Source organism: Aquarana catesbeiana, linkage group LG04 (genome assembly GCF_042186555.1).
Source record: "Aquarana catesbeiana isolate 2022-GZ linkage group LG04, ASM4218655v1, whole genome shotgun sequence".
Classification (NCBI taxonomy): domain Eukaryota; kingdom Metazoa; phylum Chordata; class Amphibia; order Anura; family Ranidae; genus Aquarana; species Aquarana catesbeiana.
The window spans coordinates 637,595,300-637,667,388 of NC_133327.1; positions in this window are offsets into that span (position 1 = coordinate 637,595,300).

Sequence of the window (72,089 nt, forward strand, 5' to 3'; positions counted from 1 at the left end):
TGCTTCACAATGTGGTAAATTCATGAAAAATTGGCTCTTAAACACTGGTAGCTATATAATCAAAATAATCCAGCAGTGTTAAAAAGATGCAATCTAAAAAATATATATATGTGACACCATGTGCATAATTGTATAAATAAATAAATACTAATGTGTTGAAAATAAAGTCACTTCTAGTGATAGTCCACAAAGCGTGAATAAATACATCAGACAACCAAAAAACACATGAAAATTAGCTTTTAGTCCCAAGCAGCAAAGTTTTTGAATAGCACACAATTGCTTAATTGGAGTGCTTTTTGGCAATTTTAAACGATAATGTTCCTTTGCTTTAGTCACATCAGATGTAACGATCCCCGTCAGACATCATATGTAAAGCAAATAAAAGAAAAAAATCTCATTGCGCAATGCTCTTAATAACAAGGCACACAGGCAAACATGTGTTAGATCCACTCACGTGCGCCCAATAGTGAAAGGCATATGCAGGTGTATAGAGCAGTCAGCCGCTTTGGACACAGGCAGAATAGCTGCAGCACACAGCTAGATACTGACGATCTGCATAGAGCGTCCTTGGCTCCTCCCACGCGTTGCGTCACGATCACGTGACTTTCTCAAGGAGACCGTGACGTAAACTTTTTTCTCATGCAGCCTATGAGCTGAACGAAAAAAAGAGATTGATCAGTGGGTATGCCCACCATTAGAATACCTCCCTTCATCCACCCACTTCTAATGATGGGCATACATGCACTGTTTATATATGCCGAAGCATGGGGGCATCCTCCCGCAAAAGGTAGGAGCAAATCGCTCCTCCACCCACTGCTGCCCCCACGCTTCGGCATATATGCTGAAGTATGTAACTGTGGTGGTGAAATCACCTCCGACAGCGCTGGAGTCACGGCGTTATGTATCGTGGGAGCAAACGCTGTTGCTGTCAAGATAAATAAATCCGCGCTGCAACTGAACGGCGTACCTGCTAAGCAAATGATGGTTAACAATAAAACAAAGTAACATTACAGTATAACAGTAAGACTTACCATACCTGCAAAGCAAATAGTAATAGCAAACATAGTAAAAAATAAAACATTTAACGCAACCTGTGCCTAAAATATATATATGCCGAAGCATGGGGGCATCCTCCCGCAAAAGGTAGGAGCAAATGGCTCCTCCGCCCACTGCTGCGCCCACGCTTCGGCATATATGCTGAAGTATGTAACTGTGGTGGTGAAATCACCTCCGACAGCGCTGGAGTCACGGCTTTATGTATCGTGGGAGCAAACGCTGTTGCTGTCAAGATAAATAAATCCGCTCTGCAGTTGAATGGTGTACCTGAAAACAAAAAAATGGTTAACAATAAAACACAGTAAACCGTAAAGTATAAAAAAATTGCATACCTATAAAGCAAACATGATAAAAACATAATAACAATAAAACATTGCAGAATAGAATACAGTAAAAAAGAGCAGAACAATAGAGAGAGAACAATAAAACAACAACTATTTTTGTTTTTTTTATTTTATATTTTATTTGTGTTTTTTTTTTTTTTTTACTTTTTTTTGTTTTTTTGTTTGTTTTTTTTACACTTTTTTTGTAACTTTTATAACTGTAACCGTTTCCAGGTTCGGGTCTCTCAAAATGCGATGGTATCTTGGGAGACCCTGTGAAAGTGTGTCCTAGTCTGTGCAGTGCTGTACCCTATGCTAAAACTCAACTAGTGTATGGTAGCGTTCAAAAAATTCACCAATGCAAAGACCAGGATTGTCAGGACAGGAGGGACAATAATAGCGGGTGTCACGCCTATATCCGCGCTTTCTGCAGACACGACATCTTCTTTGGGGGGCTCGTTGGGTAGGGGTACGCGGGAGGACATAAGGAAAATGCCTCTCATGCAGCCGGCTTACTGCATTTGGATTGGGAAGGTGAGGTGGAGCACCATCTGGAAACAGAAGGGCTCTGACGATCTCTTCCTGGAATTTAAGGAAGGATCCAGTCCGTCCTGAAGCTCTGTATAGCACATGAGCGTTCAGCAAAGCCAATTGAAATAAATATACAGACACTTTTTTATACCAGCGTCTGGCCTTACGGGCAACTAGGTATGGCACCAACAACTAGTCGTTGAGGTCTACCCCTCCCATATTTTGGTAATATTCGTGGACACAGAGGGGTTCCTCCACAACACCAGTCGCCGTAGTAATTTGGACAGCCGTGTCTGCATGAAGGGAGGTAAGAACGAAAGCATTCTTATTATCCCTCCACTTCATAGCGAGCAAATTATTACATTGCAAGCAGGCTCTCTCCCCCAGCCTAAGACGGGAACCTACAAGCCGCTGGGGAAAGCCCTGGCGATTAGGTGGCACGGTGCCACATGCTCCAATCTGATAATCAAAAAGGTGACTAAAAAGTGGCACGCTCGTGTAATAATTGTCCACATATAAGTGGTACCCCACCAAGTCCCACACAATATTGCCAGCGCTTCCTATGTAGTCAGGGCAGTTTGTCGGCTCTACGTGACTATCTTTGCCCTCGTAAACCATAAAATGACATGTATAGCCTGTGGCCCTGTCACAGAGCTTATACATCTTGACCCCGTATCTGGCAAGCTTGCTGGGAAGATACTGTTTGAATGACAAGCGGCTAGAAAACTTAATCAAGGACTCATCAATGCAGACAGCTTGATGGGGAGTAAACAAGTCTGCAAAACGTTGGTTGAAGTGGTTTACGAGGGGCCGAATTTTGTAGAGCCAATCGTATTCAGGGTCTCCACAAGGACGACAGAGTTCATTGTTGTTGAAGTGCATGAACTGCAAAATCTGCTCGTATCGTGCCCTGGTCATGGAGGCAGAGAACAAGGGCATATGGTGAATTGGGTCAGTGGACCAATATGACCGCAACTCACTCTTTTTAGTTATGCCCATGTTGAGGGAAAGGCCCAGAAAGATCTTAAATTCGGAAACCGTAATTGGTTTCCAATCTCTGGCAAGGGAGGACTGGGGAATAGTGGCGATGTGTTGACCAGCGTACAAATTGCTTTGGTCCACAATAGATCTATAGAGATCTTCAGTGAAAAACAGCGAATAAAAATCAAGTGGCGTAAAATCAACTGTTTCCACATGAATGCTGGGTTGGCCAGTGAATGGGGGAAGTACAAGTGCTGCAGAAGTGGTGGGTTCCCAATTCGGATTGGCGAATGCAGCATGAAGGGCACTATGGGCACGACGGGCCTGTGTTCGTCTTCTTGGTGGCATCGGGACATTACTTGTGCTTGCCACCTGACCAGCTTGAACTGCACTTATGGGACTCGCCACGTCAGCACGTCGATACTGCAGTGCTGGATGTACGACCAGGGTGTACTAGGCCGCTGGTGCTTGCCAGTTCACCAGAAGGAATAGCGGCGTAGTACTGCTCTGCTCCATATGAGGGACCTGCGGTTCTTGCACATCAAGGACAGAAGAAGAAGTTCGGGGTCTGGTACGCCTGACCTTGGCAGGGACCACAACTCTGTTGTCAGAGCTATCTGTCATGGAGCCGCTGTTGTCTGCAAGTTCGTATTCTAAGCCTGAATCTGACAGATGAGTGACTTCCTCTTCACTATCTGTCATGCTCAGAAACGTGTAGGCCTCTTCATTAGTGTACTTTCGATTTGCCATTTTGGGCTCTAAATTTAGTGGTACACTAGTGAGACTCACAGGCAAAAAAGCTCCTGACTGTTAGCGACTGTATCAAAACGCTACCAAAAAACTGTTAGCGATCGCCGGGATCAGGCCTGACTCTGCGAACGCTGCAGTTATGTGTTTAGTGTTTTGTAAGTGACAGTGATCGATCGATACTGCACTTGGGTGGGCTGGGCAGGGCTGGGCCGAGGGGCAAAACGCAGGTGCTAGCAGGTATCTGGGCTGATCCTGCTAACACTACGTTTTTGGGGACCTTAAACTGCTGGGGATGCTAGTATAGATCTGATCGGATCAGATATTGATCCGTTCAGATACTATAAAACTAAGGAAGGTGTATGGTGCGTGCGTGGGTATTAGCGGTACTAGCACTAACCTGACGCTGCTTGGGGCGACTCAGACCCTATCTGACCCTAAAAACTTAACTTATATCACCGCCGGGCAATTAGGGGGTTAAACCTTTATTAGGTAATAAATGGCGGGTGCCCTAAAACTATAATAAACAAACTAACTAACCAGCGTCACCCGTAACACTTATACGGTGATCACTTGTGAAAGGGTTAACTAGGGAGCAATCAGGGGGTTAAAACCTTTATTAGGTAGTATATGGGGGTCCCTGTCGCTATAAAACACTGACGGCGAACCTATATACTTACCTCCCTAACTAGCGTCACCTGTGTCACTAATACAGCGATCAGAAAAACGATCGCTTAGTGACACTGGCCACGGGGGGTGATCACGGGGTTAAAACTTTATTGGGGGGGTTAGGGGGGTACCCTAGACATAAAGGGGGATAACCCTAACTGCCTTACAACTTATAACTGTCACAAACTGACACCAATGCAGAAAAAAAACAAAACTGCTATTGGTGTCATTGTGACAGGGGGTACAGGGGGGTGATCGGACGGGGGGTGACTGGGGGGTGATAGGGGGTGAAAAGTGTGCCTGCGTGTTCTACTGGAAGTGTAGTGTTGGTGCAAACTTACTTGATGTCTTCTCTCCTCGGCGCCGGAACGAAAAGACCTGCTTGAGGAGAGTGACATCACTTCCTCCACTTCTGTTTACATTACAGAAGCCAAGGAAGCATTTCATTCGCCAGGAGCGATCGCGAGGTGGTGGCCACAAATGAGTGGCCTCCCCCTCACCTCTGATCGCCCCTGTCCTAAATCCGACCGCCGCAGGCACCGGGGTGGGTCCGATTGGGACGTACACGTAAGCCCTTATGCCTGCCCGTGCCATTGTGCCGACGTACATCGGCGTGCGGTGGTCGGCAACTGGTTAAGGATACTAGGGACAAGATTTAATAGCTTGAAACTGTGAATATACAGGGAGACTACATCATGGCCATGGCCGATGTCGCCTCCCCGTATACATGTATACCCCATCAGTTGGGGATCGATGCTGTCCGATATTTCTTAAACCAGGATCCCTCCATTACCCAGTCCCAGGGCAGCTACATTATGAAATTATTTGAGTTCACCACCCAACATAATTATTTTTGGTTCAACTGCCGCTTTTATCTACAGCAGAAAGGCGTAGCGATGGGGGCTAAATTTTCCCCCAGCCTCGCCAATCTGTTTATGGCCAAATGGGAGGAGGATGTCGTCTATGTCCATGGTGGGCCCCAATTGGTCCTGTGGGCTATCTACATTGATGACATCCTCCTCCCATGGGACGGTTGTTCAGGTTCCTTGGGCCAGTTTTTCTCCTTGCTGAATTGTAATGACCGAGGTATATCTTTGTCTTATGAATTCAGCAGGGATAAACTCCATTTTTTGGATTTGGAAATAGAAATTCACAAGCGTCAGTTTCAATTAAAAACATATTTCAAACCCACAGATCGCAATGGGTTTATACCATTGGATAGCTGTCATCACAGATCGTGGCTACGGTCTGTTGCACGCAGCCAATTTTTGAGACTGCGTAGGAACTGCACCAATATTGAGATCTTTAAATCACAGGCCATGGTCTGGAGACAGAGATTATTCGACAAAGGCTACGATCGACCTGAGGTTGATTTAGAGTTACAAAATACTCTAAAAGAGGATAGACGTTCCTTGTTGGTAGAGAAACCCCATCAGGATTCTAACAAATCTTTCAAATGGTTAATCTTGACAACATACTCTGTGCAACATAAGCAGGTAAAGTCTATACTTAACAAACACTGGAATGTACTGAAAAGCGATCAGGTTTTGGGCTCCTTGCTGCCAGATCAAGCTAAAGTTGTATATAGGGGAGCTCCCTCTTTACAGAGAAAAATTGTCCCCAATATCATCAACCCACCGGTCAGACCCTCCTTTTTTGGCAACATGGTAGGTTACTATCCATGTAAATTATGTGGCGTCTGTCAATATAACACACATTGCAAATGTAAGACCAAAGAGTTTAGGTCAACAACCACTAATCAAGTGTATCCTATTAAACATTTTTGCATTTGTGCCACTAAGAATGTCGTATACCTACTTACTTGCCCTTGTGGCAAACAATGTGTGGGCCGTACCATCAGGTCCTTTACAACAAGGGTTAATGAACACATAGCTAAAATTAAGGGCAGTATTAAACATACTGTACCTAGACACTATCAACAATATCATAATAGAAATCCAAGGGGTACTGAGTTTTTGATCATTGATAAGTATATCGAAACTTATTGGATTTATGAGTTCCAATCTCATTCCCACTCCCCATTTGAAATGAAATGGCCATGGCCATATATATATATATATATATATATATATATATATTTATTAGTTTTTTGCATATTTTTTATGTAAACTTTTTTCTTTTTCACCTCCATGTAACTCTACATGTTAATCATTTTACATTCATGTGAATGTATATTTTTAAGTTTACAATTGCAGTGGATTATCACCCCAGTTAAGATTCAACCCTGTGGGGTATTTAACATACTTTTGCAATATATCATCTAAATTGTTTCTTTTTCACCTTCCATACGCATTTGGTACAATACTAACGCTATTATAATGTAGCTTTTAGGTATTGTCCTATGACATTTTTATTATACAAATCAGAGCGACATTCAGCCAATGATGTGTGGTTACGGGCTCTTCTAGCTGTTTCAGATGTCCGTGTCTTCAGGATTACAGATTCTACGGTGTGCGGTCCTACACTCGTGACTCAGTGTGGGTGGACCAATTACCATAGCCGCTGAGGGATCAGGAAGACCATGGGCGTCTGATAGTGAGGCTTGGTGCGTGCACTACACACCTATAAGTCCAAACCCTGATGACCTCTTTAGTCTGTATGCCGATTCGCTATCCATAGCGAGGTATGAACGTGTTGCTGATATGTTCCAAACCAGGAAGTGACTGCATTTTCTCATAACCAATCACCTACAGGTTTGATAATGAGGCTTGGTACACGCATCGAAAGTCTATAGGATGATGGTCAGATGACCTCGTCTGTATTTACGTTGAATCGCTATTCATAGCAAGGCATGAGTGGCACGCGCCCCCGCCATTTTGAGAACCTGGAAGTGATTGCATTTTTGCATGACCAATTACCCACAGGTTTGTATCTTGTTATTGGGGTTCTAGGCCTATATAAACAGGATGGCCACAGCATGTCTACACCCCAGATGATGTCTCCTTAGACGAAACGCACCGAGATGAGCCTACTGATGCCAATGTGTTAAACTTTCAGTCTTCTTACAAGCGCTTATTTTATCTACTCCAATGTGAGTGTTTATCAAATTTTAAATAAATGTCCTTATTATGCAGATTCACATTATTTGGAATTTTTATTTAACTTATGGTTACAACCTGTGAGCCCATGACATGTCTTCCTGTGACAATATCCCCAGACGTGGATGTCCCTGTACGTCCCTGTGGATGTACGCTGTCACCACAAGTCTTGACGACTCATTAGGCGTATGCCTTGCTGTGTCCATTAGCTATGGTAAGCCCCTTTTATGTTGGTGGCTTCTCCCCTTATCTTCTCTTCACATTTGTTTTCCTATTGATGTCTGGAAGTTGATATTCATCTACCTGGATCAACATCACACCTTAGTCTCTTGTTTGTGGATTATTTTCACTTATTCACTATCACAGTGTGGACTTTAATTTATATTTCATTGATATTTAGACATGTTTAGAATGCTTAACATTAATTATTTGTATACAGTCCTATCCATAGCGCTGCACTCGGTAAAAGCAAATAGTGATCCCAATTCTGACCAATGCTTATGAAAAACAGGCCATTTACTGCCACTGCTGGTATGTCCTTTTGGAAATGCTAGTTGCCTGACTGTTATGTCAACTTTCCTTGCTGCACCATCCTGGCTGTCAACACACCTCAAGCAGCCTCTGAACACAGAAAACTTGCAGCAGTTGTGTTTTGTATGGATCAGTTATGACATGGTCAGGAGGAAGAATGGCCTTGCAGAGGGCAAAGGTCTAGTAACCAGTATTGTCTGGGGTCTCCTTGCAGCTGATCTTGTCCCATTACTGACTTATTAAACCTTGTTCTGAACTGTGTCTCTTTGTGAAGGAGGCCATATTGGAAGAGGAGCAGGGATTTGCTTCCTCATGTTAAAGCTGCCCCTCTGATCACTGGTCATCTGATGATGGTTGAGGAAATTCTCAAGAAGAATCAGCAGGAGGGGTGTAGGAAGCACAGATCCACAGAATTAATGAAACAGAAGCAGGGAGATCCTTGTACTGCAGGTCCTTAAGTATAACTTCCAATGCAGCAAGGAGAACAGTGAGCAGCACAGTAGTGGCATCTCCAAAGATCACTCCAGATCTGATGAGTTCACAGCAGCATGGATTGTATGTATATGTCACAAGCCACTGTTGGCTTTCAGATGAAAATTATTAGTTAGCTCTACAGCCACCCGATCATCTTGAGGAACCCATTCACATTGGAGTGAGAGCAATAACTCTAGGCCCATTATTCACGATTAGTTATAAACTGATGACCTGTAGCTGCTTTTAAAGCATCACCTATGAAAAATTAAGGGTACAGTAGTTTGTCACCATTTCATGGGAGCACACAATTTTTATCTTGACATGTTCGGTATCTATTTACTTTGCGCATCACCAAAAATTTGGTAATATATATATTGTGTTTGTGTGCCCTAAAATTGACTTTTGTTTATTTTATATTGAAAAGTTGTGCTTGATAAACTATTGTGCTAATATCGTGTGACATAAACAAATGGAACTACCACGATCGTATTTTCCAGGGTTTCTGCTTTCAGAAAATGTATAATATTTTGGGGGGTTGTAACTAATCTTCAGGCCTAAATTGATGTTTGCAAAAACAAGGAACAGAGGGTGCATCAATCTAGCGCATTATCTTTGTGATAGCTTTATTACTGTTAAAAGAACAGATGTATGCTCACAAATAACATCAGCAATAAGGCACATCAAAGGCCACAATGTGTTTAAAATGGCCTGGTCATCTAGACAAGTGCGAGAAGACTTTTCAAAAGCTGATGCTCTTCAAGGGGAGATCCCCTCTTCCTCAAAGCCTTGATCTCCCTTCGAAGCGCATCAGCCTTTTGGAAGGTCTTCTAGAGCTTGGGACTTATCTAGATGACCAGGTTGTTTCAAGCACATTGTGGACTTTGACTTATCACTGATGTTACTTGTGAGTATACATCTGTTCTTTTAACACTAATAAAGCTATCATAAAGGTAATGCGCTAGGTTGGTGTGCTCTCTGTTCCATGTTTTTGCAGTATTTCTCATGGGTTTCCCTGGCCCGTAGAGGGCAGCAAAGCTGGTGCAAATATTGGATTAGCCGCAGATGTTTGATTTACTTTTTCCAGTGCACTTCTCTCAAGCGCACAAGATTGTTTTTTTTTTTTTTTTTGTGTAAATTAATGTTTGTACAGTATAAATATGATCTATTATGAGAACATTTTATACACATGTACAAGCCCATTAAGTAAAACATTGTAAAGGAAAATAACGATGTGCATTAAACCAAAGCTACCAATCAGCACTGATCTTATGCAATTCTTCTTAATATAGGACATATTTTGCCTGCTACCGGTAAATGCATTTTGGCTTTTGTCTGTGTGAATTTATGGCATTTCTTCCTTAAAAAATAAATTGATAACTCAGTATTCACTTCATTAGTATGTTTTGCCATAGAGCGCAATTAATATAAACACATACAAACGCTAACAGTGCTGTGGCATGCTCAGGGAGCGTCGAAGTAGGTTTTAGCAGATCAGAAACAAAAATTGCATAAGTGGCATATAAAGCTGCCTTATGCATACAAAGTTACCTTCAGGGTTCTAATAAATTCATAAAAACTTTTTTTTTTTCCCTTGTATGAAAAAAAAAGTATCATCTCCTGGCAGGCAATCACTTTAATTAAGAGGATCACCTAGAGCAACACATGTCCTTCAAAAACTTACATTATTTTTTTTACTTTTTGAATTTCAAAGTTTTGGTGGTAAGAGTGGAATAGCTGAGTCGCTGAACCTCAAAAGAATTTGTAAGCTTTCATGACAGTGACAAAATCACCGTGGTGCCTTCTTCATAAGAGAAGAATCTTAACTCAGCCGAAGAAGAAGGGGATTTAATACACATAGCCGGGAGCAAGTGTTTCCTCCAAAGGTCAGGAAACTTTATTTAGTGTGAAAAAAGGAACGTTTGGAATATTAGAGAAACTGTGATTTACAAGGCTCGTTAGGGGCTGCTAAAAACGATGAATTAAACATGTGATTAGCTTAATTAATAATGGATATCATTCATGAAGCGGTTGAATATAAGAGGTATTACAAAAAAATACTCCTTTTAGGGGAATTGTTCTTGAGTTGTCTACATAAAAAGTTATAGAGGCAATGAAATATGTTCACAGTGAGAAGGAACTCAGCTTACAAATTTTGTTTAATATCTAGCAATAGGTTTCAGAAAAACATACCATTAAAAGGAGGGGGAATTAATGGTATGATCCATTAAACATGTCAGATATCTCATAAAGATTGTTTATTTTTTGTTAGTATTATTGATTATTATTATTATTTATTTTTTAATTTAAAAAAAGCTCTAATGGACAGATGAATAAAAGCACCGAATAATCATTTTATTATACTTTGTATGAAAAGTCCAATCATTTTTTTTTGTCCTTATACAAAAGTATATTAGAATAAACTGCATATGCTGGTTCTGGTCTGATTCATTTTTTGGAGCAACATCCAATACTTAAAAAAAAAAAACTTATGGAAATATGAGAATCGTTTCATGGTCATAGGTGTCTCCCTCTCAGTGAAGAAAGTTAGCAACTTATGAAAAAGGTCAGTCTGGTAATACGGATCATCCAGTGCACAGCATTGAAGAGCCAAAAACCAAAAACCCAATACACACCACTAAAAGGACTACAACGGATTACAAAATGTAACCAAAAGAAGCCATAGAGCTTTAAAGCAGAACTTCACCCAAAGGGGAAATTCCGCTTTTTCACCTCTTCCCCTCCCACTTTTGGCCATTTTTTGGGGGGGTGGGTACCTAGTTTTGATAGGTACCTGCTCCCACTTCCACTTGGATCGCCTAAATAACACAGCAGGATTCCCAAAGTAAATATGCCGGGGCCGGGGACCTGAAAACCATTGAAGAACCGGCCAGGGTAAAGACGGCGCTGGCTTCCCAGAGTAAAAGCAGCACACATAGTACAGTAAAACACAGGTTAGGCACACAGTTAACCCTTTGATCGCCCTAGATGTTTAACCCTTTCCCAGCCAGTGTCAGTACATGTGCATGTTTTTAAAACTGATCACTGTATTAGTGTTACTGGTTCCCACAAAGTGTCAGTTACTGCAATATCGCAGCCCCCCCTATAAGTCGCTGATCACCGCCATTACTAGTATAAGATAATGAAATAAATAAAAATTCCAATATATATACCATAGTCTGTACACACAATAACTTTTGCGCAAACCAATCAATATACGCTTATTGGAATTTTTTTTACAAAAATATGTCGCAGAATACATATTGGCCTAAATTTATGAAGAAATTTGATTCTTAAAATTTTTTAATTGTATATGTTTTATAGCAGAAAGCAAAAAAAAAATGTTTTTTCAAAAGTGCTGGTCTTTTTTTTGTTTATAGCGCAAAAAATAAAAAGAACAGTAGTGATCAAATACCATCAAAGCAAAGCTCTATTTATGGGAAAAAATTATATAAATTTTATTTGGGTACAGTATTAAATGACCGTGCAATTGTCAGTAATGCAGTGTTGTATTGCAAGGAATGGCCTGGTTATGAAAGGGGGTAAATCTTCCGGAGGTCATGTGGTTAAAGATTACATGACTGTCAAAAATTTCTATGATTGGATGAATCTATTGTTTCTTTTGGTTCCATTTTTTAAATCGGTTGTAGTCTTTTTAGTGGTGTAGAAAAGGTTTTTGGTTTTTGAGTAGCAATTGCCCCGACCCCTAGAGGACTAATGGTGACCTCCAGAGTCAGGGAGAGCTGATATCCTTCTGTGTAGAGTGGGTTACAAGGTATGGCGGGTGTAGTGTAATACAAGGCGAAGTGATGGGCGCCAGACACTTTTTGAATGCAAAGAGATTTATTGTCTTTTAAACAAGAACTGTGGTAGAGAGGGTTAGGGCCAGGACACCCTTAAGTAGATGCAATGACAATTGGCAAACTCCAAGACTTCTATAGGTAGACAGCTATACAGTGGAAGGCCTCCAGTCAGGTACCCTGTCTGTATATGTAGGACTGCTGTCTCCTATGGCAACAAATCTTGAAACAGTCACTAACGGCAGTTGTACTTAACTATTGGTAACACAGATTAGTTCTCCTCGCACGCTACAGTCTCTCACTGTAGGTCTTCACTCGCTGAGCTCCCAGTCTCTCTGAGACTCTCAGACCCAATCACCACTGGATCCCCTGAGCTCTTCCACTTCCATTACTCAGTATCATTCTCAAGCGTCACCCCTGCTTCCCTGCTGGGTCCCTGGCTTGGCACTCACTGATGCTCCTCAAGCGTCACCTCTGCTGTTCCGCTGGGTCCCTGGCTTGGCACTTGCTGAAGTTTTCCCACTTCTTCACCGTCCCCGGCTGGTGAGAAGACTGGTCTGGTACCGGCTCCTGCTTTCTCACAATGCTCTCCGGCAACAAGGTGGATGGCCCCTTAGTGACAACATCTTCCGCTCTACCTCCAACCTCAACTGATTCCCCGTCTGGCTGAACCGTTATTCTCGGTTGGATTCCAATCCTGCAGTCCAAACCCTGCATTTGCTATCCTGCTTCTGGATAGGCCCTCAGACAGCCAAGCAGCATAGGCCTCAGGCTTCCGGCCTAGCAGCCGGGGCAGCATAACACACGCCCACCCAGACAGCCTTCCAGGTGGCACAGAACCCCGATCACCTGACTCCACCCAAATAAATAGGCTCTCCCAGCAGGCCAAGGGACTAAAGAAACCCTTGCCAATTGGCTGAGACACCCCGTTCATTCATAACCTGAGCTTGCTAAGCCCTTGTCTATCTAATGTCACCAGCATAACGCCACCTAGCAACAGAATATAGAAGGTGCAGCAAGTCCAGGACTAGAGAGGAATGAGTGGATATACAATTAACTAGGGCAACTACTGCCTCGCAAACTAAATTTACTTAGCAACCCTGCCTAAACACCAGGTTGCTACATTGGTATGAAAGTCACCACGGACTTTGGATAGGTGAAGAGGTTGATAGGCTGTCTCCTTATGGTGGTATTGTTAGAGGTGAAGAGCCCTTACAATCCAGTGTTGTCCCCCAAGGAAACTAACCACTCCCGGTTGCCTCTAATTAATTGGGGGAAAGGCATTCTTTGCCAAAAAAAGCCTAGATCTTTTAAGAGAAATGACAATAGACAATGCCATAGTGCTAGCTTGTTTTTTGTGGCATTGTTTTTACTTCTTTGTACTCTGAATAACCAGTTGCCTTTTTTAAAAAAAGTGGAAAACCAGACAAATGCTCAGTCAGCTCAGTCATACTGTTAAGCATCACTGGAAAACAAAAACAGAGGGTGCACCAGCCTTGCGCATTACCTTTGCGATAGCGATGTACATTCACAAACAGCATCAGCAACCAAGCACATTAGTATCCACTGTGCCCTGACGACCTGGTAAACTGAACAAGTCCGAAACGCAAGAAGACCCTCAAAGTTGGCTGAAATGTTTCAAGGGGGATCCCCTCTTCCTCAAAGCCAGATTGGCCCTGAAGAAAAGGGGTTCCCCCCTCGAAATGCGTCATTTTCGTCATTTTTCGATGGTCTTTTTGCATTTGGGACTTTTTCAGTTGACCAGGTCGTCAGGGCACTGTGGATACTGATGTGCTTGATTGCTAATGCTGTTTATGAGTATACATCTGTTTTTACCATAATAACAAAGCTATCACAAAGGTAATGCGCAAGGCTGGTGGGCCCTCTGTTTTCTTCTTCTGATGTGACTTCTGGGCTTCCCCAGCCCTTAGGGGGCTGCAAAGTTTTGCCAACATTGAAGTAGCTAAAGAATTTGTGGTCCATTATTGCCGATTCATTTCTCTTGAGCGCGGATTGATCTTTTTCAGTTACCCCAGCAGCTGTGATCTTCCGGGGCTGCAGGGGTTCATACAAGCCACTGGATCTGTCACAAGCACTTGTAATGCCCCGTACACACGGTCGGACTTTGTTCGGACATTCTGACAACAAAATCCTAGGATTTTTTCCGACGGACGTTGGCTCAAACTTGTCTTGCATACACATGGTCACACAAAGTCGGAAAATCCGATCGCTCTGAACGCGGTGACGTAAAACACGTACGTCGGGACTATAAACGGGGCAGTGGCCAATAGCTTTCATCTCTTTATTTATTCTGAGCATGCGTGGCACTTTGTCCGTCGGATTTGTGTACACACGATCGGAATTTCCGACAACGGATTTTGTTGTCGGAAAATTTTATCTCCTGCTCTCCAACTTTGTGTGTCGGAAAATCCGATGGGAAATGTCCGATGGAGCGTACACACGGTCGGAATTTCCGACAACACGCTCCGATCGGACATTTTCCATCGGAAAATCCGACCGTGTGTACGGGGCATAAGAGGTGCTGGCTATGCCCACTCTTTCTTCCCCCTCCTCCATTCATAGAAGCTGTACTATCAGTTCCTGCAATGAAAAGTGATTTATGAATGGAGGAGGGGTGGATGAATGAAAAGTCCATATCCTACATTCATAGAGCGCTTTTCATTACAGGAAGCTATAGTATAGCCTTTATGAATGAAGGAGGGGTCAGAAAAGATGGGCACAGTTGCCACCTTTAATAAGCACCGGCTCGTGTTACCCCCTCAGCATGTGATGATTACAGCTGTGGGGGTATCCAGGAGGGGAAAAGGAATGAAGGTTTCAAGGATCATAACAGCCACCATCACAAGGAACACTTTTCATTCATTGTAAGTACCATCCCTGGTGCTGGTTAAAAAATTTGAATATTTCTCCACACTTTTGATACCTGGGGATCAAAATGCCAGGCAGGCAACTGTCAAATCAGCAAGGGCAGCACTCATGATTGTCTCAGGAAAGATTTCCTTAAAAGATAAGCTGTTAAAGTGTCACTAAACCCACATAATAAAAACTATCAATAAACGGTGTATTACATGCTGTTCATACTCACTCAGTCACTTTTGAGAATCGTTTTCTGTATTCTGCAAATAACCTGGTTGATCCCGCTGCTCTCTATCTCCCCCTTCTGTCCAGGTCCCCAATTTAGCTAGGGATTTTGCAGCTTTGGTGGCAACTCTGCACATGCTCAGTTTTTAGTGAGTTTTTGTGATGACCATTTTCTCCCTATCACATTTGAGCAGCCCATGTGACTACAGAGTCACACATGTGGGCATATACACAGTGGTAAATGACAGCCCACTCCCTCCCTCCCTCCTCCTCCATGCTCCCTAACCAGCTAAACACAATGGGGGCGGGATATTACATGTAGATTAATGAAGGCTTCACCTCCCTGTTATTCTAAGACACAGGCTGAGGGGCCTGACACAGCTTGTGACTGGCTGAACTCTGCCCACGCCATGTTATTGTCAAAATAAAAATAAAGGTTTGATGTGGAATATATTTTTGTATGACAATGTAAAACAGTTTATCAATCTTATTTATTTTTACTATGTATCCCAAAAGCTGTTTTTATTTAAAATATTTTGAACATGTGACCAGCAGTGGAGGGCTAGAAGCTCCTCCTGCTTATGTTTCCCTGCAGACAGGCTGGGCAAGAGCTGGGTCATGTGACAGCTGTATATTAATTAGGAGAAAGGTACTTAGATGCTTTTTTTTTTATTAAAATAATTACAGTGCCATCATCCACATACAGAAATAGAAGGGACAATGTAAACAGAGTGTGTTTACTATTAATTTAACCACATGCCGACCAGCGCACGACAATATACGTCGGCACAATGGCATGGCTGGGCAAATGTACAGGTATGTCCCCTTTAAGAAACAGCATTGTGGGCACGCACACCCGCCGCGTACTCCGTGACCGCTGGTCCTGCGGACTCGATGTCATTGTAAACAAGATGTCATTGTAAACAAGGCATTTCCCCATTCTGCCAAGTGACATGACAGAGATCACTGCTACCTGTCATCGGAGCAGTGATCGCTGTCATATGAGTAGTAGCCCACCCCCCCCCACAGTTAGAATCACTCCCTAGGACACACTTAACCCTCTAGTGTTAACCCCTTCACTGCCAGTGTCATTTACACAGTAGTCAGTGCATTTTTATAGCACTGATTGCTGTACAAATGACAACGGTCCCAAAATAGTGTCAAAAGTGTCCGATGTGTCCGCCATAATGTCGCAGTCATGATAAAAAACGCAGATCGCCGCCATTACTAATAAAAAAAAAATAATAAAAATGTCATAAAACTATCCCCTATTTTGTAGATGCTATAACTTTTGCGCAAACCAAAAATATGTAGAAGAATACATATCGGCCTAAACTGAGGAAAAAATAGTTTTTTTTATATATTTTTGGGGGATATTTATTATAGCAAAAAGTAAAAAATATTGCTTTTTTTTCAAAACTGTCGCTCTTTTTTTGTTTATAGCGCAAAAAATAAAAACCACTGAGGTGATCAAATACCACCAAAAGAAAGCTTTATTTGTGGGGAAAAAAGGACATCAATTTTGTTTGGATGCAATGACGCACGACTGCGCAATTGTCAGTTAAAACGACGCAATTCTGTATCGCAAAAAGTGCTCTGGTCAGGAAGGGGAATAAATCCTTCCGGGGCTGAAGTGGTTAAATATGCAGTCAAAATACATCTGTCTTACTTAATTATTTTTTATTCTGTTCAGCCAGTCTTTTGACTCCAGTGCCTCTGCCAAATAGTACAACTGAGTTTGTCAGCTCATATTTCTCCACTGCAGTTAAAGAACATCAGTCATGAAAGAAATAGGGGATGCCGTGTTGCTGGGCTCCTTCTGAAAAATCTAATTTCCTGACTATGTTTTTGTGCATTTACAGATCTAGGATAAACTTTCTACAAATTAAAGGCCAACTCCAGCTGAACAGTAAAAAAACATCTTTATTAACCCCTGTAAAAAATGCAGTGGACTGTGATTTGAGAAGTTAATTTATAGAAAGGGGTTAATGTCAGAACATTGGTTGTACCACATACACTTCTTTACACACATCTGGTTCATTCATGCTTTCCTTTAAAGTTCAGGTAGTTTTATGGAATATTCAGGGGAGATTTGTCATACTAGTTCCTCTTCACATGCTGTTGCCTGCCAAATCACACAAAGAATTTAGCATAAGTGTGAAGCGTATGTAGAAAAATCCGTCTGTATATTATATTCACTGCTGCCATTTACCAGATCTGCTGCAATAGGACACCTGTACTGTGCTGAATGGAATGCTCTGCAGAAAGCTGCCTACAGAGGAACACCTAGCAACCTCGGGAGGAACCCTGGTTGAGAAAGAAGTTAAATGGTCTGTCCACTGAAAACTGATATTTTGTTCTTGTAGATGTTTAAAAGTTAAAGTGCAAAAGTTGTCATTTTAATAAATGCAGCCCACCCGGTCTTCTACTCATCTTCATTTTAGGTCCAACGATATTCACTGTGCATCCCCCCTGGGCACCGCACAGCCTTGCTTCTCAAACCATTCCCATCAGGCATAGGCATGCGCACAGGGTGTGCCAGGTGTGCCTGGGCACACCCTTATCACCTTGTGTGGCAGAGATTACCCGTTTAAACCCCTGATACTTCACTAAAGCTCCAAAAAGAGTGTAAAAAAAAATAAAATTGTAAAAATAATAAAAAAAGAAAATAGTACAAATAAAAACTACTGACACCATCCACTGCTCTACTGACACCGCCAGTATATATACACACATGCACACACACATACCCTGTTTCCCCTAAAATAAGACCTAGCGTGATTGTCGGCGATGGCTTCAGTATAAGCCCTACCCCCCAAATAAGCCCTAGTTAAAGTCCTTGTAGGTCTTATTTTGCAGGGTAGGGCTTATTTTCGGGGAAACAGGGTAGGGCTTATTTGGAGGGTAGGGCTTATATTGCAGCCATCACTGACAATCACGCTAGGTCTTATTTTAGGGGAAACAGGGTATGTGTTTGAGCTTTAAGGTGCACACCCTAATGCAATAGGCTGCGCACACCTATCCCATCAGGTCGTCTTAAGCTGTGTGGCTTCATTCATTTCCATAGGGAAAGCCGTACTCTGCAGGACTGCTTGAGGCATAGCTCCCAACTGTCCCCGATTTGGAGCAATGTCCCTCTGTCCCTCTTTCCTCCTCATTTGTCCCTCATTTTGGTCTGATCCATATAGTTGTATATAAAAAAGGACTTTTTATCTTTCAAAAAGTGTTTCCCAGTGCTAAACCTTTCATCCAATTTCTAAATTGCTGCATTTGTTCACTTTAAAAACCAATATAAAGGAATAGTAAATGGTAAAAAAAAAAGCACTTGTGGATTTAATTAACCTTTTTTTTGGTTAATTCTCCTTTAAGGGGGTGTGGCAGGGGGCGTATCCTATGCCTACATATGTTTGTTAGTAGGTGTCCCTCATTCCTATCTCAAAATGTTGGGAGGTATGGCTTGAGGCCACCATGGGCACAGGGCTGGTGCAAGGATTTTTGACACCCTAGGCGAAACCTCATTTCGCTGCCACCCCCTTTGGCTCCACCCCTGACTCCACCCCATTTGCCATGTCCATGTATACCCCACCTTTTTAATGAAGCACCCATCAAATGCAGCCTCACCAGCGCCCATCAATGAATGTTTGCTTGCTTCCATTAATTCGGGAGTCGGGAAACAGACACAGTCCTCTGCCGCTGCTGCGCCTCTGAGACTATGTGCGAACGGAGCAGTGGCTACCTGCTGATGCTGAGGCTTAGTTGCTTGCTGCAGAGAGAAGAGAGTAGGAACACCAGTGGCCGGGCACCCTAGGCAGCAGTGTGCCCTAGGCGGCTGCCTAGTTTGCCTAGTGGTAGCACCGGCCCTGCATGGGCATGCCTCCCAATAGGAATGACTAGGGCTGCACAATCTTGCTTCTCAAACCATTCCCATCAGGTCCTCTTCAACTGTAGCCCCCAGCATAGGCCCATCCATTAGGGCGCATGGGCACTGCCCCCCCTGTCCATGTGTCCGGCCCCCTGATCTACATACAGGGTGCCGGACTCATGGATTCCAATGGTGGGGGTGTTTTTTTGAAGCACCTGAATAGAGCCAGAGGTTCTAATAGGCTTCATGGGGCGCAGTGCTCAGTTGTGTGACAATATGAATATTCGCTATCGCCACACTCATCCTCCACCCGGCCAGTCAGGAAGCGGGTCTTGAGGCTCACCACCTGATTGGCTGAAAGGAGAGGCAATCCTATTGGACACCTAGGAGGAGGAGGGAGGAGCCGCACGATGGAAACCGAGGAGGAGATGACACAGAAGCCGCTGCCACAACCCGCCCGCTGCCCGCCCTCGAGGAGGAGAGGACACAGGAGCCACGCTGCTCGCTACCGAAGCCGTGGAGGACAGGACACAGGAGCTGCTGCCCGCAACCCGCCCACTCGCTTTATCAAAGACACAGCAGTCCTTTAAACCACTGAAAGGTTTGTTACTGTGTGTCTCTGAATGAGCCCCAGTGGTGAGTTTTCCAGGCTCCAGTGCTGTTGACAAGGGCCAAAAGAGGCATAAAAACAAGAAGATGCCAAAATACCCCCAACCCCTAGAGCTGAGGAGAGGAACAAGCAGCATAAGGAGCCAACCAATTCATGTACTGACAAGGAACATGCTGATAGGCGGAGGGAGCAGAGTGACAGAGACATTAACTTATTAGTGTGCTGCTTCTCTTTTTACTGTCCAATCATAGGCTGTGGGGCAGTCCATTGGCTAAGGGAAAGTAGGTTGAATGATGCTATGCAGAATTCAACATGAAAGACTGGGAATATCTACTGGTGGTAAAAAGTATGGTGAGGGACAGCTCCAAAATTACAGTTAGTATTGCAGTAAAAGCAAATGTATCTTTTATTGGTGCACGCCCGAGTGAGATCAATAATCTTAACACAAGACCTCCTCCACAACACTGGAACTACCACTATTTTCTTCTCTAGGGCGTCTACTTTCAGGAAAGACATAATGTTTGGGGGTTTTGTGTAATCTTCAAGCCTAACATTTGTACAAAAAACCCGCAAAAAACGGCTCTGGCAGCGAAAAGGGTTAATGATGTATTCAGAATAATTTTTTAATCCCAAAGGGAAATGATTAAATACAATTACATTCAACGAAGACAATACAGGATCACAATGACAAACGGAGCAAGACACAATAACACAATACAATACAAATAACAGCAAATAGTACCAAATAAAACTAAATTAAAATGATACAGTAATACCTCGGATTGCGAGTAATGCGGTTTACGAGAGTTTTCGCAATACGAGTTATTATTTTTTTAAAATCCTAACTTGGTTTGCGAGCGTTGTCTAGCAAGACGAGTAGGATTCAAGCCAATGGGGTGTGCAGTACTGCATTTGGCCAGAGGTGGGGGGGGGGTGGCGGAGACACTCGGAAACACTCCGTTCTCGAGTGTCTCTGAACCTCTCCGAGTGCATCCGAGCGTCTCCGAATGTTTCCGAGTGTCCCTGGCACCCCTCACCTCTGACCACATGCGATACTGCATACAATAGCAGTCATTGTGGAACGAATTATCTGAGTTTCCATTGACTCCTATGGGGAAACTCACTTTGATATACAAGTGTTTTGTATTATAAGCATTCTTCTGGAACAAATTATGCTCGTAATCTGAGGTACCATTGTACTCTAATATACCGTCCATACTATTACTGCTTGCAGACTGCCCCACGCACATAAGGCAGGGCGGCCGCTCTGTGCCAGATCACGTACCTAGTACATGATCTGACACTTTCCGGTCTGGAGCGCAAGTGTACTATACCGGCGACCCGCTCCCGCTCTGATTGGACACAGCAGGAGCCAATCAGTGGGTCCAGCAGACGCAATGTCTGCCAGGACCCGCTGATCGTTGGGGAGACAGGCAGAACGGCAATCTGCCTATGTAAACAAGGCAGACTGCCATTCTATGAGAGGGGAATGTACTGATCCTGTGTTTCTGCTAAGCAGGAACACGGATCTTTACCTTCCCTCAGTCAAAGCACCTCCCCCACAGCTAGTAATCCCTCCCAGGGAACAGATTTAACCCTTTGATCGCCCCTGATGTTAACCCTTTCCCTGCCAGTGTCATTAGTACAGTGACAGTGCATATTTTATAGCACTAATCACTGTATTAGTGTCACTGGTCCTCAAAAAGTGTCAAAAGTGTTAGTTAGGTGTCCAATTTGTCTGCTGCAATATCGCAGTCCTGCTATAAGTCGCTGATCACCACCATTACTAGTAAAAAAAAATTAAATAAAACCCATAGTATGTACAAGCTATAACTTTTGCGCAAACTAATCAATATACACTTACTGGGATTTTTAACCAAAAATATGTAGCAGAAAACATATTGACCTAAATTGATGAAGAAATTAGATTTTTAACATTTTTTTCATTGGCTATGTTTTATATATTTTTTTCAAAATAAAAAAGAGGTGATCAAATATGGTGGTATTTAAACACCTCTGTTTTTATTTTTTGCGCTATAAACAGATCATTTTGAAAAAAAAAAAAAAAAAAAAATATATATATATATATATATATATATATATATATATATATATATATATTTTACTTTTTGCTATAGAACATACTCAAAAAATGTAAAAAAATGAATTTCTTCAAAGTATTTAGCACAAAAGAGTAAATGGTAGGACTTTAAACTGGCACATATTTAGTCAAAAACCCCCTCTATACACATCCAACAAACAAACTTTTGTTAACAAATATCACCAAAAGAAAGCTCTATTTGTGGGGAAAAAAAGGACAAACATTTTCTTTGGGAACAGCGTTGCACGACCGTGCAACTGACTCTTAAAGTAACGCAGTGATGTATCACAAAAAATGGCATGGTCATGAAAGGGGGAGGGGGGGTAAAGGGGGAAAGGGGGTAAACCTTCTGGAGCTAAAGTGGTTAAATTCCAACATAAAATAAATAACATAAATTTATTACAGATTTAAAAATAACAGAAAATCTAATTTCCAAAATCCAAATAGTACACCCCTTTCTCTAGCATTACCCAAAATCATAAATAATCTAATACCAACATACTATATTGTATTGATGTATTGATGAATATTGTGTTGTATTGATTTATGGATGAATACAGAGCTGCATTATTTTGTGTTTTTTAGATCTGCTTCGCGTTCAACTTTAACAACAATCATTAGAGTGCGGCAGCTTTGACACTTTTGCATTGTCTAAAAAAAAAAAAAAAAAAAAAAACCCATCATGGTGTAGGCTAGGATTTCTATTTATTATATGCACAGCTGAAAAAAAAAGAAGCAAATTGCAGATTTCAGCCTTAAACCCGTGACTTGGATATAATGCAGCCGATGCAGACATTTGGTGGAGAAAACTTACTGGGAATCCGGGGCACATATTAGAGTAAGTGCAGTCTAAGTCTGATAATGGACGCACACATCTGCCGCGGGTGCTTGGCCCGAGACCGCAGTATTAATTATATTGATGCACAAAGCTGCAAAGTGAGTTGACCGTTATTTATAGTGATCTTTGCTAAGTAAATCATTTTAAAAATGGCTTTCTAAATGTAACGTTTGCCTCTTAAGAAGCCCTACAGAAATTAAAAAAAAAAGAGAGAGGCTTTACAATGGAACATGAAACATATTGTGATAGAGGCCAGAAGCTGCCTTGATTAATGCCTGCGATTACCCGTGATGCAAATCACTTTCACTTATTAAGTCGCGTTTAATATCCTAATGAAGGCTTCCCGAGCAGATTTGGTAATTTCAGAGAAAGTGATTGTGAACCGGTGCCCTTTTAGCGTGTTCTGAGCACGCCGCGATAGAAAGAAAACCTCATTTAGCCCAATAACAATTCGCATCAAACGTGTCGGCCTCCTTCTCAGTTGCGGCGGCACAGCGGGGCGTCAATTAACCTTTTCAGGTCCAGAAGTGATCCTTCATCAATTCCAGCTGTGGGGCCAATGGACCATGCATAAATGAAGATTACCTCCAGCCCGTTCTTCTAAACAAGCATTAGACACATGTTAAGGCTGTAATGAATGCCATAGATAACAGTGTGTGCGCGGGGAGCGTACCGTATCATTGTCACAAGCTAACACTTCACGGTTTTTGTATGGTCATTTTTTTTTTAATGAGGAGAAGCAGAGGTGGGGGCTCGTTTCTAGATATTAGGTATTTAAAATATTATGTCTGGGTTCTTTCATGTAGAAACAAGGGTGCTGGTGTATGGGCAGGTCAGTCTTATTCAGCACCAAGATCTACCAGGAGCAAAGAGTGTGACCCGATGCTTTTGGCATGGATGCTTCCGGTGTTATTTAATGTTTGGGGGCTACGTTGTTGTAAGGACCAAATGTCAGGGGTTAAAACCAAACCCAAGGCAAACATCTAAAGCTGTTTTAACTGCCAAAGGATTCATATTTCTGTTTATGCAGTCCTCAGATTTACACAGCTCTGCCACCTAGCACATCCCTAGAAAAATGGGGAGGAGATGCTGGAACCCTGAGAATTCTTTGTGCGATCGCTTTGTATCCATGTTATGATCTTTGAACCCCATTCAAGCAGTTCAATCTGTTATACCTGACACAGTATTTGTATTTCTGTCCATCCAGTCCTAAGATTTACACAGCTCTGCCTCCCCTCCCCCGACTAGGGGGCACCCTCAAGGGCCACAGCCTCCTAAGCACTCCATCTTCATCTTCCATCCGACCTCCCTGCTGTCATGGCCAATGTCTATTTCTGAGGTGGCGAGGGGGGGGGCTGCAAGGGTAGGATTGTGGGGAGGCAAGTGGAGCCAGACATCCGGGGGAGGATACGAGGAGGAGAAACATTCCTCCACGGTTCTCCCATGGTAGACTCAAGGCAGCTAGAAGAGCAGCTCCACCCCATGGCGGATTCTATGGGGACAGATTGGCTGCAGCATCAGATTGCAGCCATGCTGGGAGCATCTGCCACGGCTTTGGCTGACACACCAGCACGATGGGCTTGGCAGGCACGCCTCTCGGAGCGTCTTAGCCCTTTACCTTCCCCCTGAGCTCAGCGTCACTCAGGGAGCCCAGACCTGGACCCTCCAGCCCAGCTGGCTCAGCCTCCTCTGGCTAGCTCCAGTGCGAGCGCTGGGATGAATCCCTATCACGGCGGAGCTCTGCGGGACGGGGACATAGCTCTGCTAGACGGAGGACTCGGGAGCATGCGGCCGCCTCCCAGGTGGGGGTCGTGACGGGAGTGGCGGCTCAGCGTGGGAGGATTCGCCATGCGGGTCACAGCCAGTCGGTCAGAGCAGCCGGAGACTCCCTCACCCCCTGATCTGGGCAGGATCAACAGAGCAGGTCAGAGCAGCAGGGCCCCTCCCACCAGTTGGGGGGAAGAGGAGCCACACAGCAATGGCCAGGTATGCAAGTCCTGCAGGGCAGAGGTGCAGGAGGGACAGTGAACTGGCTGGGCCTTCTTCACCAGTCTGCGGCGCAACTTCGCCAGTCCTGAGTCCAGAATTTCAACAGGATTCCTTGCGCTCCAAGGTGGAGCTGTCCAGTGCAGAAGATGGTGTTGCTCCACTGAGGTTGTCAACGGTGGATTCCGAAACATTGGCTGTGGGATCTGGTCCTGGTCAGCCTGGTAAGTCCATATCTAATGTTGTCCCTTCTTTACAGCTTTCTGTGTCCCCTGTGTTGGGTGTTAGGGGTGGGCAGGGCCCTGGGGTTGGTCCAGGTATCCCTACCTCTCCAGTGGGCAGGGCCTCTCCTCCCCCACGGCTGGAGGGGAGATTCCGCAGCCGTCCATGATGTTTTGGTCGGGCGACCTTCCTTGGTGCAACGTTTGATGCAGGTTCGTCTGCTAGCTCTGCGCCGGTATCAGCTTAGGTTCCGGACTCGCTGGGGGCGCTGACCCAGGTTCCAGCAGTTTCTGTGCCTGCGCCTGGTCAGGGGCAGGTGGCTGGAGTGATGCTGGGGGGTATGGCCTCTCCGGGAACGGGTGCCACTACCTCGGCGGACTCGCCGAGGGACGCTAGTAAAAATACGGACTCGGTTCACTTGGCCGATTCGGCCAAATGTGAGGTGCATGCACCTCAAATCTGAGGTGCGGAAAAAAATTGGTGTGGGGGACTATGAGGAGATTTTCAGCAATGGCTCCATCTTCGCCATCTTTACGAGCGTTATCAGGGAAAAGTCCTTTGAGAACTGTTCCCCCTCTTTTGTTATCTGGATTCCATTAGTGAGGCCCAGAGGGTTTATGGGGGCGAGGCTTGGCTGAGGTATGACAAACAGTTTTGTAACGTAAGGCTATCTGGCCCTCGCTACACTGGGATCATAAACACATCAGTTTATGGATGAAACTTATGTCCTCTCCACGGGCCTCTACTTCGTTCTTTCCAGCGGGGGGCTGGGAGTCCGACCGCTCCAAGACAACTGGCCGCAAAACGGCAGGGCCAGTGTTGGCAGTTCAATGAGGGTTCTTGTAGATTCGGCACCGGCTGCCAATACAAACACAAAAGCTCTCACTGCGGGGGGGCTGTCTCGGCTGTCCCGGCGATACTGTGGGAAAAAGGCAGGACCCCAGTGAGGGTGGACAGGATGGCCCCCTTTCTAAGTGAATATCCAGATCGGCCTGCAGCTCGGTTGTTGCAGGCAGGTTTTGCAGAAGGTTTCTTGATCCCTTGCTCCCTTTCTCAAATCCCTCCCGCAGCTGACAACTTGAGGTCAGCTCTTTTACACTCTGAAGCGGTTTACGAAAAACTCGCTAAGGAGGTGTTAATGGGCAGCATGTGCGGCCCTTTTACTCATCCCAACTTGGAAAATTTGGTGGTTTCGCCTTTGGGCATTGTTGCAAAGAAGGAGCTCAATAAATTTTGCCTAAACTACCATCTTTCATTTCCAAAAGGCGGGTCAGTTAACGATGCTATTGATCCTGAGGCGTGTGCGGTGTCTTATACCTCGTTTGATGCCGCAGTTTTTTGGGTACGGCACTACGGTCAGGGTGCCCTTATGGCTAAGACCAAGATCAAGTCTGCCTAAGATCGAGTCTAAGCTAAGATCGAGTCTGCCTTTCGGTTGCTGCCAGTCCACCCGCGCAGTTTTCATCCCTTGGGTTGTAGATGTTTGGGCGCCTTTTATGTGGATTGCTGCCTGCCTATGGGCTGCTCCATCTCTTGTGCTTTTTTTGAGACCTTTAGCTCTTTCCTCGAATGGGTGGTTCGGGACATGATGGGGGTCAATTCAGTGATTCATTACTTGGACGACTTTCTGTGTGTTGGCCCTCCCTCTTCAAATTTATGTGGTATTTTGCTGGCTATGGTTCAGCACCTCGCTGAACGTTTTGGTATTCCTCTCTTGGCGGACAAAACAGAGGGCCCCACGTTGTCAATCAAGTTTCTGGGGATAGTGATTGTTTCCCAGGCGATGGAGTTTCGGCTGCCTGATGACAAGTTGCTTGCTCTTAAGGATGAGGTGCGTTTGGCATTTGGCAAACATAAGATCCAGCTCTGAGAGTTATGCCCTGTATACACAATAGGATTTTCCAAAAACAAAATCCATGTTTTTTTTCCGACGGATGTTGGCTCAAACTTGTCTTGCATACATATGGTCACACAAATCTTGACGAAAATTCCCGAATGTCAAGAACGCGGTGACGCACAACACGTACGACAAGCCGAGAAAAATTAAGTTCTATAGCCAGTGCGGCTCTTCTACTTGATTCCGAGCATGCGCGGAACTTCGTGCGTCGGAATTATGTACACACGATGGGAATTTACAACAACGGATTTTGTTGTCGGAAAATTTGAGATCCAGATCTCAAATTTTGTGGGTCAGGAAATTCCGATGGAAAATGTCCGATGGAGCCTACACACGGTCAGAATTTCCGTTAACAAGCTCCCATAGAACATTTTCCATCGGAAAATCCTATCGTGTGTACGGGGCATTACAGTCGCTCCTCGGCAAGCTTAATTTTGCATGCCGTATTATGCCGATGGGCAGAGTTTTTTGTCGGCGGCTATCTACCACAGCTGCTGGGGTCAGTTTGCCTAGGCATTTTGTTCCGCTAAATAGGGAGCATAGGGCCGATTTGCTGGTTTGGCACAAATTTTTGGGTACTTTCCATGGTCGATCAATTTAAATAGATGGGCCAGTCTGCAACTAGGATCTTGAGCTTTTCACAGATGCCACCGGCTCTAATGGCTATGGAGCATTCTTAGGGGGTCGGTGGAGTGTGGAGTGCTGGTGGGGGGAGGCGGTCTTCCTAAAGAATTTAGTGCTTCTGGAACTTTTTCCGGTTGTGGTCGCCATAACACTCTGGGGGGAGTTGTTTTGTGACAAAAAGGTTCGTCTCCACTGTGGCAACCTGGGTGTGGTTCAGATTATCAACTCTCTGTCAGGGTCCTCCCGCCCCTGTAATACGTCTTTTACAATATCTGGTTTTGTGTTGTCTTCAGCAAAATGTGGTTCTGTATGCTGTGCATATTCCAGGAGTGGAGAATACGTTGGCTGACGCTCGCTTTCAGTTGGACAGGTTCCGGGAGTTGGCACTGGGCGCGGAGCAACATGGAACCCCTTATCCTCTTTGACTATGGCGGATTGCGTTGGAATTGCCTCCGGTTTGATTCTAAGCTCGACGTGGTCTTACTACACTAAGGTCTGGCGGGAGTGCTGGGAGCTGCTACAGTGGGCGGGGGTTGAAATGGTCAGTTCTGAGGTCAGACATCTCATGATTTATTTCGTTTGTCTGTGTTTCGCTGCCTTTGTGTCCATTTCTGCTATGAACCAGAAGTTGAAATCGCTCCCCCTTGTGTTCAGTAGAGGGGAAGGGGGCTCGATCCATGCAGCCAATGAATCGGCTTCTCATCTCGCACGGATCGGCCTCTCCCCTCTCCACTGAACACACAGCGGCTGTATGTGCTCACTGCTGGGGCCTGGGGAGCATTATGGGAGGGAGGGTCTGCACTGATGGAGGGGGGTCTGCTGAGGGCGTCTGCACTAATGAAGGGTGGTCTGCTGAGGGGGTCTGCACTGAGGGAGGTCTGCACTGAGGGGGGTCTGCTCTGAGGGGGTCTGCACTAATGGAGGGGGGTCTGCTGAGGGGTTCTGCACTGAGGGGGGGTCTGCTCTGAGGGGGTCTGAACTGATGGAGGGGGGTCTGCTGAGGGGGTCTGTTCTGAGGGGGGTCTGCTCTGAGGAGGTCCACACTGATGGAGGGGGGTCTGCTGAGGGGGTCTGCACTGAGGGAGGTCTGCTCTGAGGGGGTCTGCACTGATGGAGGGGGGTCTGCTGAGGGCGTCTGCACTGATGGAGGGGGGTCTGCTCTGAGGGGGTCTGCACTGATGGAGGGGGGTCTGCTGAGGGCGTCTGCACTGATGGAGGGGGTCTGCTCTGAGGGGGTCTGCACTGATGGAGGGGGGTTTGCTCTGAGGGGGTCTGCACTGATGGAGGGGGGTCTGCTTTGAGGAGGTCTGAACTGATGGAGGGGGGTCTGCTTTGAGGAGGTCTGCACTGATGGAGGGGGGTCTGCTGAGGGGGTCTGCACTGATGGAGGGGGGTCTGCTCTGAGGGGGTCTTCTCTGAGGGGGTCTGCACTGATGGAGGGGGGTCTGCTCTGAGGGGGTCTGCACTGATGGAGGGGGGTCGGTCTGCACTGATGGAAGGGGGTCTGCTCTGAGGGGGTCTGCACTGATGGAGGGGGGTTTGCTCTGAGGGGGTCTGCACTGATGGAGGGGGGTCTGCTTTGAGGAGGTCTGAACTGATGGAGGGGGGTCTGCTTTGAGGAGGTCTGCACTGATGGAGGGGGGTCTGCTGAGGGGGTCTGCACTGATGGAGGGGGGTCTGCTCTGAGGGGGTCTTCTCTGAGGGGGTCTGCACTGATGGAGGGGGGTCTGCTCTGAGGGGGTCTGCACTGATGGAGGGGGGTCGGTCTGCACTGATGGAAGGGGTTCTGCTCTGAGGGGTCTACACTGATGGAGGGGGGTCTGCTCTGAGGGGTCTACACTGATGGAGGGGGGTCTGCTCTGAGGGGGTCTGCACTGATGGAGGGGGTCTGCTCTGATGGAGGAGGGTCTGCTCTGAGGAGGTCTGCATTGATGGAGGGGGGTCTGCACTGATGGAGGGGGGTCTGCTCTGAGGGGGTCTGCACTGAAGGGGGTCTGCATTGATGGAGGGGGGTCTGCACTGATGGAGGGGGGTCTGCTCTGAGGGGGTCTACATTGATGGAGGGGATCTGCACTGATGGAGGGGGGTCTGCACTGAGGGGGTCTGCACTGATGGAGGGGGGTCTGCACTGAGGGGGTCTGCACTGAGGGGGGTCTGCACTGATGGAGGGGGGTCTGCTCTGAGGGGGGTCTGCATTGATGGAGGGGGTCTGCACTGATGGAGGGGGGTCTGCTCTGAGGGGGTCTGCATTGATGAAGGGGGTCTGCACTGATGGAGGGGGGTCTGCACTGATGGAGGGGGGTCTGTACTGAGGGGGTCTATACTGACTCTACTGGGGGCACCTGATGCAAGGACGGACTCTGCTGGGGGCACCTGATGCAAGGAGGGACTCTGCCGGGGGCACCTGATACGAGGACAGACTCTGCTGGGGACACCTGATGCAAGGACAGACTCTGCTTGGGACACCTGATGCAAGGACAGACTGCTGGGGGCACCTGATGCAAGGATGGCTCTACTGGTGGTACCTGATGCAAGGATGGACTCTGCTGGTGGCAGGCGACGTGGCAGGTGACACGCTCAGGGATCCCACTGATTCAGCATTATGGTGAGTTGAATGATTTAATTTTATATTACAATGTAATAATAGAAATAATGCGCTTCAATCATCCTGACACCATAACAATCATGGTGCCGGGATGATAGAAGCGCTAACACCAGGTGTTTTGGAGTATCTTTATCTGCTGATTGTTAAAATTTCTAGAATACACATATTTCTATTGTTGTGTAGGATCTGGGGCTGCTGTCCCTTAATTCCTCTCTCCGCCTTTCCATCCCCATCCCTTATTCATCTCAGACTCTAACCACACTCTCTTTGAGCCATGCCCATTTAAGCCACACCCACTATTTCGCGTAAACTACGCCCATTTTTTTGCCGCAACGCGCTTCGCGCGCCTTAGTTTTATTTTTTGTGCTAAGCCATGCCTACAAACGCATGCCCCGCCCCCAATTATTATACGGCTCCACCTACAGCCAAAAAAGTGTCCCACATATTTTTTTTGCAATGTTGGCAACTATGCTAATGGTTGTCAGCTGGGCTTTCCTAGGTCCGAGGCTAATAATCAGGTGGATAGGTGTTCCGGGATTGTTATGGAGCAGGGTGCTCCCAGAGGTACATAGGGTTTCAAGATGGAACAGGCCCCCTGATGTTCTGGTCTTGCACGCTGGAGGCAATGATCTGGGGGTCAGGTCCAGCCGACACCTCATTTGGGACGTCAAGTTTGACATACTCCGTCTGCAGCTGGCCTTTCCTCATACTGTGGTGGTTTGGTCTGACATTATAGGTCGCACGACTTGGTGTTTTGCCAGGTCTGTGGATAAATTGAATAGGGCCAGGGTGAAGGTTAACAAGGAGGTTGGGAAGTTCATAGCGTGAAACGGTGGTTTCATAGTACGGCATCGGGAACTGGAGGTGGATACGTGGCGGTATCTCTGCAGTGATGGGGTTCATCTGAATGCGGTGGGCACGTATCTGTGGTCCCTGGGATTACAAGACAGGGTACAAAGGTTATTGCGTTTTTGGCGGGGCACAATGGTGTGAGGTTTTCACACTTTGCGCTGTGATGGTTGGGTCTTTGGAGGTATTTTAAAACAACCTGCTGTGATTAGATTATTAGGGTCCCATCTAAGGTATGGAGTTCCCAGTGGAATGCCAGTTATGGTGGATTAACCGGTAATTACAATGGTGGTATCTGCAGAATGTGGTTCGTCCCAAGCCGGTGCAGTGCGGCAGGGACCTTGAAAGTAGTTACGCAGATACAAGGGGAGAATTAGATATTTGGTGCCTCCAAGGATCGGCAACCTAAAAAGTGTTATGTTTTTGTTTGATAATATTTGTTTACATAATTTGTTATTGTTTAATAAAGGGGCCGAAACAGGCAATTTACTCCAACCTTTGTGTCAGGGTATTTTTGGTAAGTCTAGTTGGGGTAACAGGATGGTGGTGCAGCATTTAGTTATACAAAAGTGTTAGGATACATCTGGGATACCTTTGTCATGTCTCTTCCCCCGGCTGTCACTGGACAATGAAAGAAGCAGAAGATGGATGAGCTTCTTTCTCTTTTACTTTGCTCTCTCCTCCTATCAGAATGCTCCTTGTAGTGCAGCACAGTGGATTGGCATTTTGAGCTCCGCTTCACTGGAACTGCAAGAGACTGAGACTAAGCCAAATTCAGGTACATACATTGCTTGCATTAAAAATGGATTTAATGGTCTATTAATAAATAATGAGCTTCAATAATATGTGCCTTGTATATTTTCCTGGAGATCAGCTTTAAGTGTTAGGGTTAGGCCTCGTTCTAGTGATTTGGGATCGTGGCAAGATCGCTGCGATTCTGCCCGCTATTCCAAATCGCACTACAATACTAACAAAACGCAGCATGCATATTCGGGTGCCATTCGTGGTCAATGACACCTATGCACGGTGCAGTTTTGCCATAATTGTCATGCAATAAATCGCATTGCAATCGTGGCAAAACCACATCATGTGAAGCTTGTCACGCTTCTTTTGGCGACAAGCTTAGAGCGATGCAGTTTCTTGCGATTGCAGCGCGATTTGTCACGCGACAATCGTGGCAAAACCGCCATTCTAAATAATGCCACCCAAACACGCTTGCAACATTTCGCCAGCATTGCAACGCGATTTGAATTCACGGGCAGAATCAATAGATTCTTTTTTTAATAGACTAGAGTTTAACCGCTTCCGGACCGCCCACCGCATACTGCGGCATGGCGGCATGGTGGCCCGGCTGCTCAAAATCACATACCTGTACGTGATTTTGTGCACGAGATCTGGGGCTTGCGCATGCGCCGCCAGAGTCAGCAGGTCCGGAGGCCGCGATGGTCGCCGGGACCCGCCAATTGTTCCAAAGAGAGGCAGAACAGCAGTCTGACAATGTAAACAAGGCAGATCGCTGTTCTGCCAGAGAGGAAAATGGAGATCTTGTGTTTCTACTGAGCAGAAACACAGATCTCCGTTTTCTTCTAGTGCATTCATTCCCCCCCCCACAGATAGAAAACACTCCCTAGGAGCACACTTAACCCTTTGATCGCCCCTGATGTTAACCCCTACCCTGCCAGTGTCATTTAGACAGTGGCAGTGCATATTTTTTAGCACTGATCACTGTATTGGTGTCACTGGTCCCCAAAAAGTGTCACTTAATGTCAGATTTGTCCGATGCAATGTTACAGTCCCGCTAAAAATCGCTGATCACCACCATTAATAGTAAAAACAATAAAAAGTCCATAAAATCTATCCCATAGTTGTAGACACTATAACTGTTCCGCAAACCAATCAATATACGCTTATTGGGATTTTTTTTACCAAAAGCATAGCAGAATCAGGGCTTTTTTTTCAGCGGGAACACCGGGGAACGCATATCTGGCATCTCCATTACAGAATGTATACAATGGCAAGGGGTGCCAGGTGTGATGGGGGGTCTACAGTACTGATGCTGGCTGCTGGGGATCTATTGTTGCTGGAGGGGATCTACTTTTGTGTAGCAATCTATTGTTGCTGGTGGAGGATCGTTTGTTACTGGGGCGGGTCAATTGGTGCTGGAAGAGAGCTCCTGTTTAGGGAGGGGTCTACTGTTGCTTGCTTCCTGAGAGTCTATTGATGCTGGCTGCTGGGACATCTCTTGTTGCTGCTAGGGGGTCTATTGTTGCTGGCTGCAGGTGATTTATTTTATTGCTTTTCTTGTTATCATTACCAAATTCCATACAAATTACTTAGCACTAAAAAATGATACTTGGATCTATATTCTAGAGGGGCTGTACTTGGAGCTGGGTACTTGGAGCTTGGTAGGAGGAGGGTAGGGGCAGAACCAAGGGTCATTGCTCAAAGGTGAGTAGGGGCGGAACCAAGGGTCAGTGCTCTGAGGTGGGTAGGGGCGGAACTAAGGGTCGGTGCTTGGAAGTGGGTAGGGGACGGAGACACAAAGTGACTTAGAAGGGGGTGTCCCTACACCTATTCTCTGAGAAAAAAAGCACTGAGCAGAATAGATATTGGCCTAAATTGATGAAAAATTTTGATTTTTTAAATTTTTTTTATTGGATGTGTTTTATAGCAGAAAGTAAAAAATATTGTTTTCTTTTCAAAATTATTAGTCTTTTTTTTTGTTTTTAGCGCAAAAAATTAAAACCACAAAGGTGATCAAATACCACCAAAAGAAAGCTCTATTTGCGGGAAAAAAAACACATCAATTTTATTTGGGTATAGCATTGCACAACCACGCAATTGTCAGTTAAAGAAACGCAGTACCGTATTGCATAAAGTGGCCTGGTAAGGAAGGGGGTGAAACCTTCCGGAGCTGAAGGAATTAAATAGAGAATGCAGGGGTGAGAACCCCTATTATATTTAAAAGTCATTGCTATGGTAGCTTAAAGCTGAATTCCAGGAATTCAGACACTTTGTAAAAAGTTCAGGCACTCAATGAGTTAAGGCCAAGGAGGTGCATGATGTTGCCTGAACTTATCTCTATTATTTATATCTGGCAGGTTTATGGTTCTATTGGAGCATACATTGACATATACATGAGCAGCTATGCCTGGCCCTCCCCTCTGCTGCCCATTCAGGGAAGCCTTTGTATTTTATGAAGTTCAAATAATACAAAGGCTTCTGTGATTGGGCAGGAGGAAGGGAGGAGCAGGCAAAGGAGCTGCACCAATGTTAATGTTGAAGATGCTGAGACCTGAAGCATCAGAATTGGGCTTTCGAAAATACAGCGATAGGGTCTTCTGGGAGTGCAATAAAACGGTCAGATGTTAATAATAGAGATAAGCCCAGGAGATGTCATGCAGCTCCTTGGACTTAACTCAGAGTGTGTCTTTAGTTTTTAGAAAGGAGCTGAAGTCCTGAAATTCAGCTTTAACCTTAGTGAATTTGCTATTTCTTAGGGAACATCCAGAAATAGTAATTGCACATAAGAAGAAGCCTGAAAGATTTACCTTTTGTATTGAATTCTTCTGGAAAGATAGCAGTGCACTTCCTGTGCCTAGGCACTCCTGTGTTTCGAGCCTTATAGGTGTATATCTGCGGGGTGGGATAACATAGGGCACTGCTATTAGTTTATTTAGATGTGGAGTGAGACCTACTTCAAATTTTGAAGCTAAAAGCCAACCATACATGGATTGAAATTTATCCGTTTCAGCAGGGACCGGCTGACTTTCGATGCATGTATGGGCAGGGAGGTTGTACAAAAGTTAATCTACCAATCAACTTTTGTACAACAAGATTGTCAGATTTTCCCCTCTCAATCAGTGCCTGTGACGCTAATCAGTATATTCTGACAACGGGGAAGTTTCTCTTGACCGTCTGGATGGGGAAATCAAGACTTTTTCTTGTTCAAACCACTGGTTAAACAAAGTAAAATGACTGATCTATGGGATACCTAAGAGATTTAAATAAATTAAGTTAAAGACCCTTAAATTAAACTTACAGCAGAGTTCCACCCAAAAATTGAACTTCCGCTTATCCGGTTCCTCCCCCCCTCCGGTGTCACATTTGGCACCTTTCAGGGGGGAGCAGATACCTATCTAAGCCAGGTATTTGCTCCCACTTCTGTCAAAAGATCGCTGCAGAATCCTCAGTGATCTACGCCATGTCCGGCCCCTCCCCCCCTTCTTCTGGGAGACACACAGCTCCTAGAAGACAGCAGGAACCAGTCAAAATGCGCAGCGTGACTCACGCATGCGCAGTAGGGAACCAGTCTGTGAAGCCGCAAGGTTTCACTTCCTGATTCCCTTACTGAGGATGCCAGCGCCTGCACCCGGAGCCGAGGGACAGGTCGGGTGAGGTTTTTAAAATAAGTGTCCTTATTTTAAAAGTCAGCAGTTGCAGCATTTGTAGCTGCTAACTTAGAATTTTTTTTTTCAGAGGAACTCCGCTTTAAATTAAACCAAAGGGGAGATTTTCTATTCCATAGGGAACTTCTACAAATATTTACCTTTTGTCTTGAATTCCACCTTAAAGGATTAGTTCACCTTTACAAGAAAACTGACTATGAAGTTAAGCCGTCCATACATGGATCCAAATTCAGCCGATTCAGAAGGGACCAGAAGAATTTCGATCCATGTATGAGCAGGCTTGTTGTACACAAGTCTATCTATTGATCTATTGTGTACAACCAGCTTGTCAGGGTCTTCCTGAATGATTAGTGCCGTCGGCGATATAATACCACAGCGGGAGGGATTCCCCAATTCATATCAAATGTGTGGATGGGGGAACTGAGAAATAGTTTTCATTAAATCCGCTGGTTAAACAAAAATGAAAGCATAATGTATGGGCAGCCTTAAGGGGCACTAGTAGATTACAGCAAACTGTGCAGCTTTGATTATGGGCATAATGTATGCGCTGCTTTAAAGGGCCCCAGTAGATGACAACAAACTGTGCAGCTTTGATTAATGTGAAATAATGCAATTGCTATAGTTGTAGGCAATCTATGTACCCCTGGAAGCCTGGCCAAAAAAACTCCCAGAGGTGTCGTTCACCTGTCCTGCCTTATTTTTACAACATTGCTAAGATGCTCCCAGCCATTACTGCTCGCCCCGACCATAACAGGCACTATCTCTCTCTTATTAAAAACCCTGCTCATGCACTCTCCCTTCCTCTTAGCAGTGACTCTGAGCTCAACACTGCTGCAGTGGGGGAGATAGCACACCATACATGCATGGGTGTTTGAGTCAGAGACAAAGAGCTTTGGTCTTGGTGGGGGGCAAGCAGAAATGGCTGGGAACATCTTAGGGGCTGTGGGAGTTTTTCGGTCAGACTTCAGAAGGTGTGTATGGCTTACAGCTGTGTTGGAAGTACAACATCATGTACTATGCACTCCAAACTATAGATGGCACTGGAGTGATATACTAGTGTCTGTGTGTATATTATATACGTTTGTATATTCTGCACAGGAAGGAAGTTTTTTTTCTCTTTGCTCTCTTCTGTAATGCTGTTCTCATACACACATGCTGTTTTCTTATGCAAGTAAAGCGGAATTCTCCATTCCTCAGGATTTCAGTGGCTCATTTTATCATATAACCAACATATGGCAAGTGCATTATTTCACATCAGTCAAAGCGGCACAATTTGTTTTTTTTATCTACTGGTTCCTCTTAACCACATAGGCAGTTTTCTATCCCTTAAAAAACAGAAGTTCACTTTCTGACTTTTAACTGTGCCTAGGCTATCCCATGTCAACAAACTTAAAGAGGAACTACAGTCTGCTCACGTAATTTGTACTAAAAACATCTTTGCCATTATGAAGACTCCCTCCAACCACTTTGAATATTATTTTATATATACTGGTATTCTGTACTTGCCAAATATGCAGCAGAAATCTCCCTCCACTGAGTCTGGCTACAACCATTTTAACTGTGGGCAGCTGAGGGGCAGCTGAAGCTGCTGCCTGTTCACTTCATGGATTTACACAGACACACAGAGACACACCTCCAGCTCTGCAGCTCTCCATGGCCCTCTTATGACTCATCCACCTACCTTCCTGGCACACTCTCATGAGAGTGAGTGAGAGAGAGCTGTGCATGATGTCATAAGCCTAGGGTTTCTTCCAGACAAACAGGAAGTGGGCTGTATAAGGTATTTACTGGCAGAAAAAAAAAGTTTTATTATCCAAATTTAAAACAACAACGGCAGAAGATTTAATAGATAGAAGGTTGAAAAAATGACTGAACTTTAAAGCTGTACATCTGCAATGTAAGAGGTACTGTAGTCTGTGAGTTTTAATCTCACAAGATTTGGAGTTAGATTTGATGATGTTATTACTGTTCTGCTCACTGTTCTCCTTGCTGGAGAGGAATCTGTGCCTGTAGACCTGCAGTACAAGTATCTCCCTGCATTTGTTTAATCCATTCTGTGGATCTGTGCTTCCTCCACATCTCCTCCTGCTTCTTGAATATTCCTCCATCAGACATCAAGGGGAAACATCTGACTCGAGGGAGCAAAGCCTTGCTCCTCTTCCAAGGTGGCCACCTCCACAAGTAGACAAAATGCAGAACAGAGCAAAGTAAGTCAGTAATGGTAAAAAGATCATGTGCAGGGACACCACAGGCAGTTTTTGTGACCAGTGCTGAGACAAGGTCACCTAGTGCCCAGGGCAAACATGTCAAACGGCGCTCCCCCCAAGATGTATGAGCATTGTGTCAGCAAAAATCCCCCCCCCCCCCAAAAAAAAAAATTGAGCACTAATCTGCATGCTTACCCCTAAGCATGAATTCTCCTCCTCTAAGTACAACTCCACCTTCCTGCTGAAATCACTCCTCCTAGCACAAATCCTCTACCCCTTAAATTTCCCCTCTGGGTACACATCCTCACCTCCCCCTCCAAGCACAAATTCCACCCCATCCCTTCTCCTAGCACAAATAGCCCCCAATCATCCCTACTAGCACAATTCCACCCCCCAAAAAGTAAAAATCCCCTCTTAGCACAATTCCCCTCCCCCTTCTACCATATCACCTCTTCTAGAACAAACTGACCAAATCCCCCCTCATAACACAAATCCTTTTTCATATCCCACCTCCCAATCCAAATCACCCTAAAGCAGCACTCCTAGCACACCCCCAGATTTTCGCTCCTAGAACAATTCTTATCTCCTGCCCCCCCCAAATTCCCCCTCCCAAATTCCCCCCTCCCAATATAAATCCCCTCCCCCAAAGTTCCTTGTGGCACCCCCCCCCACCTCACATGATACCACAGTGCCCAGGGCAGCCACCCCTCCTGCCCAGCTCTTGTCCCAGCCCTGCTTGTGACTAATCCTTTGTTCTCTACTTAGTGTCTTAAATCTAAAGTAAGTAATTAAAGTAATTTTTTTACATTTGCACAGTAAAAATAAATAAATAATTAATGTAGTGGCTGCTCCAACTTTTGCCATATCTTTTTTATTTATTTAGCTCACACTCCCCTATTGGTACACAACGTCCAGCGCTGAGGTTTGTAGTTCTGGCCATAGTACCAATATCACAGGAGGTTGTGCGTAGCCACCTCCCACATTTATAAAAAGTCCTGCATTCTTTTTATTCTTGTTGCTTTGCTGTAATTGTTTTAAACCCTTTTTTTACTTAATAAACCAACTGGTTAAAGTTTGTCTACACTACTGGAGTCCCGCTCTCTCTTTTTTTGGGATCTGTGGCTCACCTGATTTGGGAAGAAGAACCGGTAGCGTCCCTGGGAACATTTTCCCTGCATTGGTGCCCTGATTACTGGTGACTAGCTGCCTGAGAAGGAGACCGGCAGGACAATCCATGGGATCTATTGTGGGACATCTCTAGGAGTCTACCCTCCACTACTAAGCCTGTTTTGACCCCCCTGAATAAGGGCGGTCGCAGGCTTTCTGGTAAGCCTCCAACTTTTATCATCTGGTGGCGGGCTGCATTAGCGGTGGATTATACAACCTCGAGTTCTACATTGACTTATCTGTGGATTCATTTCTTCAAAAACATCTTATTATGAATTTTATTTTACACATGTGTATTTGTGTTTTTTATCACCTACATGCTTTGTATGGCATAGTTTTCTCACTAGCTATTATCACTTGTGGGTCCTTTTTTTAGGTTAATTTAATGCTAAAAACAATATTTTTTGGCCAAATTAAGTTTATATGTGCATAATCAAAGAAAGGGGGGGACACAGGGAAGGGAAGGGAGTGCTGCTCACCCCTGGTGATCAAGACAAAAAGGAAAGGATTCTCCAAGTGGGGTTTTTAGGCAGCAAAGAGGAAGGTAGGAGGCCAATATGTAAAAGTAGATAAATTTTATTGTACAAAAGTAGCTTCAACACACTGGTTAAAAAATGAGCTCCAATACAGAGTGTTTACAAATCACATGACACTCAACACATACAATGTAAGCACGTATTCATAACAACATTGCATATGTGTTGACAAATATCTGGATTGTAGAACTGACGCGTTTCGACCTATATATTCCAGGTCTTCTTCAAAGGTCAATCTGCTAAAATTATACCACAAAGGTGCATATGTCAAAAATTAAATATGTATATTTGAAAACAAGTATATCACACATTGACATGGCATAATTACCCAATGATGAGTGTCCTAGAGCGAAAAGCTTTCTGTTAGAGAGATCCCCTTAAAATCAAAGAGTTGCCTGTTCACCTTCCCCCAGAGGTCCCATGGCACACCGCCGCAGCCCCCAATCCCAGGGGAAGATCCCAAAGATGTGGCTTACAAGAGATCACACTGTGAAGCACCCCCTATCTATGGCACGGACTCCACGGTCAATCCGATGGGGAGGACACCTGCAGCAATAACCCAGGAAGGAAAAAACAGTTCGAAATGATATACATTGTATGCACTCCAACGTTAAGTTTAGAGAGTGTATATATATATGTATCTGCTTGGTTGTAAACTGCCATAGGTACATGTATGCACCTATTGAGCTGGCCATAGCCTTCATATACTGGGTGTGTATGTGTGTGTGTAAAAACCTACACACATATGTATGTACACACATATATATATTCATACTTGTAATTTATAATACATCTTTAAGTATAGAGAGTATCGCAGAGTGCATGCGTAGGGTATGTGGAATAGGAAAGAGTAATTGATGCCAAAAAGAAACCTCAACCATATAGGTAAGGGATGTGAATAGAATAGTCAGTGTTGGTGGTGAAGAGTAACGCTTAGATGTAAAAAGTGGAGGAAAGTGTGGAAACAAAAAACCGTAGATCCCTGGTGTGGGCAACAAGGATGTGTAAAAAGTGAACACACAGGAAGTGTGAACCAAAGGTAGTGTAGGTGATGAGTGAATAAAAAAAGAGAAAAAATGGTGAGAGGGTGCCCACATGTGGGAAGAAAAGAGGAAAAGACAAGTGAACGAGGTATATTACCTAGTAGACAAGGTGAAAATAAGTGTAGAGACCGCACTGTGTTGCCCTATGTGCTTGCACTTGGGTGTGACCTGACCCGGGATTGGTCACAACCTTGAACTGGGCTCAATAAACGCCCGTCCAAGTTAGCATTTAGCAAGTCTGAAAATATAGAATAGAAAAATGTTGTATACATTCAAGTATTTAAAATGTATGTATGGTCATTGTAATAGACCAAGTATTATATATGGGACAACAACAGTGCGAAAACAATTTGTCATAATGTGTACTTACAGAGTGAGACTGCAGAGTGAGCCACCAACCAAACGAGAGGATACTCGGCATAGTGTGGAAAAGGATGGAAAGATATATATGCCCTTGATGTAGGGCGTGTATCCGACGAGGGTTAATTGATGGCAGGTGCGGACGCCCCATCCGATAGGACCACTCAAGGGGGACCGTGCTTGGGGGCATGGCAGCCGTAGGCGGCCTCGTGTGGCCCCCCCGGCGTTCAGGGCGGGTCGAGACTCCGTCCACTGACGTCATCGCCGTCGCAATTGCGTGACGCGTCCGCATCACGTGGCATGCGTGGGGCCCCGCGCATGCGCAGTGAGCGGAAACGTCCGGGGATGTCCCTGAACGCCGCCGGCAAGGAGGAAATCCCCAATGTGGTAGCCAGGACCAGCCTGGGTATCCAATGGGGAAAAGGGGGAGGAGGAGCCGGCCATGCAAGGGGCCCTCCCCCCCGCCTTACCTTGCCGGGAAGACACATCTAGGGAAGAGAACCCTGGTACGTGGGCAGCGGCAGCAGCCATAATGACTGCTCATGTAGGAAAAGGCGAGCAGAGCATAGATGGAGCAGGGGCTCAATTGATATACAAGATCAAAAAAAAAAAGGAAAAATACATATGGACTGATGGTCCATCACATATATAGACATATCATCTTATGTTATTACATACATTAATTGGCATTTTGAGAGAATTACACATGAGGTATCCATTATGCAGAGTAAATTCACATGTCTGGGTGTATAGAGAATAAAGAATAAAACACATGTTTGAGGCAAAAACAAAAAAGAACAAAAAAATAAATTAAAATATAAACAATATATACACTAAATATGCAGAAAAAACAAGGATCAGTACGTAAATAATCATAAATGTCACTAGGCTACCTGGGGGAGAAAGAAAGGGGAGGGGGAGGGGGAAAGAAAGAGGGAGGAAGAACAGGGCAGAATATTCGGAAGTGGAACAAGGGGAAGAACCATAAAAAGCAGGATTCCTTTATGTTGCTTACAGAGGGCAAAGAGGGCTTTATTGGGTCTTGCCCTAAACAAACCCTTTTAAAAACGGAGCAAATGAGATGGCCTCATTTAGTCCCGGAAACGAGGTGGCATTTAATTTAAATATCCACCTTTGTTCGTGTTGCAACAGGATTTTGTTCCAGTCACCGCCTCGGTTTGGTATGTGTACCCGATCAAGGGCGGTGAAGGACACTTTTGGCATTCTGTAGTTGTGTACTGACACTACATGTCGACCCAATGGTAGATAGTAGTTGCCAATCTGCATATGATAAATATGCTTGGACATACGGCGGTGGAATTCCTGCTTGGTCTTACCAACATAGTAAGCACCACATTCACATGACATAAGATATACAATCCCTCTTGTTTGGCAATTAGTGAAGTGTTTGGGCTTGAATAGTGCCCCATTTGGAAGACGGAAGGTTTTATCACGTCTAATGTATTGGAAAGTAGAGCAATGTCCGCAAGGAAAAGATCCCAAAATTGAACAGTGTTTGGATCTTTTTAATTCATCTTTAAACTCACTTTGAACCAATCTATCCCTTAACGAGACAGCGCGCTTGTAAGTAATTGATGGTTTATTGGAGATAAAGTTGCGGACTTTCGGATCATTCATCAATATGGGCCAATGTTTTTGGATGATATTGTTGACCGCCTGATGTTGTCTAGAGAATCGTAGAATGATCCTGGTGGGGCCGGTGTTAGGGCCATCCATTGACTTTTTTTTGGATAAAAGTTCAGACCGGGATTGTACAACCGCTCTGTTATATCCTTTCCGTAGGCTATAACAGAGCGGTTGTACAATCCCGGTCTGAACTTTTATCCAAAAAAAAGTCAATGGATGGCCCTAACACCGGCCCCACCAGGATCATTCTACGATTCTCTAGACAACATCAGGCGGTCAACAATATCATCCAAAAACATTGGCCCATATTGATGAATGATCCGAAAGTCCGCAACTTTATCTCCAATAAACCATCAATTACTTATAAGCGCGCTGTCTCGTTAAGGGATAGATTGGTTCAAAGTGAGTTTAAAGATGAATTAAAAAGATCCAAACACTGTTCAATTTTGGGATCTTTTCCTTGCGGACATTGCTCTACTTGCCAATACATTAGACGTGATAAAACCTTCCGTCTTCCAAATGGGGCACTATTCAAGCCCAAACACTTCACTAATTGCCAAACAAGAGGGATTGTATATCTTATGTCATGTGAATGTGGTGCTTACTATGTTGGTAAGACCAAGCAGGAATTCCACCGCCGTATGTCCAAGCATATTTATCATATGCAGATTGGCAACTACTATCTACCATTGGGTCGACATGTAGTGTCAGTACACAACTACAGAATGCCAAAAGTGTCCTTCACCGCCCTTGATCGGGTACACATACCAAACCGAGGCGGTGACTGGAACAAAATCCTGTTGCAACACGAACAAAGGTGGATATTTAAATTAAATGCCACCTCGTTTCCGGGACTAAATGAGGCCATCTCATTTGCTCCGTTTTTAAAAGGGTTTGTTTAGGGCAAGACCCAATAAAGCCCTCTTTGCCCTCTGTAAGCAACATAAAGGAATCCTGCTTTTTATGGTTCTTCCCCTTGTTCCACTTCCGAATATTCTTCCCTGTTCTTCCTCCCTCTTTCTTTCCCCCTCCCCCTCCCCTTTCTTTCTCCCCCAGGTAGCCTAGTGGCATTTATGATTATTTACGTACTGATCCTTGTTTTTTCTGCATATTTAGTGTATATATTGTTTATATTTTAATTTATTTTTTTGTTCTTTTTTGTTTTTGCCTCAAACATGTGTTTTATTCTTTATTCTCTATACACCCAGACATGTGAATTTACTCTGCATAATGGATACCTCATGTGTAATTCTCTCAAAATGCCAATTAATGTATGTAATAACATAAGATGATATGTCTACATATGTGATGGACCATCAGTCCATATGTATTTTTCCTTTTTTTTTTGATCTTGTATATCAATTGAGCCCCTGCTCCATCTATGCTCTGCTCGCCTTTTCCTACATGAGCAGTCATTATGGCTGCTGCCGCTGCCCACGTACCAGGGTTCTCTTCCCTAGATGTGTCTTCCCGGCAAGGTAAGGCGGGGGGGAGGGCCCCTTGCATGGCCGGCTCCTCCTCCCCCTTTTCCCCATTGGATACCCAGGCTGGTCCTGGCTACCACGTTGGGGATTTCCTCTTTGCCGGCAGCGTTCAGGGACATCCCCGGACGTTTCCGCTCACTGCGCATGCGCGGGGCCCCGCGCATGCCACGTGATGCGGACGCGTCACGCAATTGCGACGGCGATGACGTCAGTGGACGGAGTCTCGACCCGCCCTGAACGCCGGGGGGGCCACACGAGGCCGCCTACGGCTGCCATGCCCCCAAGCACGGTCCCCCTTGAGTGGTCCTATCGGATGGGGCGTCCGCACCTGCCATCAATTAACCCTCGTCGGATACACGCCCTACATCAAGGGCATATATATCTTTCCATCCTTTTCCACACTATGCCGAGTATCCTCTCGTTTGGTTGGTGGCTCACTCTGCAGTCTCACTCTGTAAGTACACATTATGACAAATTGTTTTCGCACTGTTGTTGTCCCATATATAATACTTGGTCTATTACAATGACCATACATACATTTTAAATACTTGAATGTATACAACATTTTTCTATTCTATATTTTCAGACTTGCTAAATGCTAACTTGGACGGGCGTTTATTGAGCCCAGTTCAAGGTTGTGACCAATCCCGGGTCAGGTCACACCCAAGTGCAAGCACATAGGGCAACACAGTGCGGTCTCTACACTTATTTTCACCTTGTCTACTAGGTAATATACCTCGTTCACTTGTCTTTTCCTCTTTTCTTCCCACATGTGGGCACCCTCTCACCATTTTTTCTCTTTTTTTATTCACTCATCACCTACACTACCTTTGGTTCACACTTCCTGTGTGTTCACTTTTTACACATCCTTGTTGCCCACACCAGGGATCTACGGTTTTTTGTTTCCACACTTTCCTCCACTTTTTACATCTAAGCGTTACTCTTCACCACCAACACTGACTATTCTATTCACATCCCTTACCTATATGGTTGAGGTTTCTTTTTGGCATCAATTACTCTTTCCTGTTCCACATACCCTACGCATGCACTCTGCGATACTCTCTATACTTAAAGATGTATTATAAATTACAAGTATGAATATATATATGTGTGTACATACATATGTGTGTAGGTTTTTACACACACATACACACCCAGTATATGAAGGCTATGGCCAGCTCAATAGGTGCATACATGTACCTATGGCAGTTTACAACCAAGCAGATACATATATATATACACTCTCTAAACTTAACGTTGGAGTGCATACAATGTATATCATTTCGAACTGTTTTTTCCTTCCTGGGTTATTGCTGCAGGTGTCCTCCCCATCGGATTGACCGTGGAGTCCGTGCCATAGATAGGGGGTGCTTCACAGTGTGATCTCTTGTAAGCCACATCTTTGGGATCTTCCCCTGGGATTGGGGGCTGCGGCGGTGTGCCATGGGACCTCTGGGGGAAGGTGAACAGGCAACTCTTTGATTTTAAGGGGATCTCTCTAACAGAAAGCTTTTCGCTCTAGGACACTCATCATTGGGTAATTATGCCATGTCAATGTGTGATATACTTGTTTTCAAATATACATATTTAATTTTTGACATATGCACCTTTGTGGTATAATTTTAGCAGATTGACCTTTAAAGAAGACCTGGAATATATAGGTCGAAACGCGTCAGATCTACAATCCAGATATTTGTCAACACATATGCAATGTTGTTATGAATACGTGCTTACATTGTATGTGTTGAGTGTCATGTGATTTGTAAACACTCTGTATTGGAGCTCATTTTTTAACCAGTGTGTTGAAGCTACTTTTGTACAATAAAATTTATCTACTTTTACATATTGGCCTCCTACCTTCCTCTTTGCTGCCTAAAAACCCCACTTGGGGAATCCTTTCCTTTTTTTATATGTGCATAATCACACATTTATTCACTTTCCAGCGCTGCACCACTCTTCTTGATAATTCTGTTTACCTAATGCAAGGCATTCTCTAACTGGAGGAGGGTCATCGTGATGTATGTCCTCATTTCCTCCATCCAGATGTAACGCCCTCCCACAAAGGCTGTTAGGTAAATTTAGTATGGGCTTCTGCTGCAGCTGCAGGTTCTGGAATTGTTTAGTTTGGTCTGCTCAAGGCTGCACAGGCTGGGAGTTTGAGAACCTTCCCCTGACTGTAGGGGAAGCTTCTGGAGATTAGGGCAGAAGGATTCAAATACCTGGCCGGAAGATTTAGTAGGCCTGAAGAGGTATGCCCAGATGATGGATGGGTTCCGTTCCTGTCAAGTAGGCTCGAGCCCAGAGGAGAGGGTTCTTCTCCTGAGTAAGAATGGATCTGTGAGTTCCAGGGGAATTCTTGCTCTGGGGCACTCCTAGTCTGGATGCTAGACTGCTTTCTTGGGGCTGCATTATGGACTGTGTGTGCATTCTAGGACCCCATGAGTAGAGCCCTTTTGCTTGTGCTGAAGTTCTCATGGTCCCCAGCCATGAAACATGGAGTACTGCATGGTCCCCAGTTGTGTGCAGAGAGACTTTTCTAGCTTGCTACTACTAATGTGATTACTATTGCTACTACTAAGATAGAAACCTCTGTTACAACCTGCTTTGTGCTCTACTAGCAATACATTTACAAAAAAGACATCCCTAGACTGTGTATTATATATACCTGAGTGGATGAACTGCTGTGTACCTGGCTGCCTCTGCACTACTTTGGGAAAGAAGCAGCTGAATTATAATGGCTCCTATGTGTGGTAGCGCTACACAAGGATAGTGGGGTGCCAGCTTGAGTATCTGAGCCCAGTGTTTGGCTTTAATACTCAACCCAAACTCTAAAAAAATAATATCTCAACAACTCCTGGTAAAGAATACTCATAAAAGAGAGAAGATACGTTTCCTCAGCAAATGTTATTTTCTGTAGCTGGCAGTACGAAGAGGGCGAGGCAGTCAGCACGCAAGTCTGAGTCGACTTCAAGACAGAACGCTTTATATAAATTTGTGAGCAGACATTATCCAATTAACAAATATTTTAGATCACATACATTAAAATACTTATGTAGTTTCATAGCAATTCTTTTAAATAAAAAGCACAGTTGCATTGGGCGTAAAACCAATACTATTCAAAATCTTGTCCAAACGTTGTCGTTATTGAACAATAATGAGCGTGTGGAACAATCGTGATTGAAACTACCTTGAACTACCATGTTATTGCCTTATTGGCATTTCAAAAAATAATATATATCTCTTGACATCTGCCTTGGCACAGGGTGGAATGACCTTCTGGCCTCATTTTTTATTAGAACTTCAGGGCCACAGCATCTTATGAAACTGATAAGGGAGGAAGGGGTAGGTGTCTTAATGTCAAATGGTGACTGTTCATTGGCTAACTTTCCCTTATGATGAATCAGTTCGAGGCACAGACGTCTATATATGCGTACAAGCTAATTATTTTAGAGTCTTCTTAGCTCTTGTTCAAGGACAGGAGATAACATAAAAGAGAACAAGGCAAAGATATTTGTGAAGCTGATAAGAAACCTTTTGCTTAAAGATTTTGTTGTATTACTCTGCAGGAACTCAAGTAATATTTATTATTAAAAGATTAGAAATTAAATAAATACATATTTATGCATTATATTTAACCACTTCACCGCCAGAAGATTTAACCCCCTTCCTGACCTGGCCATTTTTTGCGATTTGGCACTGCATTCATTTAACTGGCAATTGTGCAGCGTTATACCCAATTAAAATTGATGTCCTTTTTTTCCCACAAATAGAGCTTTCTTTTGGTTGTATTTGATTACCTTTTTATTTTTTACCTATATACAAAAAAAGACTGACAATTTTCCTACTTTCTGCTATAAAACATACCCAATAAAAAAAATTAAAAAAAATCAAATTCCTTCATCAATTTAGGCCAATATGTGTTCTGCTACATATTTTTTATTAAAGAATATCCCAATAAGCGTATATTGATTGGTTTGCCAAATGTTATAGAGTCTACAAACTATGGGATATTTTTATGGAATTTCTATTTATTTATTTTTACTAGTAACAGCAGTGATCAGCGACTTATAGAGGGAGTGCGATATTGCAGCGGACAAATCGGACACCTAACTGACACTTTTGACACTTCTTTGGGAACCAGTGACACTAATACAGTGATCAGTGCTAAAAACATGCACAGTCACTGTACTAATGACACTGGCTGGGATGGGGTTAATATCAGGGGCGATCAAAGGTTTTTCTGTGTTCCTAAAATGTGTTTTCTGACTGTCGGGGAGGTGCTTTCACTAGCGAAAGGCAGAGATCTGTGTTCCTGCTTTACGGGAACACTGGATCCTTGCCTTCTGTACTGACAGAATGGCAATCTGCCTTGTTTACATAGGCAGACTGTCATTTTGCCTGTTTACAGAACGATCAGCGGGTGCCGGCGGACATCGGATTTGCGGGGCCCGCTGTGTAGAATCACAGTGGGAGCAGGAACCCGGAAGTGCAGGATCACGTATATACATGATCCTGTGCAGTGCGGCATCCCTGTAGAAGTAAATGCACTATGGGATGGTCATCAGGTGGTTAAGCAGAACTAAAAAAGGCTGGCTTTTATTGCAGATGAGACTCTTTTGCCATAAAAGCTTCTGCCTTATATGCTTGTAATGATGAAAAAAATCTGCTTAGCTTTCGAATTGTGGGCGGGTTTGGCGAACATGTAAAAAAATCAGCAAATTGAAAAATGCAAAATGAAGTCAAAAGGATGAGAATCTTGAAAGTTAATTCTCACCATTCCCAAGGCTAATAGGCAGGGAATTGTCTAGCAAAGAGCATGGAGAGGTGGGCACCTGCCTGGGAGAACATATACCAATTGAAAATATTTTGTTTTTAAATACCATTTAATTGGTAGCAGCTATTATACGGTTTAAAGTAAAACGTTAAAAAAAAGCACAATTCCTTTAAATAACATGCCTAGGATGCCTTAAATCTGTCTTTGAAGTGGCACAACTGTAAGATGTACTATAGAAAACTGAAATTTAAGAAGAAAAAAATACCATTTGCCACTAAATGGCATTTCCCTGCAGGCTTTTTTGTACAAAATGGCACGGGGTGTGGGAAGCTAGGTACCACCCTGCGGGTATGTAAAAATACAATAAATAAATAAAAGATACCATGCAACAAGTAGCAGCTCTTTTAATAAGTCTTAAAGGGAAACACTAAAAATACACAATTTTCTGGGGAAAAAACACTATTCTTTCAAATAACATGCTTCAGGGATGCCCTAAGCCTGCCCGTGAAGTGGCACACCTATGGGATGTACAGTACACAAGAAAAGTTACATACAAGCCACCTTGTCTTAAACAGGGCTACTAGTCAAATTTAGTTCTGCTTGGGTGGTAGACAACCTAGCTGGTTTCTCCCTTCTGCCAGTAGGTGTCACAGATGACTCTGGTATTAGTATGAGAAACTACAGTAAAACTGGCTTATGAATATTCATACCTCATCTAGCCAACCAGTAGGAGTTTCCTGGCCACTGGTGCATGCTGGGTGAGAGTATAAATGTTTGGGGAGGGCCAGGTGCTCACTCTCTTCCACCCAGACCGTGGCTTGGGGTGGGTGTATGTGGAGCAGCTGTGTGATGAGGCCTGGAGTTGGGGACTAGCGTAAAGAGCCACGGAGGATCTCCACATGTCATGAGGGTCTCAAAGAAGCTGCGGAGTGGAGCTTGGACCACAGTGGAGTATGTTGTGGTGGCTGATTCTTTTAGTGCTTAAAGTCAGGAGCTGCTATCACAGAAAGCTGTGATGGTTTAAAGGTTCTGTCATCTGTGAGGACTGTGAGTACTTTGTTCTAATTTTGTGGGGTCTGCACGTCTACTAGTTCATGGGTGTCCTGTGCCCTATCCCTCTCTCCCTGGAGTTTTTGGTATGAGCAATGAACTCCCTTCTGTTTTTGTCCAAAAGTGACTGGTGCCCATCTGTTCACCTGTCCCATCATACCTAAGAGACCTACCCCTGAAGTGAAATGTCAGACCACCCTGTCTCTGGGGGTCAGGAGGGTGCGACAAAAGAAATTGAAATGGCTGGCTACTAAATGACATTTCCCAGCATCTTCTTTCTGTTTGTAAACAAAGTGGCTGGGAATTCCCTTAATCTAATCCACCATTAAATTAATGACTTCTGGCTACAGCCAAAGATTTGCTTTAGCAGACCAACACCCTTTTTTAGTTTGCCTATTTGCTAACTGTGAACACTGAACGTTCATGTGAAGCCTGTACAGCCATGAACGGGAACTCCATCCTTAACTGCTAGCAATTTTCTTCTGATTGCATTGCATGCCTGCCTCATCATGTATGCTTTATTAGTGGCATGTCTTCCTAATTTTTTTGCCTTACTATTGGCTTGTCTCCTTCTTCATGTATGCTTCATTAGTGGCATACCTATTTCTTCTTGTATGCTTCACATATGCCATGTCTGCTTCATTATGTATGCTTCATCAGACAGGCCTGCCTCGTACTGTACAGTTCACCAGTGGCCTACTTGCTTTGTCATGTATGTTTCATCAGTAGATATCCTGCTTCATCATGTATGCTTCGCCAGTGGCATTCTTTCTTTGTCAAGTATACTTCATGAGTGGCTTGTTTCCTTTACCATGTGTGCATTACCAGTGGCATACTTGTTTTATCATATACACTATGTTACCAAAAGTATTGGGACACCTGCCTCTACATGCACATGAACTTTAATAGCATCCCAGTCTTAATCCGTAGGGTTCAATATTGAGTTGGCCTGCTCTTTACAGCTATAACAGCTTCAACTCTTCTGGGAAGGCTATCCACAAGGTTTAGGAGTGTGTCTATGGGAATGTTTGACCATTCTTCCAGAAGCGCATTTGTGAGGTCAGGCACTGATTTTGGACAAACAGGCCTGGCTCACAGTCTCCGCTCTTATTCATCCCAAAGGTGTTCTCCCGGGTTGAGGTCAGGACTCTGTGGATGCCAGTCAAGATCATCCACCCCAAACTTCCATGCCTTTATGGACCTTGCTTTGTGCACTGGTCCAACTCATTTGGTGGAGGGGGGATTATGCTGTAGACTTTACCTTACACATTACCCGTGTGTGGGGAGCTGTGTCAAATGTTTTTGCAAGATCTAAGTATAACATGTCCACAGCCACCCCTCTGTCCAAGGTTTTACTTATCTCTTCATAAAAAGAAATCAGGTTTGTTTGACAACTTCTGTCTTTCATGAATCCATGCTGTCTGTTGCTTAAAATATTTTTTCCAGAAACAACTCATCTAGATGGTCTTTTGTTAAACGCTCCAATATCTTCCAGACTATAGAAGTTAAACTAAAAGGTCTATAGTTACTTACTTGGTAAATACTTTGTAACCTTTTTAAATATGGGCACCACAATGGCACTACGCCAATCCAGTGGTACTACTCCAGTTATTAACAAGTCCCTAAAAATTAGAAACAATGGCATTGAAATGACAGAGCTCACTTCTTTTAGTATCCATGGTTGGATGTCACTACCACCCCCATTATGGAGATGAGCTCCCCCATGCTCCTTTGTATACACAGAGCTGAAGAAAGTATTTAAAACATTTGCCTTCTCTTTGTCCCCAGTCACTCACTCTATACTATTTTGTAAAGGACCTACGTGCTCAGACCTGACCTTTTTACTTGTAGCAAGGTCTCGGCCTTGTCCAGTCTGTTGAGGACCTCCAAGGCCAAAGATAGCTGATATCCTTCAACATGTAGTGGGTTGTGAGGCATAGTTGGTGCAAAGATGGTGAAAGTCATTGGGCACTAAACACTTCTTGGATGTAAAAGAGTTTTTTTTTCTTTTGACAGTCCTTTTTGTATTTTCTGGAGAAAAAGCCAGGACACCCTTAAGTAGTTATAGATTCAATTGGCAGACTCCGAGACTTCAATAAGAGGACAGCCGTGCAGGGAAAGGCCCCAGCAAGGCGCCACTTCTGCACATGCAGGAATGCTGTCTTCTATGGCAACAGTCCTTTAACAGTTCCTGACTCAAACGTAACAGTTCTTTCAGCTCCACTACAACTGCCTCTTGTAGTTCTTCAACACTGAGCTCTGGTCTCTCACTAGACTCACTGATTCACTGACTCTAAATCCCTTGAGCTCCTCCAAGGTTGGCGGTGGTATCTCCCTCAAGCATCACCCAGGCTTCCCTGCTGGGTCCCTAGCTTGGCACTCCAGACAAGTCTCAAGCTTCACCCCTGCTAACAGGCAAAGTCCCTGGCTTGACTCACAAGGCTGCAGGCAGCCCTGCAAGCGTCTCCTCTGCAGGTTGGGTCCCTGACTTTATCACCGCCTGATGTTTCCCGATTCTCCACCGTGCCTGTTCGGTGAGAATGTGGATCCGGTACTTTCTTCAGCTACTCACTATGGTCCCTGGTAAAGGTGGTTGGATCCTTTGTGGCGACAGCTTCCCTTCTACCTCCAACCACTGACAGGTTCTCCAGCCGACAGAACCATCACTTTAGGTTGGACTGCAAGCCGCAGTCCCAACCCTGTGCTGCCCTCTTACTTCTGGATAGGCCCTCACACAGCCTGGCAGCCAAATGCCCCCCAGATAGGCCCAATCTCCGGCCTAGCAGCCCGGGACATACAACACACTTCCACCTAGACAGCCATCCACGTGGCACAGAACAGTGATCACCTGACCTCACCCAACTATATAGGTTCTCCCAGCAGGCCAAGGCATTCAAGAAAACCCCTGCTCATTGGCTGAGATACCCCATATACCCATAACCTGACCTTGGGTTGCCCTTCTCATATCTAGTACCACCAAGTTCCTGGCCACCTAGTGGTAGAAGAGAAAAGTGCAACAAGGCCAAGCTTAGGGAGAAATTAATAGATCTCTATCAATTGAGCAAGATAACTACTCTTGGCAAATACATTTGTGAGGAGCTCCCTGACTAAACCCCAGGGTGCTACATACTATTATTATGTTTGAAGAATTTTTGGGGGTTTGTCCTACTATCTTTTGCAATCTGTTGTTTGTTTTGAATTTTTGCATCCTTGATTTCCTTTTTACATATTCTGTTAATATGGTTCTTTTAGCTCCAATTAGAAAATTTTAATTTAATCCAAGAGTTCAAGTCAACAGAATTATGATGCTTAAATCATACCTATCAAATAACTTTCATCTAATGCCTTAGGAAACCTTTACCCCAGTCTAACAAAATGCCATTAACCAACTTTGACTGAGACGGCCTCTCTAATTTGTCTTAACACAGAACCTGCATTGAGAGACACACAACAATGCCTTCTGATGAAAAACATGTTCATTTCTTATCTTGATTATCCTCAGCTTGCTTGTGTAGCACAAGATTTACCGGTGGATTTGTTTAAAAGCAAGTAATCTCCCGGGAAGAATAGATATTGAAAGGAGGTAAAAGAAACAGTTAGGAGTGAGATAAAAGTCTCTCATTTTTCTTGTGTTAAAGAATAAAAAAGCCATTCTTTAAAGACTCCCCCTGCTCCTCTTTAATTGGAAGCATCTCGACATGACGCGGGACTTTGTGAAAGCAGTACATAATATTATTCTCTTGCATATCACAAGTGTGAAGATGAAAGGGATGGTATAGAAGATCCGTGACAATTGAATGGTGGGAAGTTTTGATGTATATCACAGAACAGACACAGAAAGCGACAGCTGACGCAGACAATTTCGAAGCCATTTGTCTCCTAATTACTGTCAGCTTGCCACCTTAAATCATCCTCGTCCGTCTTATGTAATTTTCCACAATAGCACATTTAGAGGGTCGCATAGTGCAATCTGAAATACAGCGTGGATCAAAGAGGCGGTCCACCAAAAACTGATATTTCATTAACAGGTTGAAACTGGCAAACTTATTAAACCTACTATCTTCTGGAAAGAGATGCTCTTGCCAATGTTCTAAATGTCTCCTCTTCTATGTAGTCTAACTTCTCTATTCTTTATGACCACCAAACAATGTTTTGGTAGGTGGTACATGTGTCACGCCTACCTCTAGCGTAGGTGGTTAGGCACTATAGCTGGTTTCTGTGTTCTTTGCCTATAGCAGCCCCCTTTTCAATTAGGCAAGCAGGCCTACTGGTACTCGGTTGCCCCCAGGTCTTATACAAAATGCTATAGTGCCTGGTACCACGCTGGGGCAGGCGCGAACTGAGCAAAACAAACAGGTACTTGCAGTTAGCAGACAGGCAGTGTGGTCGGTGACAGTCTGGGTTCAGGGCAGACTGAATTCTGAGCATAGGAAATATCCAATCCAAGGTCATCAACAAGGGAATACAAACTAGTGGGTACAGGAATGGGGCATGCATACAGGGAGCTTGAAGCACATGTTACACACACTATCACAAGCAAGACAATGAGGGTTTGGCTGACTTAAAACAGGTATGGCTTCCACCCAGAGACTGGCTACATCAATCACCTTGCAGGTGGAAAGGCAGTGTAGAAAACAGATAAAAACAGAGGGTGCACTGGCCTAGTGCATTATTCAATAACAAATTTCTTGAAGATAAAATATACAATATACCTACTCACAAACTAAGGTAGTAAAAGCGCTCATCAAGCCACTACAAGTGGCTGCAATCTCCCAGCTTTGCCAAAGCCTCTAGCTCAAGGAGAACCTCACCAGATTCCCTGCTGGCTCATGCGTTTTGAAGGTATGTCCTTGTTCATTAGAGCCCACTTGTAGTGGCTTGATGAGCACTTTTACTACCTATGTTTGTGAGTAGGTATATTTTAATGAACCAAGGCGCTAAAACTTATGTGAGGATTACATGTGAACAAAGGATAAAAAATAATTCAAATATACTTAAGATAGATTGCTGTTGGTAAGTGTGTATTTTGTACACTTTGTGGTGCACTTATATGAGGAGTATCTGAGGCACCTTTAAGACCAGGAACACGGTGACTAGCAAGATTTAAGGAATTTTTTTTTTTTTAACTGTGTAATATTTATTATTAATTCTTATAAATAAACTTAAGTATATTTGGATTGTTTTTAATCCTTTGTTTACATGTAATTTTCACATATGTTTTAGTGCCTTGCTTTTCATTGGTTTGCTTTTCAGAGGTGGTTTATTCATTTAAAGGGGCAGCTTCACATTTTTTTTTTTTTTTAGCATATTGTCATTTTTGGTTGGCGCCAGGGTTTACTAATATTTTTCACAATATTTTATATTTTATCTTCAATAAATTTGTTGTTGGATAATGCACTAAGCCAGTGCGCCCTCTGTTTTTAATTATTTTCCACAGTGTTCTGGAGGAAAGTAAGGCTTTAAAGTAATAACCACTACGTTATTTTCTGACTTGGACTATCACACCCATGCGCAGGAGAATATTGTTGCTGTTGTTCAAGGTGGAAAGGCAGACAGGGGGAATGCAGCTTAACCAAAATCAAGAAGCTGGAATGAGACCAGCAGCTATCATGGAGCAGGAGCATTACATGCTCCTGACAACATGCCAAAATAACATCCACATGAATGACAGGGCCAAGGTTTCTCAGCAGAACATTGCCCAAAGAATCACATATTCAGCATTCCCATACTGTACACTGGTGCCATCTCTTTCCCAGGTAAGCGACTCACCCGCACACATAATGTAAAAGAAAAGCGTGATTCACCAGACCATGCCACCATCTTTCATTGCTCCACGGTCCAGTTCTGATGCTCGCGTGCCCATTGTAGACGCTTTTAGCTGTGGACATGAGTCAGCATGGACACCCTAACAAGTCTGCAGCTACATAGCCCGATACACAACAAACTGAGATGCCCATTTTTCTGCTTTCAACACATCAACGAAGTCGGTGCCACGTTGACTACTGTCTTCCGTGTCCGCATTGCTGTGGGCTTCCGCCCTTTCTGTTTCTCTCTGTCAGAAATCTCACGCATGCCCAGTGAATACAGTGTCTGTATTCAAAACAGTTAATCTCCTCTTGTGGGATTACGGAGCAATGCCACAGAGAGGACATGATCAAGGCATGGCATGTTATCACAGGAAATAACGGCACGAGACACGTGCCGTAAACAGAGGTCATCATGCGCATTCGCCGGTGACTTCATACAAGTAAACATGAACGGTTTGCAAGAAAAGCAAACAGCATAGAAGAGACCTAAAGACAGCGATTTGAGAGTTTACTACCACTTTAAAGGAAAAGTCCAGCCAAACCTCGTTTGGCTGTACTTCTCCTATGGATCACAGGAGTGCAATTTGTTTTCAGCAGACAGCGGGCTGAAGTACACCCTCTGCTGACGTCATGGATGTCAGTCCAGGCACCGCATCATCGCAACAATAACGTTTGGATCTGTCAGGTGCCTGGACCGACAACTGGCTCAGCCTCTCAGCTAGCAGCTGAGAGGCTGAGCCTGAGACGGGCGCTCCTGCCCCCTCCACAGCCCAGCACTCCAATAAGCGAGGAGGGGGCAGAGCAGAGAGCTGTGACTGACAGACTGAACACCGAGTGATCAGCGGTGTTCGATCGATCAATTCTCAGTGCAGAGGCGCCGAGGGACAGATGCAGCATCCACCGAGGTAAGTATGATTTAAAAAAAAAAAAAAAATCCTTTACTTCTCTTTTAAGTCCCCAGTCCCCAATGCCGCGTACACACGATCGAAAATGCCGCCAGCAAAACTCAGATTAGAGCTTTTTGTTGGAAAATGCGACCATGTGTATGCTCCATCGGTCTTTTGCTGACGGAATTCCAGCCAGCAAAAGATTGGGAGCATGTTCTCTATTTTTCGGTCGGGAAAAGTTCCTATCCGAAAATGCGCTCGTCTGTATGCAATTTGGACGCGCAAAAAATCACACATACTCGGAAACAATTTGACGCATGCTCGGAAGCATTGAACTTAATTTTCTCGGCTCGTCGTAGTGTTGTACGTCACCGCGTTCTTGACAGTCGAAAGTTCAGAGAACTTTTGTGTGACCGTGTGTATGCAAGGCAAGCTTGAGCGGAATTCCGTCGGAAAAACCATCCAAGTTTTTTCTGATGGAAGTTTCGATCGTGTGTACGCGGCATAACTGTGTCCTGTCAACATATCTCCAGTCTCCAACCACACATCAATTGATAAGCTAATTCCAGCACCTAAAATTCAATTTGCAGTGATGGCAGGTCCATCCATCTGGTTCAGCGCTTTTTCAGGTTCCCACTCATCTGGGCTTTAGATCCATGTCAGGAAGCACTTAGATACTCGCAAACAAGTGTTTCCTGAGACCTCTTCATCTTCAATGATTCCAGACCTCTTCCACAAGGGGGTTCTGCTAAATAGGGATGGGCTGTCTGTTCGGGTCGAACATAAGTTCGATTCGAACATTGGCTGTTCGCCCGTTCGCCGAATAGCGAAAAATTTGGGGTGTTTGCAGCAAATACGAAAGCCACGGAACACCCTTTAAAAGTCTATGGGAGAAATCAAAAGTGCTAATTTTAAAGGTTAATATGCAAGCTATTGTCATAAAAGGTGTTTGGGGACCTGGGTCCTGCCCCAGGGAACATGTATCAATGCAAAAAAATGTTTTAAAACCGTTTTTTCGGAAGCAGTGATTTTAATAATGCTTAAAGTGAAACAATAAAAGTGAAATATTCCTTTAAATTTCGTACCTGGGGGATGTCTATAGTATGCCTGTAAAGTGGCGCATGTTTCCCGTGTTTACAACAGTCCGAGGGCAAAATGACATTTCTAAAGGAAAAAAAAAGTCATTTAAAAGTACTAGCGGTAGCGCATACTGCTATAATGAATTGTCTGGTCTCTGCAATACTCATAAAAGTTATTGAAAAAATGGCCTGGGATTCCCCCACAGTGCATTACCAGGCCCTTTGGGTCTGGTATGAATATTAAGGGGAGCCTCGAACCAAAATTAAAAAAAATAAATGCATGGGGGGTCATGATAAGCAATGGTCAGTCCATAGCTAGCGATCCCATGTGGCACCCCAAATTTGACCCAGGAGTCCCACATTCAGCACTGGTAGACAATCCTTGTTCTGGTTTGCAAGCTTTTGACACAGTCCCCCTACAAGGGCAAGCTTTGAATAGCTCTCTAGAAGCTCAGCCCATCCAGTACCCATCACCTACTCCACACATATGGCAGTCACTTCTGGCTCACCAGTAGTTCTCTCCTCTGGAAGGGGTGCTCTCCTAAGTGACTGGAGATAGGTTTAAGTGGAGCACGTTTGAACAATGTACTTTGGAATCCCCCTCGTTGTAGAACACTAGGTCCAAACACACACACTATTACACAACACACTTTTAAAATTTGGGATTGGATGCACACATTAAATGGGTGGGAGTACAATTCACCATTAATTTTTTAAAAAAATAACGAGCTGTTCCCCCCGGGGATGGAGGAAGTGGGGGGTAACTGGATCTTAAACAACAAAACACAAGTTAAAGATATTATGAAGAAAGGGAAAATAGGCACTTACGAGCACTTAGACACACGTAGAGAGCTAATGAGACTCAATGGATGGCGATACGCCCAACTCTCGCACTTTGTTAAAAGTCTCCCGGCTCCGATAAGGGAAGAAAACTATTTATTACCAATAGAGAAGATATTTAACAGTAATAAGCTGAAAGGATATATGTCGGCCATATATAAAATATTATCGATCAGTGAGGAGTTGGAAACGCCGCCATTCATTAAGAAATGGGAGAAGGACTTAGGGGTACCATTAGAAGAAAATGCAAAGGGCAACATATTAACAGCTACACACAGCACGGCAACTGACATAAAAACGATAGAGTCAAACTATAAATGCCTATCCAGATGGTACGCCACGCCCATAAAGATCAATAAATACCAACCAGATAGGTCGCCTAATTGTTGGAGGGGATGTGAGATGCCGGGATCCATGGCTCATATTTGGTGGAGCTGCCCAGTGGTCAAAAAGTTTTGGGAGAAAGTAATTCAAATAATTAGGATGATAACGGGTAAATCAATACCATATGACCCATGGATATGTCTGTTCCACAGCTCGGAAGGAGGCAATCGGGAGTACAATACGTCTATAATCCCAGTACTATTAAATATAGCAAAAAGTGAAATTCCTAAGAATTGGCAGAATACTGAAGGCCCTAAGGTCAGAGACTGGTTGCTCAAAATACAGGAAATACATATTTTAGAGAAAGGGGAGAAAGACGGGTTATTTAAAGATGATGCGTCGAGGGGAGGAAGATGGGCAATTTGGACGACCTTTAGGAATTCGCTCTCTTATGCCGAACTGACGATGAAGTAATCCGACCCCAAGGGGTATTCCAGTAGTTTCACCCTAGTAAAGGAAACAGCAACAGATGTCTGCGGGGGGGAAGGGGGGCGGGGTACGGGGAGGGGAGGGCGGGTAGTGGGGAGGTTTCTGAGAGATGATGTTGTGATTACTGAATGTTTTTGTCTATTTTTTTTTTTCTTTTTTGGCTACTCTCTCACGTTTTGTATGGCCTTGTGAAAATAAAGATTAAAAAAAAAAAAAAACTAAGTGGAGAGTCTCCTCCAACTCAATGTCAGTGATAAGGCCCAAACATGGGGAGATTCCTCAACAAGTTAGGGCTCAGCCAGGGAAGCTGTACCCCAGGCTTGAGGGGGAGGCATCCCAGGTCTCTGAATCTGTGGTCATTAATTCAGTACATGCTACAACCTCCTGGAAATCCCTGGGTGATGGGGCTTCATCCACTGGAGGCAATATATAGAGGAACCTACTAGATAAGGCAGCTCAAAATTCTGAGCCCTACAGTTTAATTTTCAGTGATGGTGGGTCCAAGACTCCAGTAATCATCCCTCCAGTTCACAATTTTTTCAGGATCCCACTCAACTAGGCCCTCAGACCATGTTGGGAAACACTCATTCACTTACAAGAGGCCTCTCTTTAGGGGGTGCCACCAAACACTTGAGGCCCATGAGACATGGAAGGGTTACAGAGGAACCTTTCCTACCAAGCAAGCAGACCCTCCTCCACTAGGCCACTACTCATTCTTGAGAAGAACCAGTTTTAGTGTCTATACTTCCCCAGGTATTTTCTGCATTGCTATTTTCTCAGAAAGAATAGAAGGCCAGCCCAGCACTTATAGCAGCAGCATGTAAATGATCACCAAGCTTAACTTTTTTTACTCATGCTGACAGTTCCCACTGAACACATCGCAGAGACACAGCTCATTTAAAGTATTTACGGACTTTCCTTACCCTATATCTTGTTGTCATGAGGTCCAATTTCCCTCTAATACTTAAAAATTCCTCCCTTAATACTTTACTGTCTGTGCATGGCCGACAACAACACTGAATCCTCAGAATAGTGACCTCATCCCAATGGCATCCATCACTGTAAGGTTTTGACAGCTCTAAAAGAATTGACATCTTCCTGCAGTGCCGACAAACACAACCTTTGGAGCTTTGAGCTCACGGGACCATTTTGAAGAAGATTAAAAAAAGATATTTACATTGACATATCTTACAAACTGTATACAATAGGTATAAGAGCAGCGGGGAGGCAATGTAACATTGCTTATTTTAGCCTTTGCTTCTACTATTTGGTTCAAAAAGAGCTAGCAATCTAAATGTCATTGGGCTGGGACCCATACCCAGTGTATCCTCTGCTTATATTATGAATATTTTATTTTCGCTCTGTTAGATTCACTGTCAGAAAAGAAATTCTATCTTCTTCTTGTATACACAACAAGCCGTACTTACTAGCAAATCAAAGGTCTAACAAGGTCTCAAGATAATTGAAGATTTCACTTTGCTGTAAAAAAGATCTGCTTGGGGATGTGTAAAGCGATAAGAGCATTATTTACACATTTTAAAAAGATTAGATCGCTGCAGAGAATTCTCTAAAACAATGGTAATAGTTTCAAAGTCATCTGCCCCTTCTTTCACAATGGGTCCTCCTTGTCCATTAGGAAACCCTATATCTAGTTTGTCTCATAATTTATTTTGAAATAATGACAAGAAGAACCAAAAAAAACCCCCCCACCATTAGACTGCAATAATGTTGTACACAATTTCCCCCAATCAAGTAATTCGACGATTGAATTTCAGCTCGGAAAAAGCTTTTAGGATACAAGGTGAAAGACAGATTAAAAAAAAATATAATATTATTGGAGCAACAATGAACTCTAGGGAACATATTATTACCCTCAAATTGAACATTGATTTCCTGCTTCTCATCACATCTGACAAATGTAATTGTGTGATTTTAATGCCCTGTTGTGCTTCAGTATATTGTGGCCGGACACAATAGGAACCGTTATCAATAGTGAGGACACGCCGTGCTGCAGAACGAATCCACGCCCCACAGCAGGTCAGGTACCTGAAGATGCAAGTCGCTTTAAGATGCGTTGGCATTTCTTAAACATCCCCCTTGCTGTTTTCATCTGATGGGTCTCTGAAACAAATGTAAAAATAAAATCAAGAGCTCGTGTTTTTTTGCACTTGCCGGCAAAAAGAGGGCCTTTTAAAGTTAAACAGTAGGTCAGGGGATGTTTAGAATTGGAGACGTTGGCCTTTTGTGTGCAGTGCTCTTTGAATTCTTATATGTGTCCACAGCGTAGGGGCTTGCTCTGTCCATTCTGTTGGGGGGCCATCAAAGCCTTCTCCTCTTTAATTGGTGAACCTGTTGAACGGTAAGTGCAGGAAAATGGCCTTAAGAAGCCGGCATGGTCATCTCCATCACCAGGAGACCTTTCACATAAATTCAGCCACACGTGGCTACCAAAATCCTTTAACCTTTTAGAATGTGGCCTTTGCAACCAAGCTCATAAGATGTACAAAGGACAAGAGTCTTTTTAAGAACAGAAGAGTTTTGGGTTTGATCATTGACGTCTTTTACTAAACGTAATATTTACAAAAGAAGATCAAGTATAAAGACTTCTATATCTTAATACAAAAAAGTTTAGAGGAGTTGAGCTTTTTTCATAATAACTATTATGTCATCTAATTATTGACACCTACATAAGGTACGACTCAGCTGTTAATGCTTGTTTGATAATTGCAGCGTGCTGCTTTGTTGAATGGAGGTAATGGACTTGACGGAAAGCTGTGGCTTTTATAACCAACTGATTTTCTGAACCCAATTACTGATCGAAAGGAGTAAAACATGAAGCTTTTCTTCTTCTAACTGCATGCATCATTGTGTATTAAAGAGTAACTCCAGGCAAAAAGTTAAACCAATTATCAATGTTGTCTGGGGAAATATTAAAGGTGCAGAAAGTTCCCTCAGTCTACCTGAAATTTCAGTTTGAGGTTAGTGATTCTAGTTCACACTCCTGTGCAGAAGGGGGGTGCCCAGGAAGAAAGCAGAGAGGTGGAGGTCAGAGAACAAGACATATGGGGATGACTTGCAGTCGACTTTTTGAAGGAGACTGGAGTCCTCGCAATTGGGAATATTAAATGTATAAACTGGTTTACTGGAAAGTCTCTTTCACAATCATCAAACCATTCTTGAAACGTCACCATTTAGGTTTACACTATCATAATAGGTAGCAAAAGCAAGGGCATTCTCTCTTTTGACTATTAACTCTGTAGATGATAAGAATTGTATTTCTTCCATGTCACAATTGCATAGAGGTGGAAAACTCAAAAACCTGGCTAATGATGCTACACACCTTCCAGGTGGGAGACACTGAACACCGTCTACAAGGCAATTTTTCAGCAGAAGCAAAAAGACAACTCTTCACCCACTCCAACACTGCCCGTGTTGGTTTGCTTTCTCTTAACCGTGAAAATCCCATCAATCACACGGGGGAACTCCTTAAAGGAAATTGATGAGATCTCTTTAAAGTAGACCTAAATAAAAAAAGATATGATTTGTTATTGTAGCAAGGTCCTGGGTTTCCTTTGGTCTATAGAGAACCTCCAGAGTTAGGTACAGCTGACATCCTTCTGTGTAGAGTGGGTTACAAGGCATGATGGGTGTAATGCAAGATAGATTCAAGGGCGCCAGGCACTTCTTGAATGTAAAGAGATTTATTTTCTCTTGAACAGAACTGTGGGAGAGAGGGTTTAGGACCAGGACACCCTTGAGTAGTTGCAATGTTAATTAGCAGACTCCGAGACTACTATAGGTAGACAGCCATGCAGGCAAAAGCATCTGGCAGGACACCACATCTGTATGTGTAGGATCGCTGTCTCTTATGGCACAGTCTTATAACAGCTTCTATAGGTAGACAGCCATGCAGGGAAAAGCATCTGGCAGGACACCACATCTGTATGTGTAGGATCGCTGTCTCCTATGGTACAGTCTTATAACAGTTTCTAACACAAGTTGTAACAAACTTCTGTACTCCCTCTACAATCACTTCTTGTAGATCTTCACTTCACCGAGCTCCCATTCTCTCTTACTAGACTTGCTGATTCACTGCCACTGGATCCCCTGAGCTCCTTCAATCTTCTCACTAAGTAAATTCCTCAAGCGTCACCCCCGCCTCCTTGCTGGGTCCCTAGCTTGGCACTCACAGATACTCCTCAAGCGTCACCCCACTGACCTGCTTGGTCCCTGGCTTGGCACACAAAGCTGTTCTGCAAGCGTCACCTCCGCTGGCTGGGTCCCTGATTTGACACCCGCTGAAGTTTCCCAATTCTTCACTGTCCCGTTGGTGAGAATACTGCTCCGGTACTTGCTTCAGCTACTCACTGTATTCCCTGGTAATAAGGAGGTTGGTCCCTTAGTGGGAACAGCTTCCCCGCTACCTCCGACCATGACAGGTTCTCAGGCCGGCAGAACTGTCACTTTTGGTTGGACTGCAAGCTGCAGTCCCAACCCTATGCTGCTCTCTTGCTTCTGGATAGGGATGAGCCGAACACCCCCCGGTTCCGTTCGTACCAGAACCTGCGAACGGACCGAAAATTCGCACGAACGTTAGAACCCCATTGACGTCTATGGGACTCGAACGTTCGAAATCAAAAGTGCTCATTTTAAAGGCTAATTTGCATGGTATTGTCCTAAAAAGGGTTTGGGGACCCGGGTCCTACCCCAGGGGACATGTATCAATGCAAAAAAAAACTTTTAAAAACGGACGTTTTTTCGGGAGCAGTGATTTTAATGATGCTTAAAGTAAAAAAAAGAAAAAGTGAAATATTCCTTTAAATATCGTACCTGGGGTGTGTCTATAGTATGCCTGTAAAGTGGCGCATGTTTCCCGTGTTTAGAACAGTCCCTGCACAAAATGTCATTTTTAAAGGAAAAAATCTCATTTAAAACTGCTTGCGGGTTTAATGTAATGTCGGGTCCTGGCAATATGGATGAAAATCAGTGAGACAAAAGGCATGGGTACCCCCCAGACCATTACCAGGCCCTTTGGGTCTTGTATGGATATTAAGGGGAACCCCACACCCAAATTAAAATAAGGAAAGGTGTGGGGCCACCAGGCCCTATATACTCTGAACAGCAGTATACAGGCGGTGCAAACAAGACAGGGACTGTAGGTTTGTTGTTAAGTAGAATCTGGTACATTTTTAACGTGTTTAGCTCCAGCCAAAAAATCTTTTTTAAGCTTTTTGGAAAACATAGGGAAGGGTTATCACCCCTGTGACATTTGTTTTGCTGTCTTTCCTCCTCTTCAGAAGATTTCACCTCACTTTTTGTCCCAATGACAAATGTTTTTTGAAAATTTGGGGTTTTTTTGGAACAAGGATTGGAAAGCATCAGTGGAAAGGAGAAATGTTTTTTCCATATTAACTCTTACAGGAGAGAATTTCCCTTCCTAGGGGTAGATTTCATCTCACTTCCTGTTGTCTCCTTCCGTTTGCAAGTAGGAGTCGTTTGTAAGTTAGATGTTTGAAAGTAGGGGCCTGCCCTATATACTCAGCAGAAATTTGGGCCTTAGGTGTTGTTGTGGCCACGACACTGTAAGCCCTCACAGGGCCCTGCTGTGAAATATTAGATCAAGAATTGTAATTACATGCCCCTGTTGAACAAGGGCAGAAAAATTGGGCCTTTGGTGGTGGTGGTGCTGGTGCCACAACACTGTAAGTCCTCACTCGCTCTTGGAGGGTGCAGAAATGGGCCCTGCTGTGAAATATTAGATCAAGAATTGTAATTACATGCCCCTGTTGGACAAGGGCAGAAAAATTGGGCCTTTGGTGGTGGTGGTGCCACAACACTGTAAGTCCTCACTCCCTCTTGGTGGGTGCAGAAATGGGCCCTGCTGTGAAATATTAGATCAAGAATTGTAATTACATGCCCCTGTTGAACAGGGGCTGAAAAATTAGGCCTTAGGCACTGGTGCTGGTGCCACAACACTGCAGCCCTTCACAGATACTCTAGTTGGAACGCAGAAATGAGCCCTGCTGCAAAGTATTGCATCAAAAATTGTAATAACACGCCCCTGTTAAACAGGAGCTGAAAAATTAGGCCTTAGGCACTGGTGCTGGTGCCACAACACTGCAACCCCTCACAGATACTCTAGTTGTAACGCAGAAACGAGCCCTGCTGCAAAGTATTGCATTAAAAATTGTAATTACACGCCCCTGTTAAACAGGGGCTGAAAAATTGGGCCTTAGGCACTGGTGGTGGCGCCCAGAACCAGAAATGTTCTTACAAGCTATCAGCGTGATGATTGAGGAGGAAGAGGATAATTACTCAGAGATAGTCACTCAGCATCAGCATAGCCAGTCTTTGAAGGGATCTGAGATTTAAAAAAAAATTATTCAGTTACATCAGCATCAGGTGCTTGGTAGCTGGTGGTGATCCAAGACTGATTCATTTTAAATGATGGTCAGTCGATCGACCGAGTTGGTGGACAGACGCACCCTGTGATCGGTTACAAAGCCTCCAGCAGCACTGAATGTGCGTTCCGAAAGAACGCTGGATGCAGGACAGGCCAGTAGCTCAATTGCATACTGTGCAAGTTCTGGCCAGTGTTCCATCCTCAAGACCCAGTAACCCAGAGGATTTTCGGTGGGAAAGGTGTCCAAGTCAGATCTTGCCCCTAGGTATTCCTGCACCATGTAAAACAGACGCTGGCGATGGTTGCTGGAACCGATCATACCTTGGGGCTGCGGACCAAAAAATTGTCTGAACGCATGGGTCAGACGGCCACCTTCTCCACCGCTCCTTCTTTGATTGACCGAAGCCTCAGCAACACGTTGTCCAGAAACAGGAGTTTGTAACCTCCCAGTCTCTGGGAACGCGTTGCACAGACCTTTCTGCAAGGCCTCCCGAAGATGTTTCATCCTCTGCTCCCTCTGCGATGGCAAGATAAGGTCCGCAACCTTACCCTTGTAACGTGGATCAAGGAGGGTTGCCAGCCAGTATTGGTCCTTCTCCTTGATACCACGAATACGAGGATCCTTACGCAGGCTTTGCAGGATCAGGGATGCCATGCAGCGTAGGTTTGCTGAGGCATTCGGTCCAGAGTCCTCTGGGTCACTAAGGACGACGTGGTCCGCAGCCACCTCCTCCCAGCCACGTACAAGTCCATGTGTTTCTTGGGACTGATCCCTTAAAGACTGCTGCTGATGCTGAGTGCCAGGCTCCCCCTCTATACTGACACAATCTTCCTCCTCCTCCTCCTCCTCTTCCTGTGTGATCGGCGGGCACGCAGGAACACTGTCTGGATAAAGGGGGCCTTGAGAGCTAAGGAAGTCCTCCTCTTCCTGCCTCTGTTCTGCCTCAAGTGCCCTGTCCATTATTCCACGCAGCGTTTGCTCCAACAGGTGGACAAGGGGGACAGTGTCACTGATGCATGCACTGTCACTGCTCACCATCCTCGTGGCCTCCTCAAATGGTGACAGGACAGTGCATGCATCCCTGATCATGGCTCACTGGCATGGGGAAAAAAAACCAAGCTCCCCTGACCCTGTCCTAGTGCCATAGTCACACAGGTACTCATTGATGGCCCTCTGCTGCGTGTGCAGCCGCTGCAGCATGGCCAACGTTGAGTTCCACCTGGTGGGCATGTCACAGATTAGGCGGTTCTTGGGCAGGTTAAACTCCTTTTGGAGGTTTGTCAGCCGAGCACTGGCATTATATGACCAGCGGAAATGCACACAGACTTTCCTGGCCTGCCTCAGGACATCCTGTAAGCCCGGGTACCTACCCAAGAACCGCTGCACCACCAAGTTAAGGACATGAGCCAAACAGGGCACATGGGTCATTTGTCCCTGTCGGAGGGCAGAGAGGAGGTTGGTGCCATTGTCACCAACCACCATTCCTGCCTTAAGTTGGCGTGGCATCAACCACCTCTGAACCTGCCCCTGCAGAGCTGACAGAACCTCTGCCCCAGTGTGGCTCCTGTCCCCCAAGCACACCAGCTCAAGCACCGCATGGCATCTTTTGGCCTGCGTACTTGCGTAGCCCCTTGAATGGCTACGGCGCACCGCTGGTTCCGAGGACAAAGCACAGGAAGAGGCCATGGAGGAAGAAGAAGAGGAGGGGGTGGAGGAGAGAGGTGTGTCACAATCATTAGCATTTTGGAGGCGTGGTGGCGGAACAACCTCCAACACTACTGCACCTTGTCCTGCATCCTTCCCAGCTGCCAGCAGAGTCACCCAATGCGCCCTGAAACTTAGGTAACGTCCCTGTCCATGCCTGCTGGACCATGAGTCAGCGGTAATATGCACCTTACCGCTGACCGCCCTGTCCAGTGAGGCATGGACATTGCCTTCCACATGCCGGTAGAGAGCCGGAATCGCCTCCCGTGACAAAAAGTGGCGTTTGGGTACCTGCCACTGAGGAACCGCACATTCCACAAACTCACGGAGGGGGGCAGAGTCTACCAACTGAAAAGGCAGCAGTTGAAGTGCTAGCAATTTTGCCAAGCTAGCATTCAACCGCTGGGCATGTGGATGGCTGGGAGCAAACTTCTTTCAGCGGTGCAGCAGCTGGGGCAGGGAAATTTGCCTGGTACAATCTGACGTCGGTGTACCAAAAGCAGATTGCCCACAAGTAGTTGGCTGTGACACACCTAATTCTACACCTTCATTCCTCTCAGTGCAGGTCTCAGAGAGGACTGAAGGTATAGTGGGGTTGGAGATCTCAGCTGATGAGGAGCAAGGAGAGGCCCTCTTTGTTCTTTGGTGTGGGTCTTTTAGATACGCTTGCCAACAAACTGCATGGCAGATCAACATATGTCTGGTCAAGCATGTGGTACCCAAGCGGGAGATGTTTTGGCCACGCAAGATACGCTTGAGACATATGTTGCAAATAGCAGCGGTGTGATCTGATGCACTCGTCTCAAAAAAGGCCCACACCAAAGAACTTTTTGAATAACGCGCAGAGACTGCAGCGCCCTGCACATGTGGAGCTTTGGGGTGTGATGCAGTCAAGGTGCTGCCCTTAGGCTGGCCCCTGGAGGGCATCCTGCCTCCTTGGTGATGTGCCACCTCCTCCTCCTCCTCTCTCCTATCAGGCACCCAAGTTGATTCAGTGACCTCATCATCCCCTCCCTCCTCATCACTGGAGCAAACCTGGCAGCATGCTGCAGCAGGGGGAGCATGACTGCCAGATTGCTGTCCTTCTTGGGCACCCCCTCTGTCCGTGCTCACATTACTGCCTTCATCGAGCTCAGTATCATCATCAGAGCCTTCCAAACGCTGGGCATCCTCCTGGAGCATGTACCCAACACTGTGGTCAAACAGTTCGAGGGACTCCTCAGGAGGACATGGTGGGGCTAGGGAAGGAGTCACTGATGACATTGAGCCAAGGGAAGAGGCCACTGCTTTGCCAGACAAAGTACCCTGGGCATGGGTGAGAGAGGATGAGGAGGATGAGGACGGCTTGGTCATCCACCCGACCAAGTCTTCCGCATGTTGCGGCTCAACACGGCCAGCTGCCAAAAAAAAGGCCAAGCGTGTCCCACGGCCACGTGCCGATGAGGATGCACCGTCTCCACGACCAGCACTAGACACAGAGCCTGCTTGCCCTCTCTTATTGGCTTGTGACTGTCTGCCTCTCCTTCTTGGCCTTCCAGACATACTAATGGCCTGTAGCTGCACTAAGCTGGGATATATATATATATATATATATATATATATACTGATACTGCAGCTAGCAAAATCAACTGCCTGCCTGTAGTATGAGAACACCACCAACCTTCTACAGGTAGCTTTAGCTGAACACTGTGCAAAGCTCGCAAAAAACTAACTTGTAGCTTTTTTTGCTGCCTGCGGTAGTGATAGGATCAGGAAAACACCACCAACCTTCTACAGGTAGCTTTAGCTGAACACTGTGCAGAGCTCGCAAAAAAATAACTTGTAGGTTTAGCTGGACACTGTGAGGAGGACTGACCACACTAACTTGTAGTTTTAGCTGAACACTGTGAGCAGGACGCACCGCACTAACTTGTAGTTTTAGCTGAACACTGTGAGGTGGACGCACCACACTAACTTGTAGTTTTAGCTGAACACTGTGAGCAGGACACACCGCACTAACTTGTAGTTTTAGCTGAACACTGTGAGGTGGACACACCGCACTAACTTGAAGTTTTAGCTGAACACTGTGAGGTGGACGCACCACACTAACTTGTAGTTTTAGCTGAACACTGTGAGCAGGACGCACAGCACTAACTTGTAGTTTTAGCTGTACACTGTGAGCAGGACGCACCGCACTAACTTGTAGGTTTAGCTGAACACTGTGAGGTGGACGCACCACATTAACTTGTAGGTTTAGCTGAACACTGTGAGCAGGACGCACTGCACTAACTGTAAATAGTCTAGCTGCCTGACTGTGGTACTAATAGGATCAAAAGAACACCAGCAATTTTCTTCAGGTAGCTGTAAATACTGTAACAAGACAAGCCTGCCTGTCAGTAAGAAGATAGGAACGGATCTAGCTGAACACTGTGAGCAGGACGCACCGCACTAACTTGTAGGTTTAGCTGAACACTGTGAGGTAGACGCACCACACTAACTTGTAGTTTTAGCTGAACACTGTGAGCAGGACGCACTGCACTAACTGTAAATAGTCTAGCTGCCTGACTGTGGTACTAATAGGATCAAAAGAACACCTGCAATTTTCTTCAGGTAGCTGTAAATACTGTAACAAGACAAGCCTGCCTGTCATTAAGAAGATAACAGGAACGGATCTAGCTGAACACTGTGAGCAGGACGCACTGCACTAACTTGTAGGTTTAGATGAACACTGTGCAGAGGTCTCACTACGCTAACTTGTAGGTTTAGCTGGACACTGTGAGGGGGACGCACAGCACTAACTTGTAGTTTTAGCTGAACACTGTGAGCAGGACGCACCGCACTAACTTCTAGGTTTAGCTGAACACTGTGAGGTGGACGCACCGCACTAACTTGTAGTTTTAGCTGAACACTGTGAGCAGGACGCACCGCACTAACTTGTAGGTTTAGCTGAACACTGTGAGGTGGACGCACCACACTAACTTGTAGGTTTAGCTGAACACTGTGAGCTGGACGCACCACACTAACTTGTAGGTTTAGCTGAACACTGTGAGGTGGACGTACCCCACTAACTTGTAGTTTTAGCTGAACACTGTGAGCAGGACGCATTGCACTAACTGTAAATAGTCTAGCTGCCTGACTGTGGTACTAATAGGATCAAAAGAACACCAGCAGTTTTCTTCAGGTAGCTGTAAATACTGTAACAAGACAAGCCTGCCTGTCAGTAAGAAGATAACAGGAACGGATCTAGCTGAACACTGTGAGCAGGATGCATTGCACTAACTTGTAGCTTTAGATGAACACTGTGCAGAGGTCTCACTACACTAACTTGTAGGTTTAGCTGAACACTGTGAGCAGGACGCACAGCACTAACTTGTAGTTTTAGCTGAACACTGTGAGCAGGACGCACCGCACTAACTTCTAGGTTTAGCTGAACACTGTGAGGTGGACGTACCCCACTAACTTGTAGTTTTAGCTGAACACTGTGAGCAGGACGCACTGCACTAACTGTAAATAGTCTAGCTGCCTGACTGTGGTACTAATAGGATCAAAAGAACACCAGCAATTTTCTTCAGGTAGCTGTAAATACTGTAACAAGACAAGCCTGCCTGTCAGTAAGAAGATAACAGGAACGGATCTAGCTAAACTGAATACAGTGTATATATATATATATATGCAACACCTGGGATGCATATATATACACAATACACTGTAAGTGCAGCTAACTGACTGACTTTTCTGCCTAATCTATCTAACTCAAATCAAATGACACTGTCTGTCTCTCTCTCTCTCTATCTATGAATGCCGGAACATACACTACACAGGGCCGCCATGCAGGCGGCCTTATATAGTGTGGGGCGTGTGCTAAATCCCCTGAGCCATAATTGGCCAAAGCCTCCTTGGCTTCGGACAATTACGGCTCTCTGTTCAGATGGCGCTGTGATTGGCCAAGCATGCGGGTCATAGTGCATGCTTGGCCAATCATCAGCCAGCAATGCACTGCGATGCCGCAGTGAATTATGGGCTGTGACGCGCCACACGAATTTGGCGCGAACGGCCCATATCGTATCAATTAGGCGAACGGGCGAACAGACGATGTTCGAGTCGAACATGGGTTCGACTCGAACACGAAGCTCATCCCTACTTCTGGATAGGCGCTTAGACAGCCTAGCAGCCAGATGTCCCTGGGATAGGCCTCAGACTCTGGCCTAGCAGCCCAGGGCAGCACAAAACAGGTCCACCCAGACAGCCGTCCAGTTGGCACAGAACCCCGATCACCTGACTCCACCCAAATATATAGGTCTCCCCAGCAGGCCAAGGGATTTAAGAAACCACTGCCTATTGGATGAAATACCCCATAAACTCTTAATCCGTCTTTTCATTGCCCTTGTCTTATCTAATGTTGCCAGATACCCGGCCACCCAGTGACAGAATTGATCCCTAGCAATTAGCCAGGGCCACTATATCTGGCAGGTAAATTGAAGAGCAACCCTGCCTAAACATCAGGGTGCTACACTATTTAACAGAGAATGTCTAGAAAAAATGAACCTTTTGTCTTCAATTCCACCCTAAAAATAGCAATGTAATTCGCGAAAATGTGATTTTGCCTGCAGACTCTCTCACTACTATACTGCTCATTGTTCTCCTTACTGGAGAGGATGCTGTACCTGAGGATCTGCAGTCCAAGGATCTCCCTGCTTCTGCTTCATTCATCACATTAATCTAATGTTCCTCTACCTCTCGTGCTGTTTCTTGATCATTATCTCACTAGTCAACAGATCACCAATCATCAGGGAGAACAGCTCTAACATGAAGAGGCAAAGTCCTGCATCTCCACTTAAATGGCTGCCCCCACACAGAGACACGGTGCAGTAAGTCAGAAATTGAGAAAAAAGAGCTTCACTGAGACCACAGACAGGACTACAATATTAAAAATGTTTATGCAGGTGTAGTGCTACCCCCATAGGAGCCGCTGGTATTGGCACAAGGTAGATTCGCACTGCCAGGTGCACACACTTTCCCTTGTTGTCTTCAATGA